This window comes from Pituophis catenifer, unplaced genomic scaffold (genome assembly GCF_029215685.1).
Source record: "Pituophis catenifer annectens isolate HBS135680 unplaced genomic scaffold, rPitCat1.0.hap2 SCAF_7, whole genome shotgun sequence".
NCBI classification, from domain to species: domain Eukaryota; kingdom Metazoa; phylum Chordata; class Lepidosauria; order Squamata; family Colubridae; genus Pituophis; species Pituophis catenifer.
The window spans coordinates 59527105-59599193 of record NW_027256887.1 but is presented as its reverse complement, the minus strand read 5'-3'; the positions used below and the strand labels follow the sequence as shown (position 1 = coordinate 59599193).

Here is a 72089-nt window from a genome sequence, read left to right as displayed (position 1 = left end):
TCTTTTCCCCTTGGTACAGGCAGAGCTGTCTGCTCTATTTGCTGCACTTCATTGCCTCTTGCACAAATGCCTCCACTCCATGACAGGCATGTCACCCATCCCTACTTTCAGTTCCCAGTGGCCATTTGGTACTGGGTTGCTAGCTGCTGACATGAAAGCCAGGTGAAATGCTGGATAGCATTTTTTATTTGGTTTTGGTTTTTAATGAGTATATCAGAGGGATAGTAAAATGCTGGCATTTCTTTTTCTTTTAACAGGTTCAGCCCAGAAAGTTGGAAACGCTGCCCATTTCTCCTGTCCTCCTTTTTCTTCTTCCTGGATGAAATTGACAAGAGTTCTGCCAAGTTTCCCCTTCCAGCTCACAAGTGAGAGGAAGAAATGTAAAAATCCTCCCCCTCCCCCAGTCCTGAAAAGACCTACCCAGAGAAGAGAAAGTAATTGCCAATTAGCTTCTTGGGATGGTTGGCAGGTGAAAAGAAGCAGGGAATCCACCATCAGATGCCTTGTTAACCATGGTCTGGACAGGGATGAGGTGGAGAAAGTAATATTGGAAAGGATTACCTAGTTCTCCCTAGTTCTCTGTTAAATAAAGGCAGGGGAGGAGAAAAGTGCTTTCAGAACTTGCAAGATTCTGTTACTATAACTTTACCATAAAGATAGTGTTAGTACTCATGTCAGCTTTTGTTACCTGACTGGACTACCTCAAAGGACTGACAGTTGGTGTGTGTTTTTTTAGGTAGTTTACTCATAGGAGATAAATAGCTAATAGCTGCAATGTGGAAAACCCCCAAGGCATCATTTCAGTATACGATATTAAAGTATTTTCCTCCTCTTGGAATAGAAATTAAGGCTGTTGGCAGCCTACATGGATTGAATAGTTGACCAAAACCAATAATTAACAGGCTGTAAATTATATGTTTATTTTTTACATCTGTTTCTGTCCATAGGATACAATTCTCTGCATGGACATCTGGAAGTAAGTCCCACAGAGCAGCACAGGAAGGAGAAACTCTCTGCATCCAGCTGAAACACTTGTACTTTCCCTCCACACTTTTATCCTAAAACTGATAGAAAATGTAAGCTAGCTCTTGTGAAAATAGATTCTTTTTAATAAGACATATATGGACATAGTTTAAATGAAATTACTATTAGGTAGGAAATTACTCTCATAACTTCCATTTCCCATTTTGGGACCGGCAACAGTTACACTAGAGAGCAATTAAAGTGTAGTTTATAGAAAATGTCTTTGCGTACTTCTGTCTGTCTAAATAAGGTTATATAAGTGATACATGTCTGCAAACAGTATATGGGAGGCAGTGATGGGTGCCAGCAGCAAGAATTGCTCTGTTTCTTTACCGTAGTAGCCACAGCTTCACCTCATGGGGAATTGTAATGAAAGTACATTTCTACATTGAGCAAATTATTGTTTTAAAACTAGGTTCATTGTCATTGCATGAAGAGATTTTAGTAGACGAGAAGAGAGCTTTTTTATTGTTTTAATTATAGGATGGAAGATATAGAGAGCTTTAATTCATAAATTCTCTCTCCTACTCCCCCTTCCTTAGTTTCAGTATAACTGCAATTGTGCTAGCGGTGTGTAAAGAAATATAACGAAAGTGGCCATTACAAAAGGCAGAAGAGCCAGCACTGCTTTGCCAATTAATTTGGTCACTTAACCCAGAGAAGTTTCACATGAGGCACTAGTTATTAGTAGTTAATTTATTGTATTAGAGTATGTAGACACAGTTATTTGCTGAGATTGAGGGGAATATTAAATATTTTTTATTAAATAAATAAATAAATAAAATTTTCCAAATGACTTAGCAATTCCCGTACTATCCCTTATTCCAAATAATGATTTATGTTGTTTTATCCCTTAATCTCAGCATCTTATTTGTATCATGATAAATCTATCTCAGCATCCACTTCTGTCCTACTATCGCAGCACCATTGAGAGTGTCCTGATGTTGGAAGAAACATCCTTCTAGGTTCTGCTCCAAGTGGGGAAAACAGACACTGGAAACATGGAGACTGCTTGGAAAGATGGTTTAATGGTGGACAGGATCACATGGCTTGAGTTCCTGAACAGAAAAGGGCAGATACAGTAAATCCTCGGGTTTTTATGCTCTCTCTGGCTCTGCATTTCTTGGGGCCCCGAAAGAGTATCCTGATTGGTTGTCAGACTCCCAGGGGGTGGGGGCCTTGCTGGCTGATGGTCACATGTGCTTCCCAGGTCACATGTGGTGAGTTTCTGCTGCTATTGTGTAGAGGGCTAATCCCATCTTTGGCAATTCCTACTATGGCTCTGCCTGAAGGAGGCAGATCTTTGTTATGTAGAATAGACTGGCCCAGGCCTTAATGGCCCATTGACAAAGGGTGGGGGGCAGGAAGGTGGGAGCTGCTTTGTCTGTAAAATATGCTTCTCATATTTCTCATCCAGGGAAATATAATATTCTGCCTTTTTCATATTTCCTAAAATATTTCACTCTTCCAGGAAAGGGGTGGGTGCTAACTTCCTACAATCCCTACTCTTTTTTTTTCAAAACGTGAGTTTTGAAACAAGTTCTTGGCAAAAGATTAAATTGATCACATCAGGGAGGCTTAATGGGTGCTTTTAATTTTCTAATGCAAAGGGGAGGCATTGATAGAGGCAACAGAAAAGGATTCCTTCAGTGGCTTCCAAAAGCTTTCAACCATGAAGGTCTAGCAGCCAGGAAAAAATTTCTGGTAAGAATTTTACAGTATCCAATTTTCCATGCCAATTAATTTCAGACTTCAGATATTACTTTCTGTGAGCTTCCAGTCAGGTTTCAAGCAAACACATGTCCCAAAATTTTTCACAGCCATGATTTTCCTTTAAATTACAGGCTGCCCATTTCCAAGGGTTGGTTACTGAACCTGCCCTAGCTCTTAGTTTAGTGCATCCAGGATTTGTGAGTCCAAATTGAGGTTAGCCAGTGTACAATATCCATTCTTTTTTTTCTTTTTCTTTTTTTTTTTGGTGTTACACATAGTGAGCCCTGGGATTTCTACTCATGAGACCACCAGTGCAATATATCTTCCTTTACTGGGCAACTGGGCAGCATCATTTGTGAGTCACAGTCAGGGCTTGGGTTTTGGAGATCACTTTTCTGCTATCTCTTCAAGTGAGGGAATTGCCTGAGGGGGATTGCTCCCTCCCCCATGGAATTAGCAGGGAGATATGACTCCTTGGGCTTTTAGTGCCACAGAGCAAAAATCAACCTAGGAGAAGCTTCGTGTGGAGATAAGTGAAGGAAATAGTCTCAATCTAATTCTGAATAGTGTGTCTCTCTGTGTGTGCATGTGTATGCAGCTACTTTTACAATACAGACAATACAAACATTTTGGACATATTTCTCCTCTCCACCAGACAGAAATCTAGAGTGTACATAACTTGCTGTGGCAATCACTCTCAAATACAATTCTTACAATAAACTGATTACAATATAAATGAGACAAGAAAGAAAACCTTACAATGAATTTCCACCCTCCCCCCATAGTCTTTCCAGCTGTCTTCTGGGAATTGAAAAGAGTCTTTTGGTCTTTACTTGTACATCTCAGGGTCTTTTCTTTCATGTCTGCTGGATAGCATGCTTGGTGGTAGGGCTGGTCAGTCAGGTTTGGGAAGATCTGCTCCACTCTGGTTGCTGTGATGACTTTCAGTGGAGGATGGATTCAAACCCAATTTCTGGTTCAAACTGATGGAAGGTCTCCTTTGGAGGCAGCATCTGGATCCATGTGCTCTGCTTCCACAGGTTGCAGAGTCCTTTGTGCAGGGCTGAAAGACATTAGAACAGGGTCCCCTCCCCCTTTTTGTGGGTAATCTTCCCAGGAAAGGCACTGTAACAGGATTACAGATTGGGGGGGGGGGTTTAGATAGCTTGCAGAGTTTGAAAAGAAAGAACACAACAGTATTGCAGTTACTAAACAGATGATACAGTTTCAACAAAATGGAGACACAACAGATAAGAAAAAACTGGATTCACATGCTTCAGGAAAGAGATGAACAGGTAAACCCATTTAAACACATACAGTAAATGCAAGACTGATTTTTTTCCTTGTAAACAAACTTAAAACGTTTCCTCATAAAGTTGAGTTGTTACTTTAAGATACAGAGAGGGAAGGAGAAAAAAAAACCCAGAAATAGAATGTCTCCCTACTCTGTTTTTGTTGGCCAGACAAATACAGGGCAAAGGCTCTTTCCTTCTTTCCTTTTTTTTTCTCTCCTCTCTCTCTCCCATTTTTCATTGTTTCAACCTTGTTTCTTTTCTAACAATTTAAAATTCTTGTCTCTAGAGATCAGATACATTTTACAGTTACAATTACCTCGAGGGTGCACAAAGACTTAAACACACACACATAAAGAGAAGAAGGACAAAGAGAAGAAAACAGAACTCTGAGATTTCACACACACTGATCATTCCCGCCATAAATCTCAGTTAAATTAGGGAAGGCACAAATCTTAAACATACCACGTGGTTGCATAGAAGACAGAGAGACAAACAAACAAACAAAACAAACAAAAACCCCAACATTCCTATTTATATATTTCCCTTTTCTTTTAAGTACCTTTATTTAGCCAAATTTGTCTCCCGGTGTTATCTCTTAGCAAAGCCCACTTTTGACACAATTTTTCCGCTCGTTTCCGATCCATGCCATTTAAAATGGCATCCGCCTGGCGTCCCAGGCCTCGAGCACTTTTTCCAATCGGGGTTCCTGCCACCCGCGAACTACCGCTACCCATGACCCTGTCTTTTCGCCTGAAGGATCACTTCAGCTTAGCCGGGTGGCCCGCCTCAAGTTTGCAGAGAAAAAGCTCTGGGAAGGACTTCGATTCCCTTACGAAGTACGGGCCCCTTCCGTAGGGAACTCGCCACAGTTTTCAGATCCAAAAAGGGGATCCGGGAGGACCTGCTGACCCCAGCAGTGAGTACTGGCCCCTCCTCACACTATCTCCGTGTCTGGGCTGGACACACCGGGATTCCCTTTCTACAATTTTATTACCCCCCTTCACACGCTTGGCTTTCGCTTGGCTTCCATTCCTTTTAAACACAAAGTTCCACATTTGGTGACCCCCCCTTGCTTTCTCTATCCTACCGGTCATGGCTCGTTGGAGCTAGCAGTAGGCAGAGGTGCGGCTAGAGGTCGCTCAAAGAGGTGAAATCAGACTGTTTTCCAGGTGGAATCCCACACACACACTTCCTCCTTCCCTTACAGAAGGTCCTGTGCTCTGGCAAAACCCCCATGCTCTCCAGACTGTTAGTCTTTCTGCGGTTAGGAAATGCACAGAGGAAGCAAGATCCAACCGTGATTGGGAGAAGGGCCTTCACTCACACACATGCAGGCATACACAAATTTCCCATGCTTTTCCATACTTCAAAATTAAAATTTAGAGGTACTCACCTTCTTTCCAAGCAGCCTTTGAGCTCAAACTCAAAACCCCTTTAAAACCTAGTTCCAAATGGCCAAGGTCCAGGAAAACATACCCACAGACTCAATGGGTCTGCTGCTAGCAAGGGAGGCTTACCTGGGCCTGGTCCATTGGTTAGGTTAGCTTGGAGTCCCACTGGCTCGCCAATTGTTGGAAGAAACATCCTTCTAGGTTCTGCTCCAAGTGGGGAAAACAGACACTGGAAACATGGAGACTGCTTGGAAAGATGGTTTAATGGTGGACAGGATCACATGGCTTGAGTTCCTGAACAGAAAAGGGCAGATACAGTAAATCCTCGGGTTTTTATGCTCTCTCTGGCTCTGCATTTCTTGGGGCCCCGAAAGAGTATCCTGATTGGTTGTCAGACTCCCAGGGGGTGGGGGCCTTGCTGGCTGATGGTCACATGTGCTTCCCAGGTCACATGTGGTGAGTTTCTGCTGCTATTGTGTAGAGGGCTAATCCCATCTTTGGCAATTCCTACTATGGCTCTGCCTGAAGGAGGCAGATCTTTGTTATGTAGAATAGACTGGCCCAGGCCTTAATGGCCCATTGACAAAGGGTGGGGGGCAGGAAGGTGGGAGCTGCTTTGTCTGTAAAATATGCTTCTCATATTTCTCATCCAGGGAAATATAATATTCTGCCTTTTTCATATTTCCTAAAATATTTCACTCTTCCAGGAAAGGGGTGGGTGCTAACTTCCTACACTGACATACGGCATTCTTGCATGGTATGGGAGCAGCTTTGTAGCGGACAAAAAAGCTCTACAGAGAATCATTAAAACTGCTCAGAATATCATCGGACTCCAGCTACCAGCCCTGGCTGGTATCTTTGAATCTCGCTGTTTGGGAAAGTTGCATAATATTCTCAGAGACTCTTCCCATCCTGCTTACAATCTTTTTGGATTGTTCCCTTCTGGCAGAAGATACAGAACAATTAAAACTCAGATCACACATTTTCTGAATAGTTTTTATTCCAGAGCTATAATTGCACTCAACAATGAACTAAAGGGCCACCATCAGTGAGCTGTTGGACAGTATTACTTTGTGTTATCTGTTGTGTGGATGTTTGGATGGTTTAGGGGTGGGGAATTGTGGTGGGTGGGAGTGTGTTTGGGAATTGTTATGTTTGTTGGACCTGGGTGTTAAGTGAATTTCGTTGTATGGGTATACTGTGTATACACGTAAAATGACAATAAAGTTATTTATTTATTTATTGTTACTTATTTATAACCAGAACTGGACACAGTATTACAATTGTGGTCTTACCAAAGTAGTACAAACCAGTACTAATAAGTCATGTGCTATTCCTCTGTTGATGCAACCTACAACTGCCTTAACTTTTTTGGCAGCTGCAGCACACTGCTGGCTCAAAAAGATCCCTCTCCCAGTCACTACTGTTGAGCTAGTATTCTATACCTGTTCTTTTGGTTTTCCTGCCTAAGTGTAAGACCTTAATTTTCTCCCAGCTGAATTGCATTTTGTTGGATATGACCCAATGTTCAAGTTTGTCAAGATTCTTCTATATCTATATCTTCTATATCTTGAGTCTATCTTCTAAAGTGCTGCAAATTTCATGAATTCCTCTTCTATCCCCTCACCTAAATCATTTATGAAGATGTTTAATAGTACTGGGCCTAAGACAGAACCTTAGGTACCCCATTGAATGTTTCCCTCTGTTTAGATATAGTTCCATTGAGAACTACACATTGAGCATGGTTGGTTGGCTAATTGCGTATCTATCTGGTGGATGGATCTATCCCACATTTTTCTATTTTACCAAGTAGTAGATCATGGTCTAATTACTGAAGTCTATGTAAATTATGTCCACAGTATTTGTCTGATTCACTAATTTAGTCTAAGAAGGCAATAAGATTTGTCTGGCATAATCTATTTTTAACAAACCCATATTGGCTTCTAGTAATAGCTTTGGTCATTTCTTGGTGCTCATAAATCTACTATTTATTTTTTCCAGGATTTTCTCAGGAATTGATGACAGCTGATTGGTCTGTACAGATAGTACTCAATTTACAACAGTTCATTTAGTGACCATTTGAAGTTACAATGACACTGAAAAAAGTCATTTATGGCCATTTTTCACAATTATGACCATTGCAGCATCCCATGGTAATGTGATTTATATTTGGATGCTTGACAACTAACTCACATTTATGACAGTTGCAGTGTCCCAGGGTCATATGATTATGTTTTACAACCTTCTGATAAGTAAAGTCAATGGGGAAACCAGATTCACTTAACAACTGTATTACTAATTTAACAACTGCAATGATTCAGTTAACAAATGTGGCGACGAAAAGTCATAAAATGGGGCAAAATTCACTTAACTAATTTCTCACTTGGCAGCATAAATTTTGGGCTCAATTGTGGTCGTAAGTCAAGAACTATCTGTAGTTTTCTGGATCCATTTCCCCCCTTTTTTAAAAATTAGAACCTTATCAACTATTTTCCAGTCCTCTGGTAGTTTCCTGGTGCTCCAGGATCTTTGGAAAGATTCTGTTCAGTGGTTCTGAGATCACATCAACTGGCTCTTTTTAAAACTCTTGGATGTAATCCATCTGATTTTGGTGATTTGACCTTGACTAGGGTGGATAGATGTTCTCTTACAATTTTCCTGCCTATTTTGACTTTTATCCCTATTCTGTCTTTTATACTCCTGCTTTTGATAGTTTGGGCTATTTTTTGTTTTTGAGTAAAGACAGTTGGAAAGAATGAATAAGCAGTTCTGCTTTCTCCCTGCTACTCATCACCTCCTTGCCATCTCCTCCTATTAGTGGACTAAATGTTTTCTTTTTTTCTTGTTTTTTCCACATTGAAATTTTTTTAAAAATATTTTTGACATTTGTTGCAAGTCTTAGCTCATTCTGAGCCTTAGCTTACCTGACTTCATCCTTGCAGATTTGGGGTATTTGCTGGTATTTGCTCTTTTAGTTATGTGTCCTCCTTTCCATTTTTTATACTGCTATTTTTAGAATAATGGAAGAGTAGCACAATCTATACAAGAATGGATGCCCTTTATACCCCTATTCCGTCTTTTTAAATGGACCTGGCTTTGAAATGAGCAGTGATATATTGAGAAAGAGAACTCTTGCAGTACATTGTAATTTTTATTGGAGAATGAAAATAGCTCATATAATTCTTCCATTTAAGGCCTGGAAGGAAGTTTATCTGAGAATACTAGCTACAAGAAAACAGGTGTGGGGGGGTGGAGGATTCTGCTATTCTATTATTTCCTTCATTTCTACCTCCTCTGAGAAAATCTGTGTGGTGGACAAATTACAACGTATACAGATATTTTATCTTCACAATAATCCTGTGAGGTGAATTAGAGTAACAGTAAGTGGCTCAAGGGAGTTTCAGGCTAAATGGGGATATAAAACTCCCTCACCCCTAATAATTATTTTAATTAGTACACTACACTGGTTGAGAGTAGTTTTGTTAATCTGTTTAGTCACCATGCTAGCTGCAAACATAAAAGCCCATGCCCCTCAGCCAATCTTGAAAGTATTTGAAACCTGATTTGCTCACAATGTTATTAGTCCTTGTCTCAGCATCCTTCATTATTTTCTGGACAGTATAATGAAGAAGGACAAGGTGGCTGCAATTTAAGATAAAAGACATTCCAGAATAGTTAAAGAAGGCATATCCATCCATCTCTTTTCTTACAAATTTCATCATCTCATCTACTATAACTCTGGATTTCAAACGTTAAGCATGTTCTTCAGGCTCCATAAGGTAACCCATTCCTTCAATAGGAGTTTGAAGATAACATACAAAGGGATTGAATATGTGTGATGCAATTGTCTATTATGGCCTCTTTCCCAAGTTCTGCAAACAGTCTAATGTGGCTTGGAATCTAATGTTTTGTTCATATGTTATGAAATCCAGAGCACTAAGTGTTCACTACATATGAATAGAGTTTCAGGGTCTTCACCATTAGCCTTGGAATTCCTTGTCAGTATGGAGTTTAATGGGAGTTTTAATCTTAGTTTCTGGTCCTTGAATTTTTTGTCAACAAGAACAAGAGAATAATGAGAATAATAGAACTAACTTAATCCTATGCTTTTCATGGTGAACTGCAAGCAAGACTACATATGATTGTTCCTGAGCTTGTCTATTTAAGTCATTAACAACATAATTTTTTAATTGTGAGAAAGACTTGGAAGAAGCTGTTTGAACATAATATGCACAAAATGGGAGCTAGGAAGCACTATAAGCAAATGTTCCTAGTTCTTTATCATCTTGCCTGCCTCAGCAGGGTGAAACTGCTCTGAATGTTTTATATTCCCATAATACCTTTTTAAGGAATATTTTTTCATTATGTTTAGCAGCAGCGTGAACAAAAAATTAACCTGCAAATTAACTCACAAAACTTATTGCTCTAAATTATTCTGAACAAGTATAGTGTACCATCTTACACCTTTCATCTTTCACTTTTAGTGCCAAAGTTATTTTCCCCTCCATAACAGGACTGTAACAGAGACGCAGACAAAAATATAAAATAAAGTAAGAAAGCCAACAGAGAGAGGGAAAAATCCTGCTTTTATCACTCTGCTTTTGTCCTACAAATTCCAAAAAAGAAATTCCAATTTCCTGACATTTTTCAGGAAATATTTTTTTTCAAGAGGAAAAGGTGAGCATGAAGTTGCGCCTCCTGAATTGGTTGGAAAATATTAGTTCTGCCTGCCTGACTCTTTAGCATGATGGGCTCTCCATTTTTGTACCCTGTTAAGACAATGTGGGATGGTGAAATAGGATGATGGATCTATCCTTATTTGAAGTTCTTTTTTTTTTTTAATTAAATTTATATACCGCCCTACTCCCGAAGGACTCAGGGCGGTGAACAGGCACAAAATAAAATACATAGATACAAAAGTTAGAAACATAATTAAAACCAGATTAAATAATTTAGCCCGAGACAATTAAAAATCCCAATAATTTAAAACAGATTAAAATTTCAATTTAAAAGAATTTTAAAACAGGGGAGAAAATTAGGCCAAGCCGGCTTGCTGGAATAGGAGGGTCTTAAGAGCACGGTGGAAAATGTGCAGATCCGGGATCCTCCGTATCTCTGGGGGCAGCTCGTTCCAGATAGTGGGTGCCCCCACAGATAAGGCCCTCCCCCTGGGGGCTGCCAGTCGACATTGTTTGGCTGATGGCACCTGGAGGAGCCCCTCTCTATGAGAGCGTACCAGCCGGTGGGAGGCTGTTTGTGGTAGTAGGCAGTCCCGTAATAACCAGGTCCTAAGCCATGGTTCTACCCTCACAAACAGAACAGGGCAGTCTACAGAAGGAGAATAGATATGAAGAAGGGGTGATCTTTTCTAGCTGCCTCCTTGACTTTTGTTCTACACCCACACACTGTCTGATATCCCTGAGAGAGAGGAAAGATGGATGGGCAACTTCCTAGGTTTTTAAATCTGTTTCTGAAGTCCCCCAGGATAAATTCTGCAGAAAGGGCTGTGCTACTTGTATGCGCTCCCCATACAATTGAACACTGTCTCTGATACTTCTGTTTAGCTTTCAAAAATGTGAATGACCAATTCTATTAATCTCGGTGGACTTTCTACTCTTGAAATGTACCATACCTCAACCCCAAATATCTAGCTAGCCAGGATTGTGGAAGCTGGAATTGTGGAGTTACACAGATTGGGAGATGCCAACTTGGGGAAAAATTGATCTGCACAAAGAAGGAGAGAAGGGTTGATGAATTTATTCTCTCCCTCTTTATTTGATTCTAATTGTAAAAGACTGAAGTTCTAAAATAGCTAATATTTTAATATTGTTCAAGAAAGCAACAAATCTGGCTTCTGTTCCTTCCAAACGTCCTGTCTTATCCTGTGGCTTGTTTTAAACAACAAATCCCCGGCTGCGCGGGGGATTATGGGAGCGACGGGGCGCTCCCATGTGACTCCTCTCCTGCGCGAGCTGCATTGGCTTCCGGTGGACTTCCGGGTGTGCTTCAAGGTGTTGGTGATCACCTTTAAAGCGCTCCATGGCTTAGGGCCAGGGTACTTACGGGACCGCCTTCTGCCACCAATAGCCTCCCACCGGCCGGTTCGCTCCCACAGAGAGGGCCTCCTCAGGGTGCCGTCGGCCAGACAATGCCGGCTGATGACCCCCAGGAGGAGAGCCTTCTCTGTGGTGGCACCTACCCTATGGAACAATCTACCCCCAGAGATACGAGTGATCTCCGACCTCCGGATTTTTCGTCGGGCCCTAAAAACTTATTTTTTTCAGTTAGCCGGTCTGTCTTGATTTTAGGGTTAGTTTTAAAATTTTAATATTGATTTTAATTGACAAGTTTTAAATTATGGGCCAAATTTATAAATTATTTTAACTTTATTTTTTAACTGTGATGTTATGTATAGATGTTTTTATCTTGGCTGTTCACCGCCCTGAGTCCAAAAGGAGAAGGGCAGTATAGAAATTTGAATAATAAATAAATAAATAAATAAATTTTGCCTAACATTAAGCTTCATTTCACATTAAGCCACAAATTCTTTCCCAGCACAGAATTTCTGAAACCTCTGAAATTTTTCCTCATATCTAAACTGCTTATTTATCACTGTATTGGATTTCTATAACTGTTGCAGTGGTAGAAACTCTGGTGTACAGTCAAGAAATGCAATAATACAATAATTACATCAGAGTAAAATACAATATAAAAGTGAAGATTCTAAGCCAGATATTGGAACCTGTTTATGCTGCATTCTGTCATATTTCATGACCTTCAACAAGTATTCTCAGTTTGCCCTGATTATTAATTTATATCTGCCAATATGGGCTAGATTATCTTGAATGCCATATGGGGATTTTTAGATGAAAACCAGCATCTTGAATTTCCCTCAGAGACAAATCAGCAGCCAGTACAGCTCCTGCAACATTGATATCACATAGCAGTATCAAAATTTACCAGTAAGCGCACAGGCAGCTGCATTTTATACCAGGCAAAGCTGCTGAGCAGTTCTGAAGGCCAGAGGCATGTATGTCTGTTTTCAATTCTGTTTAAGAAAATCTACAACTGGGCACTGGTAGAAACTGGACAAAGGCCAGTCCACAGTCCTGAACCATTCTGTTCTTCCAGTAGTTGTGTGACCAAGCAGATCATCAGACTGCAGGCCTATTGATGTCATTGATAATCAAAAGGACTCTTAACAGTCATTCTAATGCTTGAATTTGAGCCTATTTTGCTCTATCATGTTCTAACAGGTTCTAAGTATTGGGTTAGCATTTCTATCATATCGTCCATTTAATACAGAGTGGCTTTACATAACTGGATACCATCAGCATCTTGATGATACTTTACCCTAAACTAATGGATGATGAATTCCGTTCCCTCAGAACCCACCATTATTCATCAATAAAAGCATCCAATACAGTTTCTGTTCTGTACCAAAGCCTGAAACCTGACTACCAAGAGTCCAGATAATCTGTTTCCTCTTGGCTAGAGTCTATTGTAGTTATTACCCACCACATTCTTTATAACTTTGATAGTTGTCCATTAATGTTGGAAACAAGCAAGCCCTTGAATTAAACTAGGACCTTTTTCAAGGGCACCAAGATCTCTTCCTTTGCAGGGAGATGTTATCTACAGGCAGGATTCAACTTCTTATCCTCTCAAGATTTGCCAAATACTGTAATCAAACTTTGTCTGGCTTCCAAAATGACCAGGTAGAATGTCATAGACCATACTAAAGAAAATCTTCAGCCCATCTCTCCTAATCGGGGTCATTTTGAATACTGCAACTGAATAGAACTCAATAAAAGATATTTTTTCACTCTGCCAGCCTTGCTACCATGATGTTATTTTATTGTTTTAAAATGTTTTGTGTTCTAATTGTAATATTTTTTTAGTTGCAAGCCACCTAAAGTCAATTGACTAAGACGAATGGCTATAGAAGTTGAATGAATGAATGGATATATGAATGAATGAATAAATGAAGTAAACAAACAAACAAACAAATAAACAAACAAACAAATAAAGGCTCAAATTTGAATTTATACCCATGTCTGATCATACTATCGTTTGTTTTCTACCAGCTGGAATCTCTTTGTACCATCTCAGAATATCAAGGAGTCTTCCAAGATTTGTGGATGAGGAGAGATCACTTGAGCAATCTTATCTAGTGCCTGAGTCATATCTACCATATCTACTATACATTTGCAAAGAGTTTAAGAAATCTGCCCTTCAAATAATTGGGAAATTCCTCAAAGCCTGCCAAGTTCATCAGGTTGCTGTGGCAGATCATTTTCAGTTAATTTACCCTTCCTGTGGAAGATGATGATTCTGGTTAAAGCCATAGTTAAGAAGTTCCGTCCATGACAAAGGATTGGTGGAACTGTCTTTTGTTACCAGACATTTCTCATCTTCTCCAAGATGAAAACCAGATCTAATGTGTGGCCATCTACTTAGTTAAGCTACTGATGGCCTGGGATAAGCCCATGATTTCACAGTGGTCATGAAAGCCTCTGTTTTCCACTCCCAGAGAAAGTAGTTTAAAATCCTTAATTATCAGACTCTGCACAACCATATCATCCCTAGAAATCAGATTTAGTCTCTCAGGAAAGGGCACTGTTATGAAGCTAGAATATGATGGAACATGCAGGTGGGGGGAGGAATCTCAGCAATAGTACCATATTTCTCCAGGGAGGAAGCAACCCATCCCAGAAAGGAGCCAAAGATGGGACACTGCACAGTCCTGAACTGGATGGAGGAAGGAGGAAAAGTGTAGCCACACCTTCATAGCTTAGCATAACTCAGCAATTGGAATAATATAACTAACAGTTTAAGCAGCATATGCTTCCTCTGAGCTACTAGTCTCATAGCTTCTCTGGTGCCATCTTACTGAAGCTACTGAGAATTGGTATTCATATACATCATATACATATACATACATATATACATATACACTCTAGGTGGCTTACAAACATAACTAAAAAAAACCCAATCTAAAACAATCAGACATGTATAAAATAAATATATAAAACCCCAAAATATGGAAGATAAACCATTAACTTGACTTCTTACAGTTACCTTGCAGGCTTCCTGAGGGATCTACAAGGTTCATGAAAAAACATGTCTTCCAAAATGCTAATAAAGATGGGCTAATTTCACTCGGGGATAGGGAGAATGATGTTCCAGAGGGCAGGAGCCACAGCAAATAAGGCATGCTTTCCAAGTCCCTCCGGTTCAGCTGTTATGGAGATGGGACCCACAGCACATTCCTACTCCCTGACCTAGTGGGACAGGTACATGTAATAGGGAAGATATGGCCCTCAAATAATATGATCCTATGCCATATAGAGTTTTAAAGCACTTTGAAACACCTAGAAGCAGATTGACAACCAATGTAGTTCATAGAACAGGTATAACCTGTCCCCTACTAAGAGCACAAATAACTGTCCATGCAGCAAGATTCTGCATCGGCTGAAGTTTCCAGATGCTCTTCAAGAATAGCCACATGTAAAGTGTTACAGTAATGCATTCTTGAGATGACAAGGACATGAATGTGAATAAAGCTTCACAGTCTAGGAAGGGGGCACAGCTGGCACAAATATGAAGCTGTACAAAGGGTCTCCTAGCCATGACTTCCACCTGCTCCTTGAGATCTAGGAGGACAGATTGTCTGCCTAGGGCAATGCCACCCTATCCTGTACCACAGTTAGTAAGGTCCTTGAACCAGGAGGTCCAAACCCCAAAGCCACTCAGTCTTGCTGGGGTTCAGCTGAACTTGTTGGTCCCCATCCAATCCACTGGTGGGTTGCTACAGGTTCACCCCGGTTTGGGTGAACTGGTAGCAGTGGTGGGAGGCTCTGCCCAACCGCCCGGATGTTATCAAATATGCTCTGTGCATGCGCAGAAGTGGCTGCACACGAGTGAACTAATAGCAAAGGTACAGTAAGTGAAACTCACCACTGTTCCAAACCTCTACATTCTCTGCCAGGTTTAGAAATATTGATATCTCACTCCACAGCAATGCATGTTTTTCAGCTTCATGTAGATCTTAAATAGGAGTAGGGAGTGTACCAAACACTGTGGAACCCCACATAATAAGGATTGAGCATGGGACCTCACTCAATTAACACAATCGGTCCTAGTCCTACAGAAAGTGAATCAGCATAATACTATGCCACCCAATTTCAGCCTGTAGGGCTAATCTAGAATGAAATCTTGGTTGGTAGTATCAAAGGCTGCCAAAAAGTAAAGAAGAGCAAGGACAGATGAATTATCCCTGTCTTGCTCCCATAATTCATCTAAAAACATAACCAATGACATCTCTGTCCCATGTCCAGGCCTGAATCCTGACTGAAAGAGATCCAGATGAATCTGCTGTATTGAGAGCTCTTTGCTTTACAACCTTCCCTAAAGAGAAATTCAGTACAGAATTTCTACATTAATTGAAAATGGAAATAATTGATCTGTTCTATAGCTGATCACCACCTTTAAAGCCATTGACAGGCTCCACCTGCACAAGATTTGTATGTTTGATACTGGAATTTAACCTTGTATCTTCTAAATTAAAATATAGAATCAATAATCACACAAGAACTGTTATCTAGGCAAAAGGTGCTGAAACATTTTTTTTAATTACAATCTGAAATGGCTCAGACAGATGTTTCCCTAGTTCACTGGGGAATAACAACAAGGAGGAAGTGCAGCACAACGGGACTTGCAAGATTCTGTTATTATAGCTAATTTCAATAAAAGTAGTTTTAGCTTTCCTATGGAGTTGAGTCCTTGGTCTTGTCTATCTATTGGGGCTGATAGTTTCCTTGTTGAGTGTAAAAACTGGATGGTTCATCTGAGTCAACAGACACACTGAGAGCTGCTTACAAAGTTCAAGCAGACAGATTCCAAAGTTAGTTCAAAAGGATAAAATGAAGAACATTATTAACAAGCTAAAAAGGGTATGTAAGCATGAAAATAACAACAAAATCTTGAAAAAAGTGCTTACATTCAGGCGATAATGTGCACCATAACAGGAAAAATCAAATTGTAAAATATATATTAGGCAAAATTGCAAACAAAGCTGCACATAAGTAGCTATATGTAAATACACAAAATTTTATCACAGGAATGATTATATTAATTTTTAAATGTAGTTCTATTTCATACAGAATAAAGACTTGTGAAGCCATCTCACAGAGTTTAAATTCTAAATTTTAGTTTGCAGGCAGGCATATCTCCACATATCATACAATGGAATATAATTCTCTTGCTGAACCTGTGTCATTTCTCAATGCAATGATTTCCTTGTGGACATCTCTGTGTTAGCCAATTTAGTCTCTACTTCTCATCTTCCCCAGAGCAACTGTAGTACTGACATGAAAACAAGATTAAGACAGATTTGCTAAGACAAGTGAAGATCAACTAATGTGAAAGGGGAGGCAGCCATTACGTAGTCCTCATTTCTATCCCAATCCTATTTTGTCCTTCTGCTCTTTTTCTGTTTATTTTCTTATTTTGGGATTAAAAAAATATGGAGTTTAATATTGGGCCTCTTTGCTTTTGATTTTAGTAGCCTCTCCCTTATTTCTCTGATCATTTAAGGTTATTTTTCAATTTTGCTTTATTCAGCTTATTCCTTCCTAAATCAGGGACCATCTGAGAAGCATATCTAGAGAGGACTAGAAAAAGACTGATCCTCATGGAGGCTGAAAAAGGGATGTTACTTTTAATTAGCATAACATTAATATTGCCTGATTTGTGTAATAATAATGGTATTATTCATACTTGGAAGGATGAACAGACTTTCAAGTCTTGAATACAAACAAATCTAAGCAAAATGGAGAGGAGGAAGTAAAAAGTAGATTCCAGCATCACATCCTGGACATAGCACAGCAGGAAGGACCAAACATACTTACAACAGAGTGCTCCCAAAGGCCAAAAGTCAACTAAGCAACTAAGGTAGTGACTCTCTTCTTGCCAAACACTCTGTGCAGATGTTTCAGATTATTTCAGAAACTGGAAACAATCCAAATTAAGAAGACAACTAGTCAGTGCTACATTTCCATGACATTCCTTAACCCTGAAATCCAGATAGAGAACAGATCCTACTGACTTTATTTGAAAATAACTTCTTTATTTGCATAGCCAAATCATTGCCAATTGCTCATGGTGAGGCACCACCTGTTCTGTACCTCCACTGCTACATTTTGCATCCATTCAATACAGAGGAAATGCTGGCTTATTTATATAGACTCATGGAAGCCAAGTAAATTGCCACTTCCAACATCATAAACAGAGCTCAAAACAGTAAAACAAGAGATTGATGTTGCATTTTAAGAAGGAAGGATAGTCCTTAGATCAAGTAGTAGCAGTGTCAAATAACCTGACTTATTTCAACTGCAATTTCAGTAGTATCACTGATAATGTTCACACTACACACAAAAATTATTCAAATCTTATCAGGTACGCAAGTGGGACTATTTTAATTCATCCTCCATTTTCAAAGATGGAATTGCTAGTGTTAACTGGTTAGGAAATAATCTATTCATGACAAATCAATGGAGCTTTTCCATCTTTCAATCACTAAATCCACCTGAATAGAAAGCCAACATTTACTGTGTATCTCACTGGTGTTAGAGACTCCTTTGATTCTGAGGCTATAGAGAAGAACTAAGTGGATTCACAGTTGCCAGCTCAGAAAGTAACAAGCTATTCCTATGAGTATGAATCAGACTGAGTGCAGATGGCTAATATTAATATAGAAATAAATCAGTGCCTGACCTTGGGAGAATGCCAAAATTCTAAATCATCCATATAAAATTGTTTAATAAATAAAAATATACTAATTTATTAATTCATATCTGGCAATATGGTGATTTTCCAAAGCACCAGAAGGCAAGACAAGAAGCAATGGTTGGAAACTAATCAAGGAGAGAAGCAACCTAGAACTAAGGAGAAATTCTCTGACAGTGAAAACAATAAACCAGTGGAATGGCTTGTCTTCAGAAGTTTTAGGTGTTCCCTCACTGGAAGCTTTTAAAAAGAGACTAGACAGCCATTTGTCTTCATTACTGGTATAGGGTCTTCTGCTTGACCAGGAGGTTGGATTAGAAGATCTCCAAGGTTCCTTCCAACTCTGTTATTCTCTTATATTCTGTTATATTCTGTTATGAGTGTATCCCAGACCCTCTCTCTCTTATTTGTTTTTAATAACTCTCCATTATGAACTCTATTCCTCTGACCTTGTATTTCTGGTTTCTCCTAATTCATCCTGAAAATTGATTTTTCAGCTTACAATTGAATTGCTTACTGTGGATGCTATCAGCGCTAGACTATTAGACTGCAAAACTTTCTCTTCTTGGCTGCGTTTAACTGTCCCTACTAGTTACAAAGAAATATTTCTTTCTCTTCACCTCTTCTAATTCAAATGATTTATGATCAAGCTAATAAAACGGTTGGGAAAGTGTCAATTGCTCCCTGCTTGTTGGTGACTCAGCTTAGTGCTGGATAACTGCATGCACCGGCCATGTACTACTTAGAATAGACTAATAATTTTTACAGTGGAAATGACATTGTAAACTATTGCTGTCTTGGCAAAGTCAGTATAGCCACTGAAATACTCTGGGACATTTATGATAAATCTCACACCAAATTAAGATGTGTGACATCAGGATGAGTGTTGTTGCAGGAATATATTTAAATATTTTAAAACTAGGATCTGTTTCACCACTTGATTACATTGTGGCATCAACTCAGTGTCCAGTCTTAGCAACCATATCAGATTCATTTTTTCCACAATGATCTAATCTGATCCTGCAAGTCTTCGAACAGGGCACCCATCTCCATTGTAACTGAGTCCATCCATCTTGCTGCTGGCTCTCCTCTTCTCTTTCCTTCCACCTTTCCCAGCATTAGAACCTTCTCCAGAGAGGTGGGTCTTCACATCTGTGTCTGCTGTAGGATAATTTGAGCTTGAACACGTGTGCCATACGTGAGTTGATTTATTTGGTGATCTATATGTTTGTTTTGTTCACTGTTCAGGATATTCTCAAGAATTTTCTCAATAGCAAAGTTCAAAAGCATTAATACACTTCCTATTCTACTTCTTCAAAGTCCACTTTTTACGTCAATAGAATGTCACAGGGAATATTACTGCTTGCACTATTCTGATCTTTATAGATATAAACACATCACGACATCTGAATGCATTTTGGGTTGTTATAAAAAAATAATTAAATCCATTTATTTGCCTTTCAGTGTTATGAAACTGGGACAACCTCAGTTTGAGTGAATAATGAAAACAGACATGTACAGAGAAGCAGATGCAGGTAAGTATGGAGCCCTAGCAAACTAATTCACTCACATTCATCACTGAGATTGAGTACTGGCAGAAGTACAACTAGACTTTCAGCAAAACATGTAACTGATTTTGAAGACTGGCTGGGTTTTGCTTTCTTTTAACGAGAGCCATTTAATTTCTTTCATGCTGTTGTAAAAGAGAGGATGCTCTCTTGTGCTGTTTGAAAGCATTCTACTATGAGCAGCCCATAGCTTTTTGCTTTTAATGAGAAGTAAATTTCCAGTGACACTTCCCACCCAAAGGGCAAATTTCTTAAGTATATAAGAGCTTGGGACTATATCAACACTGGAGAAGTTCTGTTATAACAGAGCAGCAGAGGATGTGGACAAGACAATACTTCTAGTTAGTGAATTTTGTAAGAAAAAAAATAATGCCTTGGTTGTTTTGCGCCAAGGATTTGATGTTCTATCCTCTTTGTACCTAAACCATATTTTCACTGCTCATATCTTAACAGTATCTTCTCTACAATTAAAACATCTGGGTTCAGCTTGCAAGGATACATCTAGACTTCTGCTTATAATGTAAGATCCTATCCAACAGCCTTGTTAATAGGCGATAGAGCAGTAAATGGTAGATCCAGCTTTAGAAGAGGCATAGTATAACAAGTATATCTCTGTATTTTATTTGCTTATTAGAAACAGTATAAAACAGGCTGATAGAGAATTCTTGATGTCTTCAATTAATCATCACATAATTTTCAAAGTGTACAGATTGAGCACTGTATGATTTACTATGGAATTTTTACAGGTACATTGGAAGTTTTCAAGCAAAGTTTTGACAGCTGTTTGTCTGAAAAAGTATGTGGATTCCTGTGCTGGGCTTGGGGTTGAATGAGAAGTGCTCCAAGATACCTTCTAGCCCTATGATTCTATGATTAATGGAACAATCCTGCATAGGTTACAAGAAATGTTTGTTCCAGTTCATCATTGTGTAGGCAAATCTTAAATTGTGGATTAAAAATGGAGAAATTTGAAAAATCATGAAGCCTTGTCATAAGTCCCATGATCTCATAAAGAACAAGGAATAGAGGATTCTACCTGTTTTTCTCTTATCATGTGCTAGATTTGAATGTAGTGGGTATTGCTTCCCGCATATAATTTTTCTTTCTTATAATAAAAATATTTTCTCTTATATCAAAATAAAAATCTACAATACCATGTTGCTTCTCATCATCTAAACATTTCATTATGCACATTTCATGAACTGGTGGCTCTATTAGTTCAATTTAAATGTTATTAATTACTATGCTATATTAGCTTATTATTAATATCTAAAATCAGTGGTTTTCTAAAAGCAGTAATCGTTTTAATAACACATCTAGTATTTCAGGAGCAGCCTACAGGAATCTCTAGGTAGGTCATTGAGCTTGTAAAGCAAGGAAGAAACCTTAGTAATTCCTTTGATCTCTTTAACAGGTAGGGAAACTAATGCTTGAATAAACTTAGTCAATGCCACAGGATGATTTCTAAAAAATGAAAGCCCATGATCAGTGGAGAAGAAATTATTTGGGACCAGCTGAATCACCAGTAAAATTAAACCCTTATTCCTGGGTTTTAGCAGTTTTCACACAATGTTTAATTATGGAGTGTTACATAATGAACTATGATCAGAAAAAAGATCATAAATTATTATCACTGGTTTTTCAGACAGTGATTTTGGAGGACGGAGGGCAGCTGAATAGCTGGGGCATACAGTTAGATGTCTTCACAGCTGGGTGCGTAAGTGATTGCTTGAGGGCCTGACTATTTCAGAAACAATCTCTTCCATTTCAAATCTATCCAGGAATTAAGATCTATAGGAATGATCCTTCTGAAGGTGATCCCACTCTTATTATACATGGGATTGTTCTGTATTGCTCCTAGATCTTGGAATGAATTCTCTTGGGACCTCTGTTAGGCTCCAACATAGTAATCAGAAAATGTGTTGATACTTCTTTAAAACAGGCTTTTAATTGGGGTTTTAATTCGTAAATAATAATAATAATAATAATAATAATAATAATAATAATAATAATAATAATAATAATAATAATTTTATTTCTATACCACCCTTCTCCGAAGGACTCAGGGCGGTGTACAGCCTATTAAAAGCACAAGACAAACATCAATTAAAATAATTTAAAATTATTAAATAATTCGGTTCAATTTAAAACCCCAGAAATTTAAAACACCCAATTTAAAATTATTATGTTGATAGCCCGGCCTAGCGGAACAACAGGGTCTTGAGTGCACAGCGAAATACCCGGAGGTCGGTGATCTTATGCCATTCCGCATTTTATCATTAATTTTATTTTTAAAACTTTTTGTATTCTGCTTTTAAATTAGCTGACTGAAGGAAACAGGAGTCAAGACTGGTTTGAAAGCACTCTTAAAAAAAAAATTAGCTCCATTGAATGGTCATTTGAACTGAAAGTTGGGAGGTAAATCAAATCAAATCAATATAAAAGGCTCTTCTTCAATCTTCTCCATGAATTTGTTGAAACCTCTTTGTAAAGGTCCTCTGAACTGATTGCCATTTATACACCAAGGGACAATGAATTCATCTATACATTAGTAAAATGTGTTTTGGGTAATATATTTTACCTGTTTTGTGTTGCTTCCAGTTAGTATCGCTGAATAATATCCTATTCTCAGATTAAGTGAGGAAGTGAAAGTAATTCTATCTTTGCCTCCTTGTCATAATTTCCTTCAGAGGTGACTAAGTTACTGCTATATGTTGGTTGTGCAGAATAGTTTGCCAAGTGCAGTTGTCCAGCCCCATACTGGAAAGACAGGCTGTTGCTTCTGTTTTTGTATTGGCTGCTGGCCATGGCCTTCTTGTTACTAAGCAACTGGAAGTTCCTTTCCAGTGAGCTATCATTGCTGGTTAGGTGCAGAGAGAAATGCAGGATTTCTGGGAGGTTTTTTTCCCCCAGCTTGCCATTCTGGATCATGAGTTTGTTCCTTACTTGGACAAGACTTGAATAGACAGGTCAGCAACAAGGAGTACAGGCAGTGCTGCTTCCTGGCTTCCTATAAGAAATCTTCCTAGAGGATACATGATGTCTTTCCAAGTCACTGAAGATGATTTATGACATTGCCTTTAGCAGGAGGACTGAACACACAAACTTGTCATATATAAGCCTGTAAGCATGTGGAGGCCATGCAGCTGGAATCAGGCAGGCAGAAAGAGCAACCATGGTGGGTACTTAGCACCTGTATCTTGGAGTATAAACTTTCTCAACCTCAAAAATTTTCAGATTTGGTGGCCTACCTCTCCATCACCTTAACCAGAAATCAGTGAAGGAAGGTGGACACTATTGTTCAATATGGGAATGTATTAGTTCTGTTAAGTACGTTCAAGCTGCTTTTACAAGAAAGATCACTCTAATTCATGATTATGCATCAAGCACAATTAACTGAGAGTGATTCAGGAATGCAGTTATATGGACTATAAATGCACGAGGTATTTGAAATTATAATATAGTTGTATTCCTGCCTCTCCTTTCAACCTGTCTCACATCAGTATAAATACAAAATCAATGAAATGAAATAACACTGGAGTCCTTGATTATTCGGTTGCAGACATTTCATTATCCAGCTAGGTAATATATTCTTCTCCATTGGGATGAAATAATGCATCTAAAAGGGAATTTTAATAATTGTGAAATCTGTATGAGAGAAAATGAGATCCCTTTTCAAGCAATTTTGGGATTTAAGGTTAATCAGCCAGTGATTTAATACTTAGTATTTTGTTTCAACAAGGCAGCTAAATCTTTGCTCTTTGAATCCCCTATTAATACCGTAGTCAGGTCACCAAATTCAGGATCTATCACAATTTTTTAAATTTTTATTTTATTTTATTTTTTTGCCAAATCATTTTTTATTTTAAAACAAAAAAAGAAAAATAAAACATATAAACATTTATTTATTTATTTATTTATTTGTTTAAATTTCTATACCGCCCTTCTCCAAATAGGACTCAGGGCGGTGCACAGCCTAAGTAAAAACAAAGCATACAAAATTTAAAAAACAGTATTAAAATAATTAAATATTCTGGCCGTAAATTAAAACAACCCAATTTAAAATCAATTTAAAATTTAGCTCAAGCCAGCCCAGCTAGTTGAAATAAATAGGTTTTCAGGGCCCGACGAAAAATCCGGAGGTCTGTTATTATACGTAACTCTGGGGGAAGGTTATTCCAGAGGGTGGGCGCCGTCACAGAGAAGGCTCTCCCCCTGGGGGTCGCCAGCCGACATTGTCTGGCGGACGGCACCCTGAGGAGGCCCACTCTGTGCGAGCGTACTGGCCAGTGGGAGGCTATTGGTGGCAGCAGGCGGTCTCGTAAGTACCCCGGCCCTAAGCCATGGAGCGCTTTAAAGGTGGTCACCAACACCTTGAAGCGCACCCAGAAGACCACCGGGAGCCAGTGCAGCTCGCGCAGGAGAGGTGTCACATGGGAGCGCCTCGTCGCCCCCATAATCCCCCGCGCGGCCGCGTTCTGGACCAGCTGGAGCCTCCGGGTGCACCCCAGGGGGAGCCCCATCATTCATTCAATCACGTACAGACAGTACATCGGTCGGTTTGCATCCCTAGTGCCCTCTCCTCTCTTCACAATATCACTACATATCCAAAATTTATTCTTATATAAAATATATCGGTTGTATCATCATTTAAAATATTTCAACATTTACTTACATATCACCATTTTTTATTATCTACCCAATGGTAAAATAAATCCCATATCAAATAATATTGTTTTTCTTCCTGCTCTCTTATTTCAAATGTCAGTTTACTCATTTCGGCACAGTCCTACATTTTCCTAATAATTTCTTCATCTGTAGGTATCATTTCTTCTTTCCAATTTTTAGCAATCTATTTAGCAATTTAGGATATATCACAATTTTTGAACACTGTTCAAAAGTCACCCTATGAAGAACATATTGTTGTGAGGAAAATAAATTTTCAGATGGATGGGAGTATGTTAATAGACTAGAAACATAAACAAATAGAATAATAAAACAAAAGAATGTGAGCTTGGAGTGCCTAGCTGGCAGCTAATCTTATCAAAATATTCCTATAGAAACCTATTGACATATTTCTTTTATTAAGATTATTATTCTTTGTTTATAAAGATAGTAACAGTAGAAGGGCAAGAAGTTAATTGAACTTTATTAGGTTATTACTTATAAACATGTATGCATGAATCATTTTCCCCTCCTTTCTTGCATCATTTTCCTCTCCTTTTTGAAATGTATAAATACCAGTGCAATTTCTTTATTTTCAGAAATATCTCTATTATTTGGTGGGGTCACCTCCATTACATGCTGTCTAATAAACATTGCAGTGAGCCTTGATTTATTTGCTTTCAGTCCTTTATTTTGATTCCACATTATGGCAATCTAGATGTGATGCCACATCTATAATACTCATTGATTATGTGGTATTAACTCAGTGTTGACTCTTAGTGATCACATAGACAGACTTCTCCAGAATAATCTATCCTCAACCTGACCTAAGTGTTCCAATGATTTACTGATTGCTGCTATAATTGAATTGATTCCCCTTGCTGATAGTTGTCCTCTTCTCTTTCTTGATTTCATTCCACAATTCTTCTGGTTTGCTATCAATGATATTCAGGACCAAAAAAACTCCTAATGTTCTACTTGGAAAAGAGCAGGCTCAAGACCATGTTATGGAATATATTGGTTTTTTTCTTTTGCTTTAGCTTGACTTGAACGTGCATATGAATAGTTCATAATGTTTCATAATCAGCCCCTAGCCACATCTTTGCTGTTATAATTGAGCTCTTCCTCACTCCTTAACCAATAATATAGTCAATTTCTGTGTATTCCATGATGCAATGATCTATGTATATGTGTTGTTTTCATTGTTTGAAAATTGTTTTACCAGCAAAGAAATTATTAGATTGGCAGAAACTGATCATTTGTTCTCCTGCTTCCTTTCAGTTTCTGAGACCATACAATCCAATCACATTTTGCTCCTTGCTATTTCTGACCTGGACATTGCTTGCATGTTCTGTTGATTTTAGGTTGAACTTAACCATATAACTCATTGGTCACTTCTTCTGCACCAGTGGCTAGTATAAACTTGGATAATTGTCAGGTTAAGGTATTGTTGTAAGGTCTAATTGATGTTATTCAGTTATCAAAGGCATTATCTTCAAGAATTACCTTTGATATCCTGTATTCTTACTGATTATGAAAGCAATGCTGTTCCTTTTCATGTTCTGAGTAATAAATTCAATTCACCGATGCCTAAGAGTCAATCTGTGTGGTTGATTCATTTCATGTTGCATTGTTTTGAACTTCCCCATTTTCATGCTTCTTGTATTCCACGTTCTCACTATAGTTCCATTTTTGCAGCTTTTGATGTTCTTTTCCTGCATGGCAACTAGATGTCCTGACGACTTTAGCCATATCATAAACACCAGTAGTACTATGAAAGAGCTTCAGCTCTTACTCAGTAGCATGTTGAATGCCATTTGACCTGAGGGTCCATCATTCCGCATTTTATCATCAGTCATTTTATACTATCTAGCTGGTTTTCTTATCAGCCTGTAAATCATTTCTATTTGCCTTCTCCTTCACGGAATGAAATGATGCCTTTGGCATTGTCACCTCCAGCATTTTCCTATGTCATTGCTGCCCATTTGTTTTAGCTGGGCAACTAGGATGGCCTTCATGCCTTGGCATACACTCCCTCATTTTTGCTTTTCCAGCCCAGGATCATCTCATCATCACAATGAAGCAAAATAGCAGGGTTGAATTGTAAATTGTAAAGAAAAACAGAAAAAGTGTTAATCCAGAGTCAGCCTTCTCTTGCAGTGAGTTCCATATAAGATTATCATTATACTCAACTAGGCCTGTTTAATACCAAGTCTGCATGTATGTTCCACTTCCCATTTCCCTGTTCTGTTCTGTCCCCCAACCAGCATTGTTGGGTAATGGTTCTTTTGGATTCAGAAACAGTGATCACACTATGAGTACTGTACTTAAAGCTGTTTTGCAAGAAAATAACAGATAACTGTTTGAATAACTGAATAACATCAATGTGATTTCACAACAATACTTTAACATGGTAATTATTAACATTATATAAACATTAGACAGTAGTCAATGAATATTCAAGAATGTGGAAGAATACAATAAGACAAAGAAAGAAAGATGAGGGAAAGATAGATGAGGGAAAGCTAGCAAACATGTAACACCCTTCTGGTTAGATCTGCATCTAAGTTCCATCCAGGGGAGGATTCTGACTAGTTTATACAGGTTTGAACCAGTGGTGAAATCCAATTTTTTTTACTACCGGTTGGGTGGAAAATGCAGAACAAAGTATAACCCAAATCTTTAATGACTTAAATAAATGCTTGCTTATTACAGTACTGAATGATTACATGAAAATATAAAATTATGTATAGTTCTATATGGGTCATATATTATCATGATGCACCTGGGGGAAAGAGGCTCACACTACTCTCCGCCTCTTTGCCAATCTTTTGATGGATGCACCAGCAATACACCACCTTTGTTCTTTTCAAATAACCTTTCAATTTGCCTCCCATTTTGCCCTTCAAGCTCTGGTTTTATTCAACTATACTTTGGCTAAGAAGCCCATATAATAAATTTTGACGCATTCTTTCCTTTTCCAAGGTTCACATAAAAATTCTAGCTATTTCTTGGTTTCTTAGTCAAAATAAAGCATTGCCCAAGCAATGGTGCATAAAACAATCTCAGGTATTTCGAGAATATCTATAGTAGATATTCTGGCATTTTCACCTCCCATATACATTGAAAGATATTGTTTAACCCATCCAAGAATGTGTATTGTCCTCTGTATGGCATAGATTTTTCATACATAAATGGATGATGTTTCTTAGATGCAAAGGGAGAAAGCAATCACTTTCCAGGGAAAATATTCTTGCAAAGATGTGTCTTTTTCTCTGCATTTGAAACCTAATATTTTGGCACTGGCAAAACGTGACTCAAGTAATACAAGTATCCCTGGGTTGGCATATTTCAGAAGTGTTCCATTTCAATTTCCAGTTTATACAGTATATGTAGTAGAACTATGGTGCTTGAAAGCACTATATTAAGAAAAGTTGAAGTACAGAATACAGAACAACAGAGTTGGAACGGACCTTGGAGGTCTTCTTACTCAAACCCCTTCTCAAGCAGGAGACCCTATACCTGTGGTGGCGACCTATGGCACGCATGCCAGAGGTGGCACACAGAGCCCTCTCTGTGGGCACGTGCGCCATCACCCCTGCTCTGTTTCAGATCTCTGCCGCACATGTGTGCACCCCTTCTGCCGGCCAGCTGGTCTCTGGGTCTCTGCCACGCATGCGCGGGGCATGGGCACACATGCGCCCGCATCTTGCAGTTTGGGAAAGATGTGGGTGCATGCATGGGGTGCATGCGCATGCACGGGGTGCATGGACACATGCACCCACACCTTGCAGTTTGGGCAGGGCGTGGGTGCATGCATGAGGTGTGCATGCATGCGTGGGGTTCGCAGGAGCATGCACCTGCATCTTGCAGTTTGGGTGTGCGCACACACGCACTTTGGGCACTCGGTGCCTAAAACATTCTCTATCACTGCCCTATACCATTTCAGACAAATGGCTGTCCAACCTTTCTTAAAAGTCTCCAGTGATGGAGTCTTATGAAGATGGCGTGCTGAGCAGCAGGAAGCTTGTTTTCTCCTGCCGACAAACAGCTGATTTCACTGCCAAACCTAGCTCTTTGGCGGTGTGCTTCCCAGATTTGAACAGGAGCGACTAGGAATTATCCAAGACAATCCTTGAATGACAGTGAACATGCCTGAGAAGAGGAATCTTGATAGTTGCAATTTCAGTATTTTTAAAAACAGGATTCTTGGCAAGTTAAGAAGAAAACATTTGGGAAATAATTCCGAGTAAGACAATTCCTAGCATCAAGAATCATAAGGTACAACACTTAATGATAGTTAAATTTACTTGCAGTATTAGCATTTGTTGGATAACAAGAATGGGAGGGGGCTCAAATGCAAATGGTTAGTCAATGGAAAAACCAAAACTCATTAATGGAAAGCAGAGAATGCTGGACTTGATCATCTTTATCGGTGTATAGCTTTTCTGATGATCTCTCTCTCTCTCTCTCTCCCTCTCTCTCTCTCTCTCTCTCTCTCTCTCTCCCTCCCTCCCTCCCTCCCTCCCTCTCTGTAACATTTAACCAATGCTTGCTTCTTAGGGCTGAGAGAGGGTGACCGGCCCAAGATTACTCAACAGGTTTTGTGTTTAAGGCAAGACTAGAACTCATGCTCTAGCAGTTTAACCACTACACTCAAACTGGCTGCCTTATTTTGTAATTGTAGTTGGTAAAAAGATCCAATAAATGATTTACACTCTATTTGAAACTATGTTTTTGCACATTGTGAGCCACTGATGAGAGAAAATATCACTGATAACATAGAAAGAAAGTGGGTGGTATTTCCAGGCAATGGAGCTGTAACTGTTCCTCTTTTTTTAGACGTAGTAACCCTAGTTTGCATATATGAGAAATATTAGTAAGACACATTGACCTTTCTGCATCCTTGGGCTTAGTTTATTACTGTACAATTATAGTAACCAGTACTATCCAAAAATGACCAATGGCTTTTGCTGGCTCACACCTTTCAACCCATTTGGTAGAGTTGTGCCCCATTTCCACCCCACCCCACCCCATCTTCAGGGACCTCCAGCCTTTTGATTCTAAATGTTTCATCAACTGACAAACAGGTTTGTCACAGTTGTTCAAATAGAAAAAAGAGAGTTGGTGGGGAATCTTATTGTCGAGTATAGTACACATAAACAGAGGATTCCTCTATTCTTATGGAACAGTCCACAGATCAGGTTTCTATCAACAGAAACCATAGACATCAACCATAGGCATCAATGCAACCTTCCAGTTATTTCTTTGCTCTGTTTTGGAATTACCGTATTTGGAATCATTTGTTACTTTAATGTGCATCTCCTGTTCAATTTATTCTACATCTATCAAAGTGGTAGTAATTTCTTTGCACATACTATGAAAAGATTAGTTCTGAAACCCTCTACCAAAGGAAAACAGCAAAGAAGAATTTTGAGTAGAATGCTGGAAAACCCTGGCACATAAAAGTATTTTGCAGACTGCAAAAGACAGTATCTCAAACCCTTTGGTAGAGGGTTTCAGAACTAAATTGACTAGTGAAACACAGTGGTAAGCATTTAAAATGCCCTGGAAGAATATACTTCATATGTTTTGTGTTTCTTTCTCCCCCTGTGTGTGTGTGTGTGTCTGCCTGTCTGTCTGTCTGTTTGTCAGCCAAGAGGCAGCACAGTAGAGCTCACAGTTCATGCAGTACAAGAGAAGTACGAGATCTTCACCTAATGATGGCACAGTCCTTGTGTAATGCTCAAGTGCCATTGCTAAGTGGTGCAGTCACAGGACATTTTGCTTAACAATTGATTTGGTTAATGACAGAAATTCTGATCGCAATTATGGTTGTTAAGCAAGGACTACCTGTATGCTTTTAGGTGCAATTCAAGGTGCTGATTATTACCTATAAAACATTTCATGGTTAAGGCCTGGATATTTAAGGGGCCTGTCTAGGAAACTCCTATCTTTCATAGTTTCTGTCTATCTCTTGTGATTGGGCAAAGATGGCATATTTTAGGTCCAATCTATTAGGTTGTGTCACCTCGTAGAATCTAGAAAATATGCCTGCTTTGTCACAGTGCCTGCCAGAGGGTATAACATTCCGCTGAGATCTGTCTAGCTCCCACCCAGATCATGTTGAAAGAGCTCCTAAAACCTGGCTATTCCCTCAAGTCTTAGGTTAGATTGGGTGGTAGGTCCTGCACATTGTACTATTTTTAGAATGAATGATCTTTCTTTTTCTGATCATCTGTGGTTTTCAATTTGCATCATTTTTGCTAATGATTTTATTATAATTGCATGCTGCCTTGAGTTGTCATGGAGTTGGATGGCATTAATTAATTAAATAAATGAGATACTATCTTTTGCAGGCTCCAAAATACTTTTATGTGTCAGGGTTTTCCAACATTCTGGTCAAAATTCTTCTTTGCTGTTTTTCCTTTCCCTTACTCCATTTTGTTCTAAAATCATACTTTTCTGAGTACCCTACAGAGTGCGGATTCATTTTGTTTTTTATGTGTACTTCTCATTTCCAATTCCAAGAACCAATTCAAGGGTTCTTTTTCAAGCCCCAAAGATTCTGTGACTGGTTTTGTATTCATAGTCTGCTTAAATTCAATCCCCACCCCCAATCCCATACATATAAAGACACAATTCAATCATGGTGAGAGTTGTGTTGTCTCTTAGAACAAGACCTACATTTTTTTCCAGCTATTGCTGAGGGAAATGATGACACTTGCTTGAACGCTATGAAGATTCCACCTTTAGTTATGGGGTTAGTAATAGACTCACCTTTAAGTGACAGAGAAAGCAACATTTTACAACAAGAGCACTGAGTCACTGGAGAACTAACATTTGATGAAATTTTATTTTCTTTTATTGATAGACTATGTGTTGATAACAAAAGAGTTATCAAGAGTTTCTTTTCTGATAGGAAAATTTGCTAAAGCAGATGCACTTGCATTGTCCGGTAGATATGAATATTTTTGCTGTTAGGTCTATAATTCTAAAGGAGCCAAATTAAACTAATATTGTATCAGTGGACCCATTACTACCCAATTCTGTCAGAAAAGATTTGGATGAAGAATTGAAAGAACTCATTGCTTCACAGCAAAATGTGAAGTTATTTATAATTAAGATTCCATTGCTCTTGATAAAAACAATTTCCTCCTTCTACATCGATGGGCCAAACATATATGCCCCATAAAAACAAGAAATGAAATCAATTGCCTGAAAATGTTAAAGCATTTGAGTATTGGGCTTGACCCAGTTTCTTGTTTCCTGATTTCAAAATTTCAATGCCCAACAACAGATAAGGGCATGTATCATCTCTCACCAAAAGTACAGAAATCAGCCATTGTGCAACTTTTCATATAGTCCGCAAGTCCATTGCAAGGTAATGGAGAATCTTGTAAAAAATTAGACATGGTGGTAATATTCTATTAGTTTGGATGAGGCTCTTGTTGATGTCTCACCAAATTCATAAAACCACCAGCAGCAAGTCACTAACATAAACTTTAGATCCAAATTTTTGAGAGACACTAGGTTTTAATGGCATTTCACACACTAGAAAAATAACAATTTAGGATATGTCCAGAACTAAGTGATAATTTTTGCAATTATAATTAAAATATCCTAGAATTACACTACTGAGAGGATGCTTTTATATAACAAATGACACTATTGAAATCCTGTTCTGATATTATCCTCCAAAGAAGTCTTAAATTAGATGGTCCAGAATTCTGAATCCAGCTGGATATAATGGATTTATTTTCAATTCTTGCTTCAGCGATGTGTTCAGCGAATGTTCAAATAACAATGGTGCTGAGTGAGGGGTACCTACAATCGGTTCTCATTGTTGTCATCATTGCAATGTCCCTATGGCAATTTGGGCACTCAGCTCTCAGCTCTCAGCTGAAACATTGTAGCAGCCCACAGTCACTTGATCGCCACTTCCAACCTTTCCTGCCAGCAAAGTCAATGGGGAAGCCAGCAGGAGGTTGCAAATGCAATCACAGGGCCATGGGACGCTTCTTAATACTCTTCTTAACTCACTGGATTATGTCTGATTATTCAATTTTGGAGCAGTCAGATCAGCTCTCAGCTGTTCCAGAGAGCCTTTTCCTAATAATGTGAAGCCATATTTATTTTCTGTTTATTGCTTTGTTTTTCTGTTTGGGTTTTGTGATTTTGTGATTTTATTGTTTTATTATTGTATTCCCATGAGTGTTTTATTTGATTTTGTTCTTCACGTAAGCTGCTGAGCATCTCTGGATTGTGGCAAAGTAGAAATGAGGACAATAAATAAATAAAAATTGCCTACATTTACTTTTATTTACCCAAATCTAGTACCTTCCAAATATGCTGGAGTCCCAGATGTACAATCCCAATATAGCTGGAAGACACCAGTGGGAGAAGATTGCAGTAGGTATGGGGGAGTCTAACTTTCTGAGCAACTGCCTAGAGCTGGAAGCAATCCAGCACTGCTTCCAGATTTCCAAAACCACATTAAAACTTGATTTTCAGACAATTGGCAATACAATGGCCTTGCACCCACTCTGCTACTTGTTGTGCTTCCTTTTTTCACAGAGGCTATGGCGTGAAATAAAGCTGTGAATTGTATTATCTTTTCTTTTCCTTTTGTATTGTACAGTGGCACCACTGAAATATATTCAATTGCGTGATATGTCATACTTCCCAAACACCATTTTCTAAGGGATAAGTAAAGACAGATTCTTTTTCGATGAAGACTCAGATGATGCAACCTCTTAATTATATATCTTGGATGACAGTCTAGCTCCACCCAGCTCAGTGAACCAGCCAGCCAATCTCTCCCCTGCTGGTTTCCCCTTTTGTTCTTTTAAACTCTTTTAGTATCTCACAAACTCCAGACAGGGGAAGTAAGCCAGCCACCAGATAAAAATATCTCAGAGATCCCAAGAAAGATTGTCAGAGCCACATTGGCTCAAGCAGAAGTGAAAAAGCTTGTACTTCTACAAAGGGATGAAACTAGGATTGCATGTCTTCTCTCCAGACCCTGCTAATAGATGACTGAAAAAGGTGATTCAGTTACCTGCTATTTTGAAACAGGAAACACAAAAAAACTGCAGCATGAATTTTAAAAGAAAGTTAATTTAATTTAAAAAGATAATTTCCCCTCTACTAATCTCGGGGTAGGGGGAGAAATAGAGAATATTGGTCCTGTTTCATTTATGATGTGACCCTACCTATCTGTCCTATTAGTTTTCCCCCTGGCAGTCTTGTCCCCTTTCAAAAAAGTTAAGCATATCCCTCCATCAACCCATATTCCTAGGTGATACTTTCCCCCTTGCTAAAAACTTTATCTGATTCTCTTCATACATCAGCAACCCGGGGGGGGGGGGAGGGGGAATGAGGAATGTTGGAAATAATTTTGTTTATTCTTCTTATGGGTGTATACTTAAATTAAAAACACCCTGTGTTTTTAATTTGAGTTGTTTTTTCTATATACTGTAAGTGCCTCTTCTACCAGAACATCATCATAGCAGAAACCAAACAAAAATATCTTAAGTGAAAACTTTCTCCAACTTTATGCACCTGCATTTAAATGGACAGGTAGTCCTCGACATAGAACCATCATTTAATTAGAACAGAACAGAACAGAACAGAACAGAACAGAACAGAACAGAACAGAATAGAACAGAACAGAATAGAATTTTTTATTGGCCAAGTATGATTGGACACACAAAGAATTTGTCTTGGTGCATATGCTCTCAGTGTAGATAAAAGAAAAGATACATTCGTCAAGAATCATAAGGTACAACACTTAATGATAGTCATAGGGAAACAGTCAATATAAATCTTAAGGATACCAGCTACAAGGTTACAGTCATACAGTCATAAGTGGAAGGAGATGGGTGATAGGAACGATGAGAAGATTAATAGTAATGCAGACTTAATAACTAGTTTGACAGTGTTGAGGGAGTTATTTGTTTAGCAGAGTGATAGTGTTCAGGAAAAACTGTTCTTGTGTCTATTTGTTCTGGTGTGCAATGCTCTATAGCATCATTTTGAGGGTAGGAGTTGAAACAGTTTATGTCCAGGATGCGAGGGGTCTGTAAATATTTTCACAGCCCTCTTTTTGACTCGTGCAGTATACAGGTCTTCAATGGAAGGCAGGTTGGTAGTAATTGTTTTTTCTGCAGTTCTAATTATCCTCTGAAGTCTGTGACTGTCTTGTTGGGTTGAAGAACCAAACCAGACAGTTACAGAGGTGCAGATGACAGACTCATTAATTCCTCTGTAGAACTGTATCATCAGCTCCTTGGGCAGTTTGAGCTTCCTGAGTTGACGCAGAAAGAACATTCTTTCTTGTGCTTTTTTGATGACGTTTTTGATGTTGGGTGTCCATTTTAGGTTTAATGTCCATTTAAGGTTTAGGTTTAATTGTCCATTTAATGACAATTTGAAGTTACAACCACATTGAAAAAAGTGACTTGCAACTAGTCCTCACACTTACGACCACTGCAGGGTCCCCATGGTCATACAATCAAGATTCAGACACTTGGCAACTGGCATTATATTTACAACAGTTGCAGCATCACTGGGGAGAATCTGAATTCATTTAACAACTGCCTGATTCAAAAAAGATTGTAAAATCAGGCATAACTCAGTTAATGGCCATATCACTTGGTGATGGAAGTTCCAGTCCCGATTGTGGTCATAAATTGAGGATTATCTTTATTCAAGTGCAGGCATATATCTTTAGCCCTCCTAGGACTAAATTCATAACATGGTACAATTTAACCTGAAATGAATTCTTATTTTAGGATAAGCAAAAGTATATTAGATTAAAAAGTACAACAAAGCAAATGAGTAAGAAATCAAAATATTAATGGTTTCTGTTACATAAGCTATTTGTGTGAATGAGTATGTGGTTAAAAGACTAGTTGTCTTTCTCAAATTTTACCTTTCAAATAAGTTCTTCCAGTACAGTGCTGTAGCCTGACAATTTTTGTCAATTTGGGACCCTTGAAATAGATTGGAAGTAAAACTTCCAAGAGGTACCCGGCAGCACAGCTGGCTAGGAATTTGGGGAGCTGATATTCAGGCACATCTGAAGGATACAGGTTAGATCAGTGGTGTCAAACTCAATTTCATTGAGGGCCGCATCAGAGTTGTGTTTGACCTCAGGGGGTGGGGCATGAGACATGGCCAAGATGGGCATGACCAGTTTGACATCACTTGTGTCAGGGGTGCTTGTGGGGGGCCAAGTGGTCTGCCAGTGAAAACGGGCTCCCAATCTCCGTTTTCAGCTGGGACCGCCTCTTGCAACCCTCTGCCAGTGAAAACAGAGCTCGTGAGGTGGCCCTCCCAAACTCCATTTTCACTGGCAGAGGGTTGCAGGAGGCCATCCCAGCCGAAAATGGAGATTGGGAGCCCGTTTTCATTGGCAGAGGCACCGCGGGTCAGTCCTTCACTGTTTCCAGGGTGGCCCACAGGCCAGATCTAAGCCCTCTGCGGGCCAAATCCAGCCCACAGGCCTGACACCCCTGGGTTAGATCAAGCTGTACTAATTCATCAGTTCTAATCTAGGATGGAGTGGCCTTCTGTGCCAACTAAAGGATAGCTGACCTGCAGACTGCCATGTTCTTTCCGAGCATGATTTAATGAATGTGACATTAAATAAAAGAAATAAAAACTGATTTACCAAGGGAATTCTCTCTCTCTCTCTCCCCCACCACCCTTAAATGCAAACAACATCTGGTTCCTTTTACTCTGTCAGCTCTTTCAGTCCTGAGATTTTTTTGCTGTTCCTAATTACTGTCATTAGGCAATGGGTAGTGATTACAGATGGATTCTGATGAGAAATATCAGGAAGGCCTGGTCCCCTATAGATTCAAGATGAAGAATCAAATTTCTTCTTCGAAATTGTTTAAAGGAAAACAAGGGAAAACAACAACAAAACTAGAGCACTTATAGTTTGTGAATTATAGGTGATAAAGCAATACGTACAGTATTCTTTTTAAATTTAGATACAAAAGGAACAGAATAGGCAACGGAAACTGGCACAACCACATTTTAAAGTAGAAAGGGCACTTGCTTTTACATTTACACTTATTCCAGTGAAGACAAAAGGAAATAACTTAGAATTCTTAACACTTCTAAGTGTTCTAAGTGTCTGAATTCCTAACTGGGAAGAGGAACTGCAGTACTATTTAAAGGTATCCAGGATTCAGAGGAAAGAGTAAAACATCAAAATTTGGCAGCTCAGTTTCAGGGTCTTGGCAATCTTCTTATAGCCTAGGCCAGTGATGGCTAACCTTTTTGCCATCGCGTGCCAAAAGCAGGGGGAATGCAAGGGGGTGTTGTGCGCACACGTGCCCACACCCATAATTCTATGTGTCCTGCTCCCTTGCACATGCACATGCAACCCCCCTGCACTCCCCCCACTTTTGGCATGTGATGGCACGGTGGGCCCATTTTTCGCCCTCCCCAGGCTCCAGAGCCTTTCTAGGACCCTGGGGAGGGTGAAAACGGCCTTCCCCATCCCCCTCCGGAGGCCAGAAACATCCCGTTTGCTGACTTCTGGCAGGACTGGAAGGCTGTTTTCGCCCTCCCCAGTCTCCTAGAAAGACTCTGGAGCCTGGGGAGAGTGAAAAACGGGCCTTCCCCCCACCCCCGAGGTCCTCCGGAGGCTGGAAACAGCCTGTTTCCCTACTTCCGGTGGGCCCAGAAGGCTTGAAAATAAGCTGAGCTCGCGTGCCCACCAATATGGCTCCGCGTGCCATAGGTTCACCATCATGGGCCTAGGCCATCTTTATGTAGAGCAACAATTCGTTTTTTCAGATCCTCAGAGAGTTCATTGCCATGAGGTACCATGTTGAACTTCCAGTGACCAGTATGAGAGAGTGAGAGCGATAACACCAAATTTAAAACATCTGCTCCCCCTTCACACCTGAGACCTTGTACTACTAAAGAGTCACATGACACCAGGGAGGAAAAACAGCTACTTGGGCCCCATTTGGACATTATCACTTAGGAGTGTACTCACTTTTGTTGCCAGCAGTTTAGACATTAATGGCTGTGTGTTGCGTTATTTTGAGGGGACTGCACATTTACACAGTTATACAAGCTGTACACTCATGACTTTACACTGTAGCCAAGTGTCATTTCTTCAGTGTTGTCACATGAAAAGATATATTTAAATATTTACAAAATGTGAGAGGGTGTACTCACTTCTGTGATATACTGTAAATATAGAAATTTTGCTGTCAAAATTGTTTATTTTTAGAACAGGGATTGGAAATCACATATTTTGAATTACATATCCCATAATCTCTTATTATTTATCACAATGGCTGCATTGTATAATATAAACCAAAACATCTGGCAGATACTTGCCTATCCCCAAGTATGTAGTTCCCAGGGGTCAGGTCAATACATTTGCTTGATGTGGCATATATTCCTGACCGTATTGGGCAGTTACTCCCATTGAACTTAATGGGATTTATTTCCAAATAATAAAGAGCAAGATTAAGCTACACAATTCAATATAATTCTAAAGAACATTTTTAGTGAAGGAGTAGCTCAAGTTGGCATTATTAGTAAGTATTCAAAAGTTGTAGGTTTTAATTATGAGAGTAAAAATTAACATTTGGCTATAAATATTTTGTGCGCAGAAGCTACAGTAGCACTTCAGCTAAAATAAATGAAAGTTTTTTGTGGAAGGATGTAGAAGGGAGAGAACTGTACAAACCACCGTGTGTATGATCCACTGCTAATATTTATTATTCTGCATAAATTTATGCATGCTATCCAGCAGATTGCCCTTTCTATATAGTACTGTACAGTTTATGTCTAACAGTGTGTGTAGCTTTTGCTGCTTTGACAGTTCTATGAAGAATCAAAAAGTTACTGTTAGAAAAATTGCTAAACCTATTGTAAAGTATGAAAGAGCCACATATATATTATAAGTTGCTCCAAGTTACATATACATAATATCCATATTTCATGAACCCGTAGTTTTTACAAAATTATGATACAAAAACAAAGGAATAAAACACTGACTTAAAACCATAACATACGCCCTACAAAATAAAACACTGCTAATTGCAATATGCCTATAATATATGGAAATATATAAATGTATTTTCCTGACCAAAAGTAGCCTTCATCAGTGTCAAAACGTCCATTGGGAGGGTAAAAATGCTCCTGCTAGCATTTTTGAAAGACTTCCATCTGGGGTTCCCACCACCACTAATACTTCTGAAAATGCATGAAGCAAAGTTTCTGCTGACTCAGCAATAGCTATAGGTTTACAGGGAAGCCGTAGACCCAAGTGGAATTGAATCTCAGCTCACAAAGAGATGGTGTAAAGAAAAATAATGCAACAGTGCATATGTAGCCCATTGACTCACTCATGTCAATATGCACATACAAGTAGTCCTCAACTTATGACCATAATTGAGCTCAAAATTTATGCTGTAAAGTGAGACATTTATTATGTGAGTTTTGCCCCATTTTATGACCTTTCTTGCCATGGTTGCTAAACAAATCACTGCAATTGTTAACTTAGTAACACAGTTGTTAAAAGAATCTGGCTTCCCCATTGACTCTGCTTGTCAGAAGGTCGCAAAAGGTTATCACGTGACCCCGGGACACTGCAACTGTCATAAATACAAGTCAGTTGCCAACCATCCAAATGTTGACCATGAAGATGCTGCAATGATCATAAGTATAAAAATGGTCATAATTTTTTAAGTGCCATAGTAATGTCGAATAGTCACTAAATCAATTGTTGTAAGTCAAGGACTGCCTATAATATATGAAGATGTGCTAGAAAATATTAATGAAAACAGATGAATTGATCCTTGGCTGAGGACAGGATGAACTGATATCAATTTTTATCTGGAAATACAATAAAGAAACATTGCTCCTGAAAGATAAAGTTGTGTGAAACACACTGGATTTTATTTTAGTAAATATTTCTGACTCATATTCCTCTGAAATTCATCATTCTTTCACTACTGGTTCTTTTTTAAGTGTCCCTTGTTTTTTGTAGAGAAAATAAGATTGGAAAAAGTCTTTCATAGGAATCTATATAGTGAAAAAGTGGGGAGGTGTGTGTGAATTAGAATCTACTGATTTTTTTAAACTATCTTGATGATGTTTTGGCTTTTTTCAGCATTCAGCATCATCTATTTGGGACTTCCTAGTTTGTTGATATTGTTGGAAGAAATGTCCATCTGGGTTCAGTTCCAAGTGGGGAGAAAGACACTGAAAACATGGAAGCTATTTGGAAAGATGGTTTAATGGTAGACAGGACCACATGGTTTGAGGCAAAATAAGCATATGTGAGAGAAGGAGATAGAGGACAGAGAGAGAAGGGGGGGAGAGGGAGAGGGAAAGGGAGAGGGAGAGAGAGAGAGAGAGAGAGACAGAATTTATACCCTCTCTTGGATATAAGCCTTGGAGCTTCCTGTTCCTGTGTAAGAAATGTATGGTGATTGGTTGTCAGATTCCCATGGGGCCATGCAGAGGTAACTTTGTAGGTTGTCTTACGTCCTAGGCTTGGTTGAATCTTGCTGAGTGATGCAATCTCTCCAGGTGCCATGTGGTGAGTTCTGTTGCAGGATGGATAGAGGGCTAATCCTATCATATCCTGAGGGCCATGTCTTAATCCCATCATCCTGGAGCTGAAGGGGGGGGCAGGGAGCTACTTTGTCTTTAAAACATTCCTCCTTTTCTCATCCAGGCAAATATAATATTCTGCCTTTTAAGTATTTCCTAAAATATTTCATTCTTCTAGGAGAGGGGTGGGTGCTAACTTTCTTCAATGTCATAATTAGAACAGGATTTTTTTTCTCATTTGAAAGACAAAATGTACAGTAGGAACAAATTTTGTAATGCCATCAAGATTTATTATGTTATTTTATGGACTATAACTTAATAGGCTCATAGGAACAAAGGTATTTCTAACTCCTAATAATCTATTACTTGTTAAATTTTAATTCATGAGATTTTTTTGCTCTTATTTCTATGATAGATAAACCTGGTAAATATAATGGAGAAGATACATACTGAAATTACTATTTAGCTACTGACAGAAAGAAACTATTTAGAGTTCTCAAAGTAAGTATCTTGTTTTGATGGTACCATGATAAATTCCGCTAAATGGCCTCTATGGGGAAGGCACTGAAAAACCAAAAAATCTGCTCAAAAACCACTTGGAGTAATTCTCACACAGGGTGCTAGTATAGTACCTGTGGTGTTTCTTTGAATTATGCCGGTGGAAGGGGAGCGCCACCTAGTGCCAGGCTGGTGCTCTCTCCTCTCCACTTTTTAACGACATTTGGTCTCCATTCTTCTGGAAGCGGTAGAAACATATTCAGGAAATTAGGAAAGAGGCAGATTTCATACCTGATAATTGCAGTGACTGGATAGTATGAAACCATCATGTTGTATTTTTGATGCAATAGCACAATTCTTCTGGAACCATAGGAATCCTGCTAACTAACTTCCACCCAAAGGTGGATTTGCTCGAACTATATTCCCTAAACCAATTTTTCTCAAACTGAGTATCTTCTAAATTTCAGTTCTGTAAATTTGCAGGCAGGCCCATATTGGTCAGAGAATTGGAGAAGGCTGGCTAATGACAGCTAATTATTCATCTTTATAACAGAAACTCTGTACTCATTCTTTACATTTTTTTTATTTTTTTCTTCCCTGTAAAGTTTCCTTACCCAAATTGGCTATTATGATTTCCCCCAATTTGTACTATAAATCATCTCCCTGCACAAACTAATTAAAACTTTTCTGTGTCTGCCAGTTAAGCACACAACTGTATCTGATGACTAACAGAGACTTTGTTTTAAAGAGGCACTTCATGAAAGGGAACTGAAAAAAATGGTTTTGGAAACTCTAAACAGATTTGTGAGTGCAGCTGTTAACACATTCAGCTCCCTGTCACAGACAATACATGCATGCACATACTCTAGTCCCCATACTGACAGGATGGTGAGAAAATAAAGCACAAGGTTTTTTTAAAAAAACAATGTTAACATTTCTGGAAGTGAACAAGCAGACTGTTAAGTGTAAGGATTACTGGGTACGCATCAGAAGACCCAAGGAAAATGTTGATGACCACTAAAGTACATGCAAGGATCTTTTATCTGCCCAGCATTTTTCATTGGGACTATCACTGTCTGTTGTTTTTCCCCAGATTTATTTAGAGATGGGAAGAGAACTATTAAGAGAGATAAGAGAATATATCTCATAATGCAGCGGTCACCAATTGGTGGTCCGTGAACCACTGGTGGTCCGCGAGAAAATGTTGGTGGTCCGCAGAAAAATTATTTGCATTTTTCATATTGTACTAAATCAGGGGTCCTCAAACTACAGTCCCTGGGCTGGATAGATGCAATGAATGTTTGTGTTGCTGCAGAGAGTCTCCCCCTTCGGGGTCTTTTTGTGTTGGGCAGAGGGGGGCAGAAATTCCAACTTGGGGTCTGCTTCAGCCTCCTGGTGTGGGGCTTTGGGTGAAGGCTGGAAGGAAGCGCCTCTGGCAAAGAGCCAGAGGACCTTGTTCTGACTGACCATCTCAGCCCGCTGAGCCTCCAGGCACTGGTACCTGGCCTTGCACTCCCACAGGTGTTCCCTCTGGTTGGAAAGCCTACAATCATAGCCCTCAGTGAGGTGCTTCTGCTGAGCCTCCTTCTCAGTTAGATCCAATTTGAACTGAGTTATTTTGCCAACTCTTTCTCATGATAACTGCTTAGCTCCAACAACTGCTTCCTGTTGGGGCCCTAAGGAGCCCGGGCGGGCAGGCGAGGAGTGGCTGGGACAGGAGGAGTGAATAGAGGCCGGCAAGGCGCCCCTCGACGTGAGTGACATCGAGTTGGCCATGCCCACGCAGTCACATGACCACCCAGCCACGCCCACCCAGCCAATCATTAGGCAGATTATATTAGTGGTCCGTGGGATTTAAAATTATGAATTTAGTGGTCCCTGAGGTCCAAAAGGTTGGTGACCCCTGTGATAATGGACACCTATGAAGCTGGCCCTGGCTGATTTGGTCAGAGTTGTATGTGATTATTAAACACAAGTTAAAAGTAAGTTTGTTTGTTTGTTTGTTTGTTTGTTTGTTTGTTTGTTTGTTTGTTTGTTTTACATATCTGGTAATAAACTTCCCCTTTGGAGATACCATGTTTTCTCATGGGATATGTACTACTTATACATATTTTAAGGACTGCAATGCAACTCTCTCCTGTATCTGATCTTCCTGCTTCCTGTTAAATTTTGCTGTGAACAACATAATTTTTATTTGGCAAAATAAAACAGCTTTGCATTGCAGATATAATTATAAACCGTTGATCCTGATGGCCCCAATTCTTGGTGATCAAACCTAATGATTTGTATCCCCGTTCTCTATCATGTGGCTCCTACCGTGTAGGCCTTAAGAACCAGGATATTTTCCTAGGCCTTGGGTGAGTGTGGGGTGGAGCCCCTTGTTAGATGTGTTCTTGAATTTGTGTGGTATTGAGCTATCAGATCCCACCTTGTTTATTTGCTTTCTAGAGTATTATGTTTTTATTGCTCACTATATTGCAAGCTGTTCAGAGATGGTTTAGAATCAGACAGATCTTGATTTAAAATACACAATTCATATCAACAGTTCCATGAACTGTCCAAAATACATTGAAAATTATAGGTCATCTACCTATTGCTTAACATTACATTATTTAATTTGTTACAGTATAAGGACAACCTTAGAATAGTTGAAAAAACATAACTGCAATGAAATATGATGGTTTAGAAAGTAGTTTAAAAATTTTACCCTGACCATTTTATCAAGTGCTTCAGAACAAGTTTACTTATCACTCGCCATTAACATTGGTTGTCTGTTTTGTGCCTTTGAGTCAGTTTTGACTCTGGATGACTGCCTGGACCAGAGGTGTCAAACCCAATTTCACTGAGGGCCACATCAGGGTTGTGCTTGACCTCAGGGGGCTGGAGTAGGTGTGGTCAGCTTGACGTCACTCTTGCCGGGTTGCCTGTGGTGGCCTGAGTGCTCTGCCAGCGAAAACGGGGTCCCAGTCTCTGTTTTCAGTTGGGACGGCCTCCTGCAACCCTCTGCCAGTGAAAACGGAGCTTAGGAGGGCTGCATGCGAGCTCTTTCCAGGGTGGCCCCAAGGGCAGGATCTAAGTACCCCACAGGTCGGATCTGCCCCCCCGGGCCTTGAGTTTGACATCCCTGGCCTAGATTTTCTCTGCAGTTTTCTTGATAGAATTTTTCAGAAATGGTTTACCATTGCCTTCTTCCTAGGGATGAGAGTGAGTGACTGGCCCTAGGTCACCTAGCTGGCTTTGTGCCGAAGGCAGGAGTAGAACTCACAGTCTCTCTGTTTCTAGCCTGATGCCTTTACTACAGCAAAGTGCAATAGCTTAAATGTATCTCTTAGTAATTGAAATTGTTTCACTTACACTCTTACTCTATTTTCTTATTTCATGTATAAGTTTGGTTTTGTTTTTAACTATAGCATATACAGAAACTTACAAAAATCTTACTGAGTGAGTTTCAGGATGCAGAAATTAAGGCAAGATTATTTTACTCCTTGAACATTATTTTTTTTCTAAGATTCTCTGATCTTGATGGATTGGGTGTGGTATGTCCTCTCATTTCACCATAGTTATAGCTGGACATTTTGGAAGCTGAAGAGATGAATTCATTAAAAGTAAAACCTGTTATTTTCCAAATTATAGTTACGCCAAGATGAATTGACCTGCCTCCAATAATGAGCCATATAATGTAGGAAAGATTGCATTTGCTAGTCTAAGCCCTTTTAAAGGAATTATTATGACAACTCCTTACTGAGGATGTTCTCCTGAATGGTCTTTGTAGTCACCAGCACAGTTGCTCCAAGTTCAGTTGCTGGCAGTGGAAATGAGGAGTTGCATTTTTCATCATGGGGAGACAAGGAAATCACTTCAACCTCCTGACTTCTTGTGAAAGCAACACAGGGCATATTCTCCTTTAAGACATCATCCTGGGTGATCATAGTAACACCATTTAAATGTGGGCATCGAAGCTGTCCAAGTTCATTGTCTCCTGGTTCGCAGTCATGGTTTGTTTGAGCTTCATTGGTCAAAAAACAAGTGCACTTGCCATTTTCTAATAATAGTGAAAAATATAATAATAGAGAAAAGAAAAATTAAAATTTTCTGGAAAACTGAAATTCTTTTAAAAAAAAAACCCTGAAGGAATAATCATGATAGGACAAGAACAGCTATGCAAATAAGCTTAATACCAAAACTAACATATTTCAAATGATAACAAATGCAGATTTATGTAACATATTTTAGAATTTAAAATATTATTTTATTGGCCAAGTGTGATTGGACACACAAGGAATTTGTCTCCAGTGTATAATCTCTCAGTGTATATACAAACAACAAAGTGATAAATCATAACTCATAAATCATAAGATACAATCATAAATGATAAGATACAAACAACAATCATAAGATACTAATAGGAGAAGTTAATAGGAAAGATGAGAAGGATAATAATACATCTCTACTATATGGATAAATATCCTTAGACAGTGCTGTGGGAATTAGGTGTTTAGCAGAGTGATGACATGGGGCGGAGGGGGGGGAAATTGTCTGTGTGTCTAGTTGTTTTGGCATGCAATGCTCTATAACAATGTCCTGAGGGGAGGAGTTGAAACAGTTTATGTCCAGAATGTGAGGGGTCTGTAGATATATTCTCAGTCCTCCTTCTGACCCGTGTAGTATACAGGTCCTCAATGGAAGGCAGGCTGGTTGCTTCTTTTTTTTTCTGCAGTCAAATATCTGTTGAAGTCTGTACCTGTCCTGTTTGGTTGCTGTACCAAAGCAGACAGTTATAGATGTACAAATGACAAGATTCAATAATTCCTTTCTGGAACTGTATCAGCAGCTCAAAGATTAAAGATGAAACTGTTGATCACCTTATTGCTGGCCATAGTAAAATTGCCTAATGTGTTAGAATTGTTATTGGAATTCATGTAAGTTATATGTTTGAAAAACATAGAAAATGAATTGGAAATCTTACTGTATGGTAGTGATGAACATATTATTGCTAAGATCTATGAAACATTACTGAAATTAAATTTGGAAAATGAATATGTAAAGCATTGTATGACTCAGTGGGCAAGGAATTTTGGATATAATATTATGCTTGTATAATATGGATGAAAGTTTTAAAATTTATGTTAAATTACAATTTTAAAAAAAATTTCTATAAGATGATGTATCACTGTTTTTAATAACCAGACAAGTTATCCAGAATGTTTAAAGGTATTTTAAATGAATGTTGGAAATGGAAATGTAAAGAAGGGACCTTTTATCATTTATGGTGGACAAGTATTAAAGCAAAGAAATATTGGAGTAGGATTCATATTCTAATACAAAAAATTCTTAAAGTGAACATAAAGATAAAACCAGATTTTTTTTCTTTTGTGTTTAATGTAAAAAGACTTGGGGGAAAATTTGGAACTTTGATGTTATATATGTTAATAGTAGCAAGATTACTATGCACAAAAATGGAAGGACATTTTGATCCCCACAATGGACGAATGGCAAGATAATTTGTTGTACCGGTAGATCAGTACGGATTTTTAATTCCCACTGTTTAATTATGATATTGTTATGATCCCTGTGGCAGTAACTAGAATATCCCCAATATGACTATTAAACAAGAATGCAGGGGAAAAGAGTAGATTCTGTGAAAAAAGGCATATAATCTTAGTTCGGTACTTGAACATTTATGCAAGGACATACTGAGAAGTTGCAGTTGGCTCCAAATCCCCAGAAGGGGACTAAGGAAGGAAAGTGATAGAGATTGCATTGTGAAATGTGACACAAACTTTGCCCTTTATATATTTGTGTGCAGTATCAATATAAGTACGAAATGGTGGAGGTGCTTCATGATGCCATGACACATATTTCATCATATTAATGTGGGTGGATTAGGAAAAGAAGCTTGCATGGTGAATCTCAACAGTCTACTTAAAACAAAATTCTTGTAAACTTGAAATTCACCAATATAGTTCAGCATCCCCAAAGCAGGATTTCTCTGTATTCCTTTTTTACATGCTCATTTAGAACATGTAAAAAGCGAGAGGAAAAAATAGTCATTTGGTTCACACATTGCTCAGTTGCGTCTAAGACTAGAATAGATCAACCTTTCCCAACATGGTGTATTTAAACTGTGATAGGCTGCAGTTTCTATAATCCAACCAATCTTGAGTACACTGTAGCTGGTTGGAAAGAGTTAGGCGAAATGAAATCAACTGGATTAAAACCCATTATCTCAAGTGTTGTTAATATGTACCTTGAGAATTCTCCTTTCCAGTTTTTCTTCTTCTCTTCCGTCTTTGTTTCAGGATAACAAGACATAACATTGCCATGATGATTACTAGACATACAAAAGCACAGAAACCAAATATTAAAGCTGAACAATTTTGGTTTCCAGCATGAACTTGCACTGGTTGGGTTGTAAGGGAGGTTGTTCCAAATACAGTAGCTGTGGAGAGAAACAACAATTCTAAGTGGGTCGTCTTAACAGAGATGTTTCTTCTTTCGAAGTGAAGGGAAGGGTTCAAATCTGGTTCGTGGCATACCAAATTCAGTAAAAGGAACAATGAAGTAAGAATTGTGCTACTGGTTCAATTGTGCTACCAAAACAGAATAAAAATGTTTCATATCTCCCCTCTGTTAAAGCATGGCAGCATTGGAAATTATAATCATGTGACCATGGCAACATGGTGGTGTAGCAGTGCACAAGCACTGAAGGAAACACAACTTTGTCAAATATCCATCCCATTGGGACTGACAAGTCCCTGATTTTGGATACATTTTTTAAGTTAGCCCTTTTAAGATACATTGAATTAAATATTATTGCCTTGTGATGTACCGTTTTCTCCAAATCGAAAATTACAAACAGACAAACAGGAGAGTTTTAGTAGTGTATAAATCAGGAAGAGAAGACGCAGAAAGACAAATTGGTGGTGGTTTACTTCCAGATAGAAATAAACTTAACAGCAAAAGTGAACAAGGCTAGTGATTCACCCAAGAAAACCTATTTTAGTTAATATATCATGCTGTGGATTAGCATTTCACCTGCTTCAGAGAAGGTAATTCACAATCTGTTTTTGATTTACTTAAATATACAATAGATTACTATAAATAATAAGCAAGTTCACCACTTTAAGATTAAATATGTGAGTAGCTGCAAAGAGCCATCCAGTATAGCTGCAGCTAGCAAATCTTACAATTGTACTCATAATGTTTTGAGCTCAGGCTGTGACTCCTCAAATTTGCTATGTCTAGGAAGTAAAAGACTGAAAATAAATACCCAAATAGTTAAATACAATAATTTCCTTGATAGGACAACTATTAATTTTCTACTTATACAGGAAATATGTCCTGGTGAAAAGCAAAACCTTTGTTTTAGAACACTTTATTCTGAGCTCTTCTATCTGGCAGAAATCAACCAATGCACTCAGAAAACTTAAATGGAGCTTCAGTTACACCTTCATGGACACTACCTTGATATTTTTTATCCACACACTGCCTATCCCATCTGAAGGACGAGACTCCAAAAGCTTGGAATTTAATCCTTGGAAATAAATGTGAAAGACTAAGCGTACCGACTGCAAAATATCTCAATTACACATTCTCACCCTCTGCATCTCACTGTTTGAGAGTTGCATTACAACCTTCATACCAGTTCATATGGGAAGAAACAAAACATTCTACCAGATAATCCTGATCCATCCATATGGCTGGATGTTCTATATCTGGAAGGCACCAAGACAAAGAAGCCTGATCTAAATCATGAAGTAAGGTTTTGTTTTGTTCCAGATTTAAGACTGTTTGTAAACTCTGTGATTAGTGTATGATACAATGTGTTGAGTGAACCCGACTAACTTACTGAACCACAGTACAAGTGACGGGCTATAAAGCTTCTATGTTTTAAGATTTTAATTGGAAGCAATGGGTTTCGGATGAAGAATGAGATGCTAGAAATGGGAAAAAGAAAGAAAAGGAGCATTTTGTTTCAAAGAGACTAAAAAGGGCTATGTATAGAATATATGTACAAAAAATTCTGAATCAGAAGACAGTTAAAATAGATATATTTGCATATTTTCTTCCTCTTTATTGAAGAGAAGAGGAAAGAACCAAAAGGATGCTAAACTTCTGCTCTGTTAGTATCAGCTGCTTACTGAAATTTCGCTTGAGCCTTCATTACAAATACTTGCATACATATCTTCACTAATGAAAGAGGGGTAAACTAACTTTGCTAAAAATGAAAGAGGAAGTTGTCACTTTGATTAATTTTGCACTAAACTGACTGCTTTGATTAAAGAAAAAAACACAATTACTTTTGTTTCTATTTTGAAACTACTTCTGGACTTGTGCTTGAGGTAGGCAAAAAATGAAACTTTGATTTTGAGTTTTACCGATTAGTAGATAGGTTTGCTGTTATAGAAATGGCTAGTTTATACTATTATGTAAAAGTTAAAAAGTTGAAGTTTGATGTTATTATCATATTCTACTGCACCAAAGGATGTCAGAAGTCAATGCCTTTTCTTTCTTTTTTCCCTTTTTCCCCACACTTTCCCTTCTCTTTTCCCTCCTCTATCTTTCCTACTATTTTCTTTTGTATTTTTGTATTTTATATTATAACTTAATAACAAAAATACTGTAAATATATAAAAAAAGAAAAAAATACTTGCATACATATCTTCAGTAATGAAAGAGGGGTAAATTAACTTTGCTAAAAATGAAAGAGGAAGTCAAAATTTACCTTGATGAATTTTGCACCACCCCAAATTATTTTCTGCAGTCCCAGACAGTGACCATAACCAAACGTCTAAAAGAAAAGGCTATAAATGTAGCAGGGTAAGAGGGAAACACATGTTTGCCCTTTTATGTATAGTTAGAAATTGAAGGAAACCCACACATTATAGAAGGGAAGCAGATTTTAAACAAATCTGAAAGGGGATTTGCACTATTTGCATCTATTCTAATAAAACAGCAAGCAGATACTGCAGACTTGAAGTCTACCCGGCATTGCTTATAGATTCTTTTACTGGAGTTACATAACATGTTTAAGCCTAATCCCGGGTTAACAAAAAACAATTTCTCCATTCATTTTTGCATTCCCCCACAAGATAAACCATGTTGTGATTTCATACTATGGCCTAATTCACACAAAACACTAGGACAATGACTGAGTTTTCCACAACCTGCTGATTCTGATTCACAACTGCACAATTCTAATCTACCTTTGTTAGGCTTGTGGTGTGAAGCCAATATAAGTCTCAAGTAGTGTGAAGGAACTGCTAAGCTAAGAAGTCTCTGAGTCTCAAATGCATCCACTAATAATTCTGACTCTGGCAGAACTTTCTCTATTAACTGTTTCCATTTCATGGGGGATGCTGAAGAGTAGGTTCCGCCATGACATGATTATACTTTTCTTGAAATGCTGGAAAGGAATGAGCATGTAAAGGAATGAGTTCCTGTAAAATCCCAGCTGAAGACTCCTCTAAAAATTCTCTTCAGTGTAGCCTTCCATCCTCCCTCATAGAGGAGTCTGCTCTAAAGCAAGATAGACCAGCCAGCTCACTATTATCTTTACCACAGTCTGGTTTTATTTTTTTCTAACATCGGTCAAGGAAGGCTTGTTTTTGCTGCTGGCATTAGATTATAGGAGGTATCTTTGGCAACCCTACCTTGATGTATCAGTTCCTGGGGCCATGACAGGATGCCGAGTAACCAATATGCCAAACGATGATGATTTTTGTGCTCATCAGGTTCTTACTCCAACTGATATTATTTCTTAGATTTTTGAACTCACAAAATTATTCTCATCATTACCATCCATATATCAGTCAAAAATATTATCAATGCTTCAGTGCCTTTGGGCCCTACTTAAAGCGGGGAGGGGGAACACACAAAAAAGAACTGAGGTGGTAACTTCCTAGGAGGCTAAAAAAATCAATGAAGTAGGGCTTCCAGTAAATCAATATTTAGGATCGGCCATGTACACATTCATTAAATATCTTTTGGGAAAGTAACTATAATATTCTTTAATTTCCACTTATATTCTTTATTGAAGAGGAAGATGCCTTTAAAAAAGCACATGTCATTAACTCATTCAGTTTACATAAGAGTTGAAAGAAACATACATCTATTTATTGCAATTTTGAACTCTTAAGCAATGCATGGTGCTGGCCTGAGAAACTCCATAGCACATAATTCCTTCAGACAGTCCATGTTCAGGAGATATATAATATGTGTGTGTGTGTGTGTGTGTGTGTGTGTGTGTGTGTGTGTGTGTGTGTGTTATACATACAATGCACATAATGTCAACTTAAAACCCATGCACATCTAACCTTATTGTTCTCATGGATTTTGAAAAATAATCTTGGGCTATAAGTCTCCTTCACTTGATTGTTTTATTAGAAGAGGTGGGACCTTTTCTATGAAATAACTTCTCCTCAGAGATGTGCTAAGCACAAGTGCTGATAGGTTTTAGGCATATTTCAAAAATCCATCTCCTTTTGTTGTCCTTCCCCAGCCTTTCTACTGTTTAACTTTTTATGGATTGTTTTACCCTGACATTTTAAAATCCATTTTTAATTCCTTTTAAAATTAGATGATAGATAGATAGATAGATAGATAGATAGATAGATAGATAGATAGATAGATAGATAGAGAGAGAGATAGATTCAGTGTTTGTGAACTAATAAGCTCAATCGCTCAAATACATATCTATTTTGCAAATGAATTAATAATTAGACTAATAAGATGAGAATTGCCTTCTCAAGCACAGAACAGAGCTCCTCGCATAAAAAGACAATTTAACATGCATTGTTCTTTACTCCTGGATTCTCTTCTGGCTTTTAGATTACATTTCCAGCCTAATTCCAGACCCTATTTCCACCCCACCCTTTTATGCCTGGGATTTTATATTTTCCTTACTTGTCTCTTTCCTGGATCCTCTTTGCATGTGTCTACAGCTATAGCATTGTTTGATCAGCCGGTCATAGCAGAAGCTGGGATGATGGCAGGTTGTGTTGAGATGATCCATCAGAAACCTGGATGAGAACAGGCAGTATCGTAACTGTTTCTGTTCTTCATTACAATTGAGTGTCAAAAGGAAGAGAGACAGTCAAAGTTTAACCAGAGAAGAGATTATTCAAATCTGGCCTCAATGAGAAATCAGTGAACTGTGAAACTCAGTAGTTTTTTTTAGTGCTAACTACTACCATTTTCATTAATGTCATGTATATCTCAGAACTCTGCTCTAAGCAGATCATTTTATGTGGTGTCCCCAAGATATTACAGGAAGCAGTAGAAACATCTGAATAATCTGGGAAGAGTAACAGTGTTCCTACTGCCTCACTAAAATTCCTGTTTAATTTTTGGATGGTCCATGAATGATACGTTTTTTCCCACAGAGTGTATGTAGTCTATTGTATAAAGATGGGAAACAAACAAGTAGAAATGGCAACAATCTCCCTTTTGAATAAATAGGTTCAAGTTAAGAGACAAAATATTCTGCTGGGTGTGTTTTTCAGAATACTATCTAATAACAGCCCAGCTTTGGTTGCTTGCTGTTCCAGTTTATGAAGCCAATATGATTGGCTACCATCCATCTTCTCTCTGGCCATCCTTTAATCTATGCAACACAGTACTGTTAATTGTATTTTCCTACTGTACATTATTTCTTTATTATAGCTTCATCTATGTACATAATTTTACAGCTAACGACAGATCTCTAATGTATTTCAAAAGAGGCCAAAATAATCGAAGAGAGAAAAGAGAGAAATGGCACAGAAATGGAGGGAAAGTGTGCAATTATTTCAATTATATGTAGCTTTTATTACAAGAGTGGATGCCAAGGCAGTGCTTTGGCCTGGGCCATCTTAATGATTGCTATTATTGAGGCGATGCTTTTAACTATGGAACATGCTAGTCCTTAGTTATTATGCTCCTAAAGCATTTGCTGCTTGGAAAAGCACAATAAATCAGGTCAGCTGGCAGTGCCATCCTATAATAATCAACTTCTTTTCTTTTCTTTTCTTTTCTTTTCTTTTCTTTTCTTTTCTTTTCTTTTCTTTTCTTTTCTTTTCTTTTCTTTTCCAGAAGATTAGCAAAACAGGCCTGGGCTACAGGGGGTACAAATGATTATGTTGCCTGAAGTGGCTCCTAGTTTTGTACAAGATTAGAAAACAGAGCAACTGGGTTAGGGAAGAGGGTAAGGTATTTCTTTTTTTAAGGATGTCTCCAGGGTGGAATGTGAATAGGAATGCATAGTATTAGATAATAGATAACTATAGATAATCTTTTTGGTTATCATATTGATGTATTCTTGTTTAGTTTTCATTGCTTATTTTATTGTTCTATTATTTTACTTTTGTTCAGTTTACACTCTTCATTTCTTCCTTTTATTGTTGTAGAGACCTATGAGACAACTATGAGATAGGTAGCAAATACATTTAATAAATAGTAGTAATAATGGTAGGAAACAGAGATTAGGCTAAAGGCTAATAATTTGCTTTGCAATGTGATGGCTTTCCAGTTGCATTTTTTTAAAATTAAAAGAATATTTTATAAGAAAATTGACTAAAGCAGGGAACTTAGAAAATACAAAGGAATGCATTGGCAAGCACATTGTTACCTCTAGACACCACATTGGATACAATGAGACACACACTTCACGAATTCCTTTAACTTGATTAATTGAGTCAGGATTGTACTATTGAACTAATGTAATGTTCATTTGTATTGCAGTTCAAAGAAAAGCATGTCCTCCCTTTGTTTTCTCTTTCTGCATCAGGAATGCTTGACATTAGTCTAACCAAGTGAGAAATTCTCAGACCTACGCTTCTCTGGACAAAGTGGACAAAGCTCCACTAAACAGAGTCAGAAGCAAATTTCTCTGTAAATTTTGCATATGAAAATACTCTAAAACGTCAACACTTTTTAGCACTTAACAAACTTCATGTTTGTATATACTATACACGTATATAAACCTGATTGTTTAAATATAAATCTGTGAGACACTGTTTTTTGAAAGACAGATTTATTTATTTATTTTATTTATTTAATCTAATTTTTATACCGCCCTTCTCTCGAAGGACTCAGGGCGGTGCACAGCCAAAGATAAAACAAACACATATATAAAATTTAAAAGCAATTTAAAAAACATATTAAATAATTTGGCCCCAACATCATTAAAAAACAAAGCCACCCAGCTTGTTGGAACAATAACGTCTTGAGGGCATGGTGAAAGGTGCGTAGGTCAAGGATCATCCGTATCTCCGGGGGCAATTCATTCCAGAGGGTGGGTGTCCCCACAGAGAAGGGTCTCCCCCTGGGGGTCTCCAGTCGACATTGCTTGACTGACGGTACCCTGAGGAGTCCCTCTCTGTGGGAGCGTACTGGCCGATGGGAGGCTGTCGGTAGCAGAAGGCGATCTCGTAAGTACCCAGGATCTCGTAAGTCCTAAGCCATGGAGCGCTCTAAAGATGGTAACCAACACCTTGAATCGCACCCGGAAGACCACCGGGAGCCAGTGCAGCTCGCGCAGGAGAGGTGTTACATGGGTGCGCCGTGTCGCTCCCATAATCACCCGCGCGGCTGCATTCTGGACCAATTGGGGCCTCCAAGTGCTCTTCAAGGGGAGCCCCATGTAGAGAGCATTACAGTAGTCCAGACGGGAAGTGACGAGGGCATGAGTGACCGTGTGCAAGGAGTCCCGATCCAGAAAGGGACGCAACTGGTGAATCAGGTGGACTTGATAAAAAACCCTCCTGGCCACAGCCATCACATGAACTTCTAGAGACAGCCGCACATCCAGGACGACACCCAAATTGCGAGCCCTCTCTGAGGGGGCCAAGATCTCACCCCCAATAGTCAGCGATGGAACCAGCTGGCTATAACGGGATGCCGGAAACCACAGCCACTCAGTCTTGGAGGGGTTGAGTCTGAGCCTGTTTCTCCCCATCCAGATCCGCACAGCCTCCAGGCACCGGGACATCACATCAAGGGCATCATTGGGGTGGTCCGGGGTAGAGATGTACAGCTGAGTATCATCAGCGTACTGATGGAACTTCACCCCAAAACTACAGATCTCACCCAGCGGCTTCACATAAATGTTGAACAGGAGGGGCGAGAGGACTGACCCTTGTGGCACCTCACAAACAAGGCGCCTTGAGGTCAACTTCTGCCCCCCTGCCAACACAGACTACGTGTGGTCAAAGAGAAAGGAGGAGAACCACCGCAACATGGTGCCCCCCACTCCTAACCCCTCCAACCGGCACAGCATGATACCATGGTCAACGGTATAAAAAGCCGCTGGGAGGTCTAATAGGACCAGGACAGAGGAACAACTTCTGTCCCGAGCCCTCCAGAGATCATCAACCAATGCGACCAGTGCCGTTTTTGTGCTGTACCCAGGCCTAAAACCTGACTGGTATGGATCTAGATAGACAACTTCATCCAGGTACTGGGGAAGTTGTCGCGCCACCACACTCTCAACAACCTTCACCACAAAGCGAAGGTTGGAGACTGGACAATAGTTCGCTAATACTGCCGGGTCCAGGGAAGGCTTCTTGAGGAGGGGCTTCACCACCGCCTCTTTCAAGGCGGAGGGGAAGAAACCCTCACTCAAAGAAGCGTCAATAATCTCCTGGAACCAGCCTTGTGTGTCTGAGTTTTGGAAATTATGATCACAATGTATGAAATCAGAAGCCTGGCACAGTCCATAACCAAACTTGCACTTCTCATCTTGAAAACCCCAGGAACTCTGCGGTCCAATTAACCAAATGGATTTTATTAAGCATATAAAATAGCAAGAATGTGAAAGTAGCAATTAAAAATATGATATGTATGTATGCTGGATAAATGCCTCAAAATAATTATCCCAAATATTTGCTTTAATAAATAAAACAGCTTTTCACAATTGTAATTGCACCCCAGTATGCCTCATTCTTGAAAGAAAATAGAAGAGTAATTGGAAAGGAAGACTTGTCTACATGCAAGATACAAAGATCACAAGTATACATAATTTATAGACCACAGCAAGAGCTTTAATGTTTAATAACAGAAAGTTGGATTTACCTAGATGAGAAAAATATATTTGTAATGAAGAAATTTGCAGCTGTAAGAACAAAGGCATCCAATCAAAAGATTATTTTTGCATGAAATAGTCAAGTCTCACCTTCTGAAGACACCAAGACAATTGAGATAGAATAATTATTGAATGGTACATTTTAGGTATGAAACATTAATATATTGTATTATACCGTAACAGCTCCTTGAGGGAGATGCATGGTCTTGAAACACGAAATATAAACAACACATAAATAAATATATAGTCAGTATCTTCAAACTGTAAAATGTGAACTTCTGTGCAATCAGCATGCCACAATATGCCGTGTATGCCTACTTCCACATCAGGGGTGGGTTCTAAATTTTTTTACTACCGGTTCTGTGGGCGTGGCTTATTTTGTGGGCGTGGCTTGGTGGGGGGTAATGTGACTGGGTGGACGTGGCCAACTTTTTTTTCTTTAACTTTTAAAAGCATTTTTTCTAAAACCTTAAGAGGCTGCAGAAAAAAATGCTTTTAAAAGCCTCTGACGATCAGGCAACTCAGCTGGGATCGCCAGAGGCTTTTAAAGGCATTTTTTCTAAAACCTTAAGAGGCTGCAGAAAAAAATGCTTTTAAAAGCCTCTGACGATCAGGCAACTCAGCTGGGATCGCCAGAGGCTTTTAAAGGCATTTTTTTTCCTACAACCTCTTCAGATGAAAAGAAAAAATGCTTTAAAAAGCCTCTGACGATCCCAGCTGAGCCGCGTGATCATCAGACGCTTTTTTTTTTTACTTTTAAAAGCATTTTTTCGACCGAAGAGGTTGTAGAAAAATGCTTTTAAAAGTTAAAAAAAAAAAAAAGCCTCTGATGAGGTCGACGGGGTAAGTGAGCGGCGACCGGGCCGGGGACCAGTTCGGGGGCGCGGCCAGCCAATGTTATTACTGGTTCTCCAAACTACTATAAGTTTTACTACCGGTTCTTGCGAACCAGTGCGAACCAGGAGCAACCTACCACTGTTCCACATATAAAAAACTTGCATGTACTTGAGAGCATTGGGCTGGTGCATAGTCCACCACCATCCACACCATCCACTGCTCTCCATGTGTGTGCCTGTATGAGTTGATTAACCAGCTCCCAGAAAGTGTAAGGTGAAAGTGGGGAGAAGCCACTATTTCCTTTGCCTCTTATTATTTGGTATCATGGCAAACTAAACTCACTTAATTGACTACACTCTGGACACTACTTCCATTTCAGGAGGCATGTTGTGCCTTTAAAACACAGCTTTAAAAAGCCAATGCTATATTTTGACATTTTCTTATCAAAACCATAAGTCATAAGTGCATTTTTTTCTATTTCATGCAAAAAAGACAATAGGGGATTCCTAGCCACGCGTAAATTTTCCTCTAATCAAAGAATTACATCATCTTTGCAAGTTCCATCAACTTCACCAACTATTTCTCCATTATGAGCAGTGTTGAACATTTCCAACTGAGCATATCTTGCAGCAGTTGTCATATTTAAAAACAAGCTTCCCATACTTTTTCTAGTTGCCTATCCATTATTCCCAAAGGAAAATTAGATTCAATTGTATTTTAAAATCTTCTGGATCAAATTAACCACTGTTATTTTTAAACACCATGTATTATGGCTTTGTATGAAGCCAACTTAATTATGTTTTTTTCCTCAAGAAATCATATAAACAATGGCTTAGCACAATAGGTGAACCTAGCCTATGTTTCTGAATACAAGTTGCTGGGGTTCAACAAAAGAGAGCACTTTTGCTTCCCTACTTTACTTATCCCATAGCCATGGTTACTCTCTGTAGGAAATAAAGTGCTAGATTAGACTGAAGTTTGGCCTGATCCAGAAAAACTCTTCTTGTAGCAATGAGCTATTCTCTTATTCCCAGCAGACAGTTGTGACTCAGCAGCTGAAAACTGCTTAGTTCTGTTACATAATCCCCAATTTGGAATCTTCTGGATGTGTTAAAGAACACCTTCCATTATCTCCTGCTAGCATAAGAACTGTAGCCAGTCCAAAGAACAACAGTTTGGAAAAAGCAGGCATGTACCACTGTTGATACTGTCAAACCAAGAAAGGACTCAAAAGCTGATTTAAGCACCTTGCTTTACAACCCACAATCCTTTCATGAGACCCTCAATCAGCCTTCTCCATCTTGGTGTCCTCCAGTTGTGCTGCAATAGGAAAGACTGCCAAGATTAAAAACCATCCAACTAAACATTTAACCAAATCACTTTGCAGTTCACGAAAAATATTTGCAGATCTTTTCAAACAGTTAAACAGCAGGCTGAGGGTTATTCATAGGGCATTTTTGAATTATTCTGAATAATGAATGAATCTGAAAATGTGACAAAGTCCATAAAGATCATAATTCCCCAAGAGAAAACAATGTCAGGAAGACCTCTCTCTTTCTGTTTCTCTCTTCTTGCATATTCATCCTCCTTATGAATTTTTATGGAATAGAGTCAAGCTCATGCCTGATTCTTTTGCAGAAATAAAAAAATGTTATTAACATTGGTTTGGTTTTTCCCCTACTGTATACAAAAAAAAAGGGGGGGGGAATAAACTGCTTGAAGCTATCCATTAATAAATCCAGGAAGAGCTTTAGAATCAGTTGTGATTGGAGTGGCCTATAAGCTTAATATAATATATAATAATATATTATTTAATACACTTAATATAATATATACTTAATATAATACTGTAAATATATTTTTGCATCTGTTTGCCAGAAATATGTGAATTGGCAGAAAAGATATCAATTGGCCTGTATTTACTGGCCTTGTTTTTAATCTCTGTTGCTTGGGAAATTTTATACTTTAACAAAAACATTTGATATTCTCAACTGGGACCCTCATAATGTCTGATGAAAGAACAAAATACACTAATATTAATCATTTATATTTGTGGCATATTTTTCAATTTAAGAACCAGTCTGATGTAGCGGTTAAAGCATCAGGGCTGGTGGATGATGTTCTAATTCTGCCTTAGCTACAAAGCTAGTTGTGTGACCTTGGGCCAGTTACTTTCTCTCAGGAAGAAGGCAATGGCAAACTATTTGGAAAAAAACTTGCCAAGAAACTTGCAGGAACTTGTCCAGGCAGTTCCCAGGAGTCAACACTTCTTGAAGCACGTACACACATATTAACACATATAACACATAATAAAAAAAAGTTTTGTTTCCTGCTTCACTATCTTGAACCCACTTCTGCCTCTAATATCAACCTGATTTATGAATATGTTTATTTACTAACCCTAAGTTATATTAAAGTAAATTATATTAAAGTATTGTAAAGTAACTTTACAATCCCCAAGGCATGTCACAACTTTTGAGCACCTCTAATGTTTGGAAATTGAAGGCTGAAAAGTTTGACACACCCTAAATTAACTAATTAACCTTCCCTGTTTCTTGAAAAGGCAGTTACTAACTACTCTGCATTGTTATGTTGAGCAGCATAAAAATCAAAGTAATTAAGACACGGGATGAGAAAAGACACCTCTGGCAGAGTAGCCAATGAATGTTTCTGATGCTCAGTTGCCTCTGACTAATGGGCAATACTATTCAGTACATGTTGTTCTCTAAAACTACACGTCAAATGTTTAACAGATTTAATAATACGATTTCTACCTGTTCTCCTAAAATAGTCTTTCCCAGCCAGCTTTATATCTGTGTAGGAAAAACGCCATCTGCTGTTATGCTTCGTGTTTGTTATTAGTTCAAGTGCACAGAGTTTCTTAACCAAGCCGCATAGAGAGTATCATAGGACCCCACCAACCGTTTACTTTGAAAAGTAGCCGACGAAAAAGCAGTTGTATAACATGCCAGCTGGGATATTCCATTAGTAATTGAATCTGTGAGTAAATTCAGTTCAGTGTTATAGTTTCTTGTTATTAACATATGGATAAAAGTATTATCTTCTGAGCATTTGAACAGATTTTGTATAAACACAAGTTAGAACTGAAACTAATGATAAGATAGCTGATAAATCTTAGTAAATTATCATAGTTTTATTTTTTCAGGTTAGATAGGACAGAAAAACAGAGGAAAAGTTATAACTTTGAAGAAGTTATATTTATATAAATAAAAAGTGTCTATTAAACTATTAATATATTTTCAATAGAGTATATTAAACTATTAATATATTTTATAATTTAATTCTTTAAAGGGCACTGGTCTACAAGGAGAAAGCCTCAGAAATGAAAGTAGCTTAATTTTATCAGAATTGGGTCACTAATAAAGGAAAATTAAGTCCTGAGTATTAATTAGCTTCAGTTTCCAAGATACAGCTTCAGGTCAAAATTGCACCAAAATAATTCAAAATTACAGGGGTGTGTGCGATTATGCTCCATAACTTTTCTGCCAAATGTGATATAGCAATGAAAATGGTGCCACACCAATCATTAAAAATTTATCTTTTTGATACCAGTAACATAACTTTCCATTCATTTATTGGTTTTTCATGTAACATTTTCATGCTTTTTGCATGAAAAATTTACAAGCTCTAACATCAGATTAAATGACAAGGTTCCATCTTTATTCGGTATCTAAACTGTGCTTTTTGGCTTTTCTCTTGTGAGCTGCAGTAGGATCAACTCTGGGGAGATTCCAGCAGTAATCAGCAAGCATGGACAGATTCCATTTCCCTTGGTATCTTTTCTCCATGCCTGCGATATATGGTGGAATCTCTTATGCTCATCATTCACTGCCCCACAGTTCAAAGGGAAATAGTCTAAATATGAGTGTGAATTTTCAGTGACATGTTTGCACCAGGTGCTTTATAGGACCTAAGCAAATTTTCCACATGTTTTTTAGTCATCTGCCTTGCTGTTCTCAAAGTGAAGATAAATTTATACATTTCCATGTGGTACCATTTTCATTGTTCTACCGTACTTGAGAGGTTCTACCGTTGAGAAGTTATGAGGCATCATGATCATTAGACAGCTCCTTCCCTTGTAGACAAATATACTCGTCTGTGTATAAATCTTTATTGTGAAATACTTTGAAAACTTTAGCCAACCAGCACCTTTATCACCTGTTTTCTAATTCATCTCATCAAAACATGTAAACTTAACACATTTTATCTCGGTGGTCGATAATTTCCCACACTTTGTAGACCAATGGAATTTACCTTTTACTGTTTGATTAGACACCTCACTCATGCAATGGTATTACTAATTAGCAATGGTATAAGCAGCATCCTGAAATCTTTAAATTTAAATGTCTCCTATTTAAAAGTCTCCTATCACCATCTTGAGGTTATAGTAGAAATTGCAATGTGCACGTTGTGTGTGTGTGTGTGTGTGTGTGTGTGTGAGAGAGAGAGAGAGAGAGAGGGGGGGGGGGGAGAAATCTACATTTATTTTTTAAAATTATTACTTTATTTATTCTAGGAATTCAAAACGGCATGTCCTCATCACATATTTTCACCACAATATATGAATAAAGTTGGATCATCTGAGCCTCCTAATAATTTATGGAGCCTTGCCTACCACGGTGCCCATGGGCATCTTCTGGGCTTTCAGACCCCCCCCCCCCCAAATTGCCAATTAGGAAAAAACAAAACAAAAATCCTTATTATACTCATAGACCAGAATAGGCCTGAGAAAGGAATACAGTCAATAAAAGAAGACATAGGTGTGTAAAAGATATTAAAAGGCAGAGAAAGGCATAGGGAGACATAAAACATTACATAAAGGTTACAAAATATACAATGTTGACTGGAAATAGGATAAATTAAAGAGGGTGCACTGTTAGGTTGTACAACTTTCTATGGTAGCAGGTTAGGGGCATGTACATCTAGATGAAGCTAAGAAGTCATCAACCAGCAGATTATGTGTACTGTTGTATACTGGCAACACTGTATGTTGTGGCACAGTTGATGCCCGAAAGTAGCAGAGAAATATACAATTGTCACATGTACCCTGGATACTTGTTGAGGATGAAGTTGACGTACCTGGAGAACATGCCAGTGTTCCTCTATGCCCAGAATTGCAAGGGCATTACCATTCTGAGAATAGCATTTCTGCATTGTGCTTCCTGCATGGTTGAGGGAGAACAATGACATTGTGGAAAAAAATAAAGGCCCTTCGGTTTGCTATGGGGGAGGGAAAATACCTGGGATCTTCACTAATGAAGTTTGGGATCCTGGTTAAGTTAGACTGGCATTGTTATGCACTGTTTATGGCCTGCTCATAACTCATATTAAGGAGGAGAGACACAAATATGTCATAGAGGGGGTTTAGTCACAATTATTTCTTTTCAGTTGGATTGGAAATTATCACTTAGTTGGGGATGGAAAGATCAGGGGAAGAGGGTTAATCTAAGGTATATATAATATAACTTTTATTTACCAAATAAAAATACCAAAAGACCAAAAGACCAAAATACAAATATAATTGCAAAAGAACGTGGGGAAAGTAACATCAATCTAATCTAAGGTGACAGTTTAGTATGGCCAGCCACAATTTAGCCTCGACTTGCATGAGGTGGCAACAGGACGCATGCTTAGAAAAAAAGAACTTATAGAGATAAGAAAGCTTGGAAGAATTTTTATTGTCCAAGCTCTAGAGGGGCAAAATTGTAAAAAAAAAAGAAAAAAAAGCCTAGCCTAACACCTTAAAGAAGCTGTGCTAGCTGTTGTAGTGGATAGAATAGAATTTGAATAGAAGAGCTGTAGGCACTTAATGGCCATCTTTTGTCCTAAAGCTTTTGAGGGTGGCAGATGAGCTCTTCTGTTTACTTTGCTGCTTTAAAATCTATGAAGGCAGCATATAAAGATGCCACCTTGTGGGAGGAATATTTTTCGGTAAATTGCTAGAATATTACACACCAATAGGTCATGATTGACCTTCCCTGGAGCCAGTTTTAGTTTAGTTTAGTTTTAGTTTACTTGTCATTGCACCTTGCACAACAAAATTAAATGCCATCTTCAGTGTACATTATAACTATAAAAATAAAACACAAACACACATCCTTCACATTCTATACAATTGAACTGAAAACCCCTGATATTGCATTAATATTGCACTATACAGTAGAATTCAATATGGTTACTGCCCTGGGATAGAAGCTGTTTTTCAACCTATTTGTCCTTGTTTTTATTATCCTGTACCATCTTCCAGATGGTAAAAGTTCAAAAAAAGGGTGCCCAGGATGAGATGGATCTTTAAGAATGTTTTGAACTTTCTTAAAGCAGCTTTTCCAAAGAGGGGAGAGGGCAAGCAATGATCCTCTGGGCAATGACGTTAACCCTCTGGAGTGCTGTCCTATCTGCCACTGTGCAATTGGCACATACTACACAGGTGCAGTAAGTTAAAATACTCTCTATGGTGCAGCGGTAGATGCTCACCAGCAGTTTTTCATTCAGTTGTTGTAGTATAATTTCTGCTGGGCCCTTTTGACCAGTGCTGCAATGTGAGTGCCCCAGGTCAGGTCCTCTTTTATGCTAACACCCAAAAACTTAAAACTTGTTCCACTCGGTCTCCATTGATAAGCAAGGGCTGGAGTCTGATCTGTTCCTTCTATAGTCCACTATAAGTTCCTTGGTCCTATTGGTGTTAAGGACCAAATTATTGTCTCCACACCACAAAAGCAACCAGTCCACCTCATCTCGATAGGCAGACTCATCCCCCCCCCTGAGATGAGTCCCACCACTGTTGTATCATCTGCAAATGTAGTAATAGTATTACTAGCATGAGTGGGAATGCAGTCATGCACATAGAGTATAGAGTAAGGGACTCAACATGCAATCCTGTGGTGTACCAGTGTTAAGAATAAGGGATGAAGAGATATGATTACCTAATCCGACCCTCTGAGAGCAGCCAGACAGGAAATCCATAATCCAAAGGCAGATTGAATAAGAAAGTCCAAAATCCATAAATTTAGACACTAATCTATGTGGGAATATTGTGTTAAATGCAGAGCTAAAATCTACAAAAAGCATCCTCACATAGCCCCCCACCCCGCTGTTCCAAATGAGTCAGTGCAGTGTGAAGAGTGATGGCTATAGCATCCTTTGCAGATTTATTTCTTCTGTATGCAAACTGGTATTTATCAAATGTATGCGAAGACCAGAAATAATGTGCCGCAGACCAATTTCTCAAAGCACTTCATGATGAAAGGAGTGAGTGCCACTGGTCTGTAATCATTGAGGTTATTGATAGGGAACTTCTTTGGCAGCAGAACAATGGTGGAAGCCGTCAAACAAGATGGAATAGTGGAGTGGGATAAAGACTGATTGATGATCCTGGTAAAGACTCCAGCAGTCTCTAAGCACTCGGCCAGAGATACCGTTGGGACTGGCAGCCTTTCTAGGGTCCAGAGCCCTCAGAATGCTCACCTCCCGTTCCTCCATGATGAGGTGAGGGCTATAATTTTTTTTTTTTTTTTAATTTGATTTATATGCCGCCCTTCTCCGAAGACTCAGGGCGGCTTACAATGTGCTCAGCAATAGCCTTCATCCTTTTGTATATTTATACAAAGTCAGCTTATTGCCCCCACAAACTGGGTCCTCATTTCACCTACCTTAGAAAGGATGGAAGGCTGAGTCAACCTTGAGCCTTGGCGAGATTCAAACCCTACAGTAATTGCAGGCAGCTGGTCTTAAGCAGCTTAATAACAGGGTGCCTCAAACCCTTGTACTACCAAGGCTCTTGGGCTGGTGACTATATTTTAGTTGTTTCCACTTCAAAGTAAGCAAAGAAATAATTCAGCTCTTCTGCCAACGAAGCATCCCTCTCAGCAGGGATGGTAATTTGTTGAATCCTTTGCCACACCTGCCTGTTACTATAAAAATTATCCCCAATCTTCCTCTTATAATCAGTCTTGGCCTTCCAAATACCTTTCTTCACACTAGCTCTGGCAACACTGTATGTTGTCCCATCACCAGTCGTAAAGGCCTTGGTCCTGTCACGCAAGAGGCGCTGGACTTTTTTGGTCATCCAGGGCTTCTGACTGGCATAGATCCTAATACGTTTATCCTCAGTGATAGTATCGGTGCAGTGCTTGATATAGCACAAAACAGCTGCTCATCTGCAGGTAATTTTCCTGCTCCAGCCAATCCTGGAATTTCCATCTAGGTGTCTTACACTGAGCTGCACTCATTAAGCAGCTACACAGCTAGTTATAAGGCAGAAACAGAATGTAGCTAAATCAGTGGTCACCAACCAGTGGTCCGTGGTCCACAGAAAAATTATTTGCATTTTTTATATTGCACTAAATACTATTTATCTTTTTTAAAAAATCATATTAGTGGTCCACAGGATTTAAAATTATGAATTTAGTTGTCCGAAAGGTTGGTGAACCCTGAGCTAAATAGTCACTATTGATCCTGGCCACTCCTGAGCTACGGATTTCAAAGACTTAACACTGATAAAAATAATCACTGATGAATTTGACTTTCCAGATTGAGGAAGATTGGGAAATGGATTCACTATATCCAACTGGAAAACAAAAGTAAAGAACCGTTCTGTTACAACTTACACTAGACTTTAAAACTACAAATGCTGTGGAGATATTCAGAAGAGTCTCATGACTTTGGGGAATAAAATTCCACTGTCAGGAAAGATCTCAATTAATTTTAAGAGAAAGCCTTATCATTAAGAATCAATCAAGGATATTTTATCCTGGATGGACCTGAGACAATGATCGTAGTGACTTACAGTACATCAGAAGCCATTGTGGACATTCGGAGAGTGAAATACATTAATAGATTGTTAACAGAGGTCTTTGAAGTTTACTTTGGCTGTTGGTTTTACCCATTAACCATGTTTCCATGTAGTAGATAGATGTCAGGCTAAGTGGGTTGGGAAAAGAACATTGTAGAAATTTATAAACTGTGTGCCTGTTTGGCAAGGGGGAAAGTTATTATCTTTGAAATGTATTTATCAGCATTCAACTGGGGGGACAATTTATGTATGTTTAGATTTCTATGCACTTTTTTGTAGTCTTGTTTAGTTTGTTTTGCTTTTGTATTATCTTCTCTCCCCCCCCCTTTTTTGGAATGTGTATTTTAATGCTTTGTATAATAAAAAAATATACTAAAAAGAAAAGCTACTCTTCTGAAAAAAATACTTGCTTTCCATACATAAAACGCTTAAAGAAGACGTGCTATTTGCAGCCCTTTTCAATGAAAGTTCATCTTGATGCTAAACCTTCCAATCTTGGGAACCCCTTTTGTTATTGTGAATGGAAATATAGTTTAGTTGCATTGGATATGTATCTCTAATTAGCCAAAAGGCCAGTTCCTTTATAATTAATCAAATATCTGCTTTTTTTTTTTTTGCCCAACCTGTCACTGAGGTTCTTCTCAGAATAATACATGTTCTATGTGCTGCAAACTGCAAGGCTTCCATTTTGCTTGATATACAGATCTCTGAGAAACACTTTTCTTCATGAAGATCCTGAAGACACTGGAGATATTTATCTGTATGTAAACGGCATTAAGAAACTTGTTCTAGCAACTCATTCTGGAAACACCAGTTTTCATGTATTATACCTGTGTTTATATGCCAACTATTTTGTATGTATACTTGAGAATTAGGCTTTGAGAAGGAGGTATCTAATTCCTGACAGGTCCAGGCTAATTTTTTTTTTTTTTAATTTGATTTATATGCCGCCCTTCTCCGGAGACTCAGGGCGGCTTACAATGCTTTAAGCAATAGCCTTCATTCTTTTGTATATTTTATACAAAGTCAGCTTATTGCCCCCACAAACTGGGTCCTCATTTCACCTACCTTAGAAAGGATGGAAGGCTGAGTCAACCTTGAGCCTTGGAGAGATTCAAACCAGCAGAAATTGCAGGCAGCTGTGTTAATAACAGGGTGCACTAAACCCTTGTACTATCAAGGCTCTAATTTGGCTCCTTTAAGACACCTGAAGTCTATTTTACCAGTTCCTATCCCATATGAAAAAATAGTAGGTAAGATTTATTTCTGACAGTGATACTTAAGTTCAGTTCACTTAAAAATCACAGATTATAAAACTGGAAAATACAATAATATTTTATGCCAAATAACTTGAGTCCTCAATGGAGCATTTCATTAAAGAACTGAAAGAAAGGGAAGAAATCCCCAATACATGACCAGCGCATATTTGTAACATCCGGAGAAGTCTCTGAGCTGTGACAGTTCTGATTTTTTCACACTGAAAAGAGGAAAACAAAAGATCAAACAACCCTTTTAAAATATCTGTAGAATTGTTACCCGATATAAAGATGGGGGGGGGGGGGGAAGGGAAGGGGACAGCCAAATATAGTCTTGTTCTGCAAAACTGGGTAAATCCAAAAGGTCATTTAATTACTGTACCCAGTTTCATCATCTGCCAGAGAAAGTGTATTGCCAGGTACAGTGAATTACTGACAGGTAATTCTCAATTTACAACCATTTGTTTAGCATCTGTTTGAAATTGCTAACTTTTCAGATGACAACATCCCCATCCCATCCTGTCAGAACCTATCCTTCCATCCCTCCCCAACATCACAACTGATGAAGCTTCTTGGATGAGAAACGAAACTTCTTCCTCAAAGGAAAAACAGTCCAGTTGCCTTTGAAAAAGCCCTTTTGAGACAACTATGATCTGGATGACTGAGAGTCTCCACAGACACAGCACTGAAAAAGGTTACTTATGACTGGTCCTCCCATTTATGACTGTTGTAGCAGTCCCACAGTCACATGATCAAAATGTGGACTGCACACCAGAACAACTAGAAACTCCGTGCAACCTGGGGAACGAGAAGAGCTTTGGGGGCCGGAGCATGCCACCGCTTGCAACCAGCGAGGATGCACTTCCGCCAAGTGATGTGGCCCCCTGCTCCCGCCATATCTGCCCCTCCCACCTACAGTATCGATGTCATGGCCATCTGCGTCACAAAAAATATGAAATAATTTTGTTCTATTTTTGCCAGGTTGTTAAATGAACATTGGGAAGGCTAATAGAGACAGTGATCCAATAACTGGAAACAGAAATAAGAAGGATGTTAGCCTATAGGAGATACTATTTGATTATTTGGCTGATTATTTAAAAACTGGCATATATTGGTATTAGACTGCAAAATGAATGTGTTACTTAAACAATACAACTATATATAATTTAAAAAAAACAAGAGGTCTTACTTCAAGTTCACAGAACAAGACAGGGCTACAGTAACGATCTGCTAGCTTCCAGACAGCATCCATATCCACACTGATTTTATTCATTCTACCTACTATTTTTAAAAAAAAAGACAAGAAAAGAAGACATTTTCAGAATCTTTTTTCCAGGTATTTTTGTTTCTTTTATTTAACATCAATAATATATTATTGGTAAAAATAGTAAGCATTTATATTTAAGCCCTGAATAAAAACCCTGACCATTAAACACAGCTGATTCTGGTATAACAAATTGCTAAATGGTAATAGATTATTAAGTAAAAGTATACAAGTATGCAAAATGGAGCACTAGTTAGTTGTCAGAATTTAAGTACTGTGTTTCCCCGAAAATAAGACAGGTCTTTTTTTCTTTCGACCCCCCACCCAAAACCGGCTAGGGCTACTTTTTGGGGTTGTCTTAATTTTTTTTGAGGTGCAGGAGGGGAGGAGCGTGGTCACCTCATGGCTGCTGGGCCCCTTAATCACGACCCGCAGATCAGCTGATCCAGCAAAGGCCGGGAGTTCTGTCTCTCTGGGCGCCTGGAGATGTTTCTGGCACACTCTTGCTAGCCCTAGCCCTTCCCACGCCACCAGGTAACCTCGCAGCCAAGGGCCCCTCTCTTCCGCAGCTCACCTTGTGACTATGGAGCAGGTGGTGGGCACGGTTTGCACTCCACCAGGCCTGGATCTTGGGTGATGCTCAGGCTGCTGCTACGATGAGGCAGGCGCCCAGAGACAGAATTCCTGGCCTTCGCTGGATCAGCTGATCCGCAGGCCGCGATTAAGGGGCCCAGCACCATGAGGTGACCGGGGAAGGGAAGGGCTACCTCCTGTGCTGGCCAAGCCCATTTCCTTCACTAGTGCTTATTTTCGGGGTAGGGCGTATTTTTGGGAAAACATGGTAGCAACCTGCTACATTTGAGATAAAGTACTGGTTGTTGAATAGAATAGATTGCCTGCCAAGTAGTGTTATACTTGATAGATTGTTTTAAGCAGCAAATGTATCTCATACATACCACCAGTAACCAGAAAGCACACTTTTCCAAGGAAAAAGTTTGCATCTACATGTATAAGGGAAACTTCTATATCTTCAAAACTGGCAAAAAAGCAAATAAAAGGAAACAAAATGCAGGTTTTTTTTTTACAAATGCAAAGAAATCCTTTGCTATATTCATGATATAGTGATAACAGCTTTTAATAAATCATAAAAAATTAGAAAGAGGCCCCATTGGTGAAAATAATTGCTCTTTCAGTTTTTACATAATCTCTTCTATATTACTGAATTCCTGAAGGAACAAATTTCTCTAGATAATATTCAAGTTTAGAAGGAAAAAAACCCTTATTATTTTAATAATATTAGCAATTTATTAAATAGAATTTCATTTTATTTTTTTAATTTTTATCCGTTTTGTTTTATAAATAACTTAAGCCAGAGAACATACCTAATGTACCTAATTTTACATACTTTACAATATTTAAAAATGCTTATAGCTTTCACATCTATTCAATGCAAATAGGTAAACTTATGTTCCCCCTTGAGTTTATTACGCTTTGCCCAAATTAGCAATTAGACAAACAAATCCCTTCTCACCTTCTGTCAAATATATTATTTCTGTTCATACCTGTATTTGCTTTGAACATTAATCATAAAGACAATCAAATCAATCCTTGGTCGAACGTGGTTTCTCTCCACAGGTAAAGGAAGAGAGGCTGCCAAATGGCTAAAAAAAAAAAAACCCTGCATTTTCAGTCAACAGTCCCAAACCAAGTTTGTTCTAAAGAAGTTTTATTGGAAAATAAAATATTAACATTAAAGTATTAAACTAAACTACAGCACTTCAGAAAGAAGTTGCAAATGTAACATAGTATGATTACACTTAAGTACTAGCTATGTTGTGTGATTTTATCTGAAGATTAACTTCTTCTGCTAGTTCCAAGTGTATTGGGCTACAATCGCATTATAACAAGCCAGAAAGTGACATAAAACTGTTATATGCCAGCTATTGGCAAGAAATATTATTAATACAATTGCTGAACAATAAAACAGCTCCATTAAATATTCAAAGTCTCTACTTCAGTCATCAACTAGCAAACTATTAATTATCTAGTTAGGATTAAACCCCCCCCTTTTGGGGGGGATAGAAAATAGAATGTATTGGGGTGCTGCCCAGATCATTCCCAGAAATTGATAACATAATCAAAAGCAAGGGCTCTGCAGGGGCAGATTGAACATACAGTATATAGTATTTCCTCATTTTTTAGCATGGTACTTTACCATAATACCATAGACCACAAATAGTCATCGTTTTAGATTAACAAATGTTGTATAGAATTCCACAAAATGTAGTTGAGAACAAAAATTCTGGCAATAATAAAAGTGGAGGTTTTTTTCTACTACTTACATATTTATTTTCAAATCTTGCTTTTCCTTAAGTATAGTTTCTGCTAGTTGCTGCTGGAAAACATCATTTGTTCCCACCATCTATTAATGAGGAAAAAAGTTAGTTCAAATAGCTGCAAGAAAAACAGTGATCAGTTCTAATCTGCTATACTTTTGCTGTCCTCATTCTTCTATTATCAAATTCAATTAGTGGAATTTTATCAGACTCAATAGAAAAAATAGCCATTAACTGGGAGGAATTTAATAGGCAGTCTTTATTTTCAGGTCACAAATGTGTTGTTGTCAATACTTCCTTAGTTTAGTTTACTTGGCAACATTCAAAAAGCGATTTTCTTTCAGTATCCTTTTTCAACTTCCCAATCTAGCCTATACAAAGATATTCATTTCCTTTGCAGTCCCAAAGGTGCTTTTTTTCAAGAGGCAACTGGACTTTCTGGAAGTCCAGTTGTCTCTTGAAAAAAGCACCTTTGGGACAACCACGACCTGGATGACTGAGAATCTCCATAGACATCCACTTTGCAGATTTCCCCCTCGGATCGAGAGGGGTGACTATTCCATAAGCGAAATCATTCCGCAGGATGTCGCTCCTTGGAAAGTTTCAGCGCAACTCCCGTGTCAAGCTGAAAACACCCAAATCGCTGGTTAAAGCGGGCTAAAAGGAGACGGACCTGGCGACCACTGGCTGAAGGACGGAATGGCTTTTTTAACCCGTTTTCAACTCAGGACCTCAGAACCGATAACCGGAGAAGGGACGGCAAGCGCAGACGTTACCCGCGTGAACTATTGTTTTATAGACGTCACGATACGTACCAAAATGGTCGCAGAATTAAGTGTTGGGAGTTTGCCAAAGGCACTCAACGTCGACATTATCACAACTAAGAAAAGCGCATTCTCTTTTTCAAACTACCGCCAACTACCGTTGCCGTGACGTCATTATATCGTCGCCTGTGGGAGGTCAAGAAGATGAAGCTGGAAGACGGATTCCGGAACTAGACCGCTTTTTTTGTTTTTTACTGCGCATGTACATTCGGGCGATTGCACGGAGCACCGTAAGACTGTGCGCATGCGCGCTACTTCAGAAGCCCTGGTTTTGTTGCTGATCTGCGCCGCAGAACCTGATCCGGGTCCGGCGCTTTGGAGCATGCGTGCGTTGGTCTCGCTGTTTTCCCTTTGGGCAGTGAGGGTTAAGTATCCGGAGCGCTGGGCTCTCCTGAATGAAATGATTGTAACCACAAATGAAACTCCAAACACGCACTTTATACAAAAGAGGAAATGTTGTCACAGGTTTAATTTCTCTTTTCGGAATTGCTAAATCAGCATGGATAACCTTTCCTCGAAGCTTGCATGCAGCCCTTTTGCTCTTATTGGATACTAATAAACTAAAAACTGATGGCTTGGAAAGCGGCATGAATAAAAAACTATAGCGTCACTACTCGTGGAGACACATTCCATTAAAAAGGAAAGAAAGCGAATTATCACTTATATTACAGACACCCCTCCATTGTGCAACTATGGCTCTTGGCTACCAAGAGCACCACCTAGTTTTCATTCAGTTACTCTGTTATCAAGGCAAGCTAAAAATTAGGGCTGCTCGTGAAACCTAGGCTGCAAAGAACATAATGCTGCTGCTTGTTGCATGACCTACTTAATTTTTATTTGCTATCTCAAGGGGAAAACAGAACGCGCTCCTGTGCCCTGCCTCATTCAGAGGCTTGTAAAATTCCTCTGCTGTTATCTGTCCCAAGTGTTGTACTGTAAGAGAAAATTGTTATCCCTTGCTTGAAATTTCAAGTTCAGTTCTCGATAAGAATCAGATATTTTGAACACTGAATAGGTTAAGAATAATAGAAAAAAATAAGCGATTGTAATTCTCATACTGAGTTTTCTTTTATTTTTTCTCTTTAAGGAAATAGAGTTAGCCCCAAATACTGTTTATGTAGCAGTAAGGTGTGTTTTACTGTAAATTTTCAGGTTTT

At 38.7% G+C, this 72089-nt stretch overlaps 1 protein-coding gene across 1 annotated transcript; it reads right to left on the bottom strand.

The window, feature by feature from the left end:
- Nucleotides 1–66484: 66484 nt before the first annotated feature.
- CENPM (centromere protein M) lies at nt 66485–71113 on the bottom strand. Its single transcript, XM_070947416.1, has 6 exons — nt 70924–71113; nt 70115–70194; nt 69335–69433; nt 68729–68808; nt 67698–67789; nt 66485–66729 (listed from the first exon to the last, which is right to left on the bottom strand). The coding sequence occupies exons 1-6, from the start codon at nt 70978–70980 to the stop codon at nt 66589–66591; spliced, it is 549 nt and encodes a 182-aa protein (XP_070803517.1). The 5' UTR covers nt 70981–71113; the 3' UTR covers nt 66485–66588.
- Between the last annotated feature and the right edge of the window lie 976 nt (nt 71114–72089).

Excerpts from the sequence above, each read along its gene's own strand:
- CENPM (XM_070947416.1), bottom strand. The coding sequence starts at position 70,980 with ATGTCGACGTTGAGTGCCTTTGGCAAACTCCCAACACTTAATTCTGCG. Across the intron at positions 70,195-70,923 it reads TTAATTCTGCGACCATTTTG|ATGGTGGGAACAAATGATGT; the intron begins GTACGTATCGTG and ends CCTCATTAATAG. Across the intron at positions 66,730-67,697 it reads TCTTGTTCTGTGAACTTGAA|TGTGAAAAAATCAGAACTGT; the intron begins GTAAGACCTCTT and ends TCCTCTTTTCAG.